Source organism: Typopeltis vanoorti, chromosome 9 (genome assembly GCF_054136105.1).
Source record: "Typopeltis vanoorti isolate ZY-2024b chromosome 9, IOZ_Tvanoo_1.0, whole genome shotgun sequence".
In the NCBI taxonomy this organism is placed as follows: domain Eukaryota; kingdom Metazoa; phylum Arthropoda; class Arachnida; order Uropygi; family Thelyphonidae; genus Typopeltis; species Typopeltis vanoorti.
Window position 1 is genome coordinate 68,012,186 of NC_143557.1, and position 72,089 is coordinate 68,084,274.

The 72,089-nt window shown below is 35.4% G+C and overlaps 2 protein-coding genes across 2 annotated transcripts in view; one reads left to right on the forward strand and one right to left on the reverse strand.

Annotated features, from left to right (window-relative positions):
* Positions 1 to 4,459: 4,459 nt before the first annotated feature.
* Positions 4,460 to 49,047, forward strand: Dad1 (dolichyl-diphosphooligosaccharide--protein glycosyltransferase subunit). The gene is made up of 3 exons (XM_090397529.1): positions 4,460 to 4,902; positions 17,670 to 17,824; positions 48,927 to 49,047. The coding sequence occupies exons 1-2, from the start codon at positions 4,692 to 4,694 to the stop codon at positions 17,798 to 17,800; spliced, it is 342 nt and encodes a 113-aa protein (XP_090253655.1). The 5' UTR covers positions 4,460 to 4,691; the 3' UTR covers positions 17,801 to 17,824; positions 48,927 to 49,047.
* Positions 49,048 to 67,517: 18,470 nt separating this feature from the next.
* Positions 67,518 to 72,089, reverse strand: part of LOC150103126 (E3 ubiquitin-protein ligase AMFR-like) — a 294,346-nt gene continuing 289,774 nt past the window's right edge. Inside the window, exon 15 of the mRNA XM_090397349.1 lies at positions 67,518 to 71,670. Coding sequence (XP_090253475.1) covers positions 71,523 to 71,670 — 148 coding nt within the window. The 3' untranslated portion in view covers positions 67,518 to 71,522. The remainder of the gene's footprint in view (positions 71,671 to 72,089) is intronic.

The following is a 72,089-nucleotide window of genomic DNA, read 5'->3' on the forward strand; positions in this document are numbered from 1 at the left end:
CCCTTAATGCATAGCATTATACATGTCCACAAGGAGATGTTCTTTGCATTATGGAAGATACCGAGACAAGGAGTGATGAGAGCTTGGTCCACCTTTACCACGAGTTGCCTCAGTCCTGAAGATACTTCAGGCGCAAACTTTGTTTGCTTACACTTCGATAAAGGATTAAACTAAATTTATGAAAATTCAGCTTGTTCAGATTAAGACATAGTAACGAGTTTCTTCAATGTAGAATAGGCGGAATTAATTTTTATGGATGATAATTCCATGCAACATTGTACACGAGGAGTGGAGATAATTCTGGAGAACGAGGATATTAATGGAAACGAGTGGTCAGCACGCTTATCAGATCTCAATCCTATAGAACATGGTTTGGACGGAATAGGAGACGCATTGCTGCTCGAAATTCCCCTCCAGAAAACAAACCATATCCTTACTCCTAAATCATTCGGTGCTAAGCATGGTACGATGTCGTAACAGCTGCATCACTTCGGAGTGGACATATTCCGTACAGAACTGTCTCTCCGCATAGCTTTTTCGTAAGTTTAGATGAATAAAAAGCAAACTAAACCTCTTGATTACTCAATCCTGAACCAAAAGTCACTCTGATTGAATATTCCTCCCCTCCTCCGTATTGGGTAAAACGACCTCGCCTATTCTTTATAGGGGACTAAAAGGTGTTAGCAGATGTATTTATATTTATAAAAAAGCGTGAAATTAGTTTCGGTATTTATTTATATTTGTTACTAATTTAGGGTTTATAAAGAGCATAGGCACACTTTATAATCTCCGCAATTAGAAGAAATTCAACTAAAAAGTATAAAAGTAGTTTGTGTATTTTTACTTGAAGGATATGCCTAGGAGTAACTCATATTATATTATATCACTGCAGTTATAGTTCGCCCACCGATTAGAGATCCCTCGACACTTCTGCGCATGTCAGAAAAAGGAGAATCCGTTCCGATAATAGGCTAATCAATCTGTCTTCTGGGATGTGTTTGTTTATTAATACAGGTCGGAAAATTTCGCTTTTCTTTTACGAATATTGTAGTTTTTAAAGTGTAACTATTTTGCTTGTATAATAGTAGGAAAAATGTACGTAGAGTATTAACAAAATTGAAAAAGGTATAGCATAAAATAAAAATTTAACTAAGTTTATTTTTAAGAAAGTTTTCTATAAAATAAAAAATAATTATACAGCAAAATAGAAATTTTTTCAAATGAACTTAGATATTCTAAACTTACAGTTGAGAGAACTGAGACACTTTAATATCTGAACAGATTAATTATTTATGACTTGTTGTGACTCTTTTAACAAACCCATGCAAAAAAAAGTTGGGAAAAAATACCATTATCAAATCTTTTAATCTTCATAGTCACCTGAATCGGTGTCCGAATCGCCATCACTTTCACTTAAACTGATCACCAAAGGTTCACATAATTCTTCGATAGTTCCGTCTCTTTCCCAATACACATTTTCCAATGAGGTGACATGAAAGCAATATTTTCCCCAGTTTCGAACTGTAATACTTTCAATCGCCTGTTCTGAAAGCTTTAAAAGTTTCGACATGTCAATATCTCCAGTTACGTTGCGATGTCGAATGAAACTTTTCACTTCTGCCCAAACATACTCAATAGTATTAATATCGCAATGATATGGTGGTTGCCTCAAAGGTAGAAATCCATGCTCTTTGAGCATCGTGTCGAATTTAAATAGTTTAGTAGTGGGCGAGTTTGTTTTGACCAAATTAAGCAATTCAATTTTCCGCATATCTGGGAAATGAGAAATGTTATTTGCAGAGAGCCAATCAATAAGAATTTGCTTCTTATTAGACCAATTTGGAACTTTGTTTGATCGAATAGAGTGATATGAAGCGTTATCAATTATAACAACAGCATATTTAGGAAGGTTTGGAATCAGTTTTTCTTCTGCCCACTTTTCGAAGATCGTATAATTCATTTGCCTATGGTAATTGCTTTGTATAGTAAGTTTGAATTCGGTAAAAAAAAAAACCTTTCTCCACCCGCACACAAAATTATTAACCGCAGCGAGGCATTTCCGGTTTGCAGCACTCAGCATTCTTCTTTAGACTGCCAACAATTTCCATTAGTTAAATTACTATCAATCCAAGTTTCATCTAGATACACAATCGGTTTTTTCCCCTCCCTGAAACGTCTTATTGCTCTCAAATACTGCGTTCTAGATAAAACAATGTTCACTTCGCTCCATGATAAATTTCCTTTTATTCTGGGACTTTTTAAAACAAAATCCGATTTCATGAAGTATTTTCCTTAAAGTTTCTCTTTTCCAAGAAAAATTAATTCTTTCTTTAAGCACAGGAATCAATTTCGGAACAGTTGGCACTCTTTTCTCGACCACGTAAAATTCGTGAATAGTTCTTCTTATAACGTCTACATCAAAATCATTCAAAGCTACGGTTTCGATGGTTTTCTTTACTCTGGCGCTTTTTTTTAGGAGATTTGAATTTTGACTTACCTTCACTTTTTGATTCCCTACGAATTCTTTCGTAGGGAATCAAAAAGTTCGTCACCCGATTTCGTAGGAAATCGGGTGACGAACAGTCGACCCCGATACGCCCGCAATTGCACTTGCATGTTTTATGACTTGAGAAAGGAGAACAAGGAGACGATCCTTTTTCGCAGAATGTCAGCACATTATTCAATATTCTTTTGCAAGAGCTACTGAAACGTTTAACAACAGAACTTGTTGAATGTATAGGATCCATCATACAAATTAATAATAAAAAAATAATGCAAAAAAGCGACAACAAAAATCAAGCTAGTACTAGTACAGCGACAGACAAGAAAACACGTGATTTCGCATGTTGGCGACCAATTCGTACATCCTTCATTTCTTTCTCCCCTTCAGCATGAATCGACCGTTCTTGGCAAAATGCCAAGGAGAGGTCTACAAACGGTGGGCGAACTATAGTAAAGATATGCTATTAGAAGGCACAAAAATTAGTTTCCTCATATTTACGTAGCGGTGGAGGTATGTATGGTGTTGATACGTTCTTTTTATAAGGCGTTGATTCGTCCCCATCCAGATTACTGTGCTCAGGTCTGGGCGCATGGATTCCTTGGAGATGAGGAAGTGGTAGAAAAGATTCAGATGCGGGTGACCAAGTTGGTGAGTGATATAAGGAATGTCCCTACATTTGATAGATTGAGAGTTTGTGAATTACATAGGTTGTTGATAGGTGGAGAAGAGTGGATATGATAGTGCATTCAAGTTACTAAAAGGTTTTTATACGATTGAATGCAGGGGAAATATTTCAGCAATGGGATAGTGGTAGAAGGAGAAGAGATCATCTCTGGAAATTAAGTAAGAATGTGGTTAACAAGGATGTGAGGACTAGATTTTTCGCTTGGAGTGTGGTAAATAAATGAAATGCGTTACCTGACTCAGTTGTGAGTGCTTCGTCTGTAAACGATTTAAAGAAGAGGTATCATCATAGATATTGTGTGGGTAGTTTGGGTCTCTGCAATGAATCTTTTGATTCCAAGGGGATACCTGTATAACAGGGACGAATTCTCCATGCTTGCTGTGCAAGCTCATTAATTGAGAAAGAAATAATAGTTATTTCTTAATAAATGCATGCATTTATAAGCATTCCATTTAGGCTTTTATTTTTGTCGACAGAAGCTTGCGCGGCAATAATTGAGCTTTGTGTTGTGTTTCGAAGGCCGATGCTTGCTCGGTTGTGAGAGCTTCCAGGTCCTCGCTGCAACACTGTGATTTCATGCACGCTCATAGCCATTTTCGCTCCCTTCACGTCGTCTTAAACACTGGCCATACGCAGTAAAAGTAGCTCTAGCCAGTCAGCGTCAGCCAGCCTTTACAAGTGTGCATGTTGCTTGGGAAAATTAAGTTACAACCAATTTTTATGAAGATGTTATTGACCAGTTCATAAAGAAAAACCGTAGGGTAGAATTTTTATTCAAGTAGCTAAATTGAAAAATATAGAATATCATTTGCAAAATAAATGTTGTATTTGTATGATTAAATGTACATAAATTTCTAAATATATAGTTTTAAATGGTCCGAAATTCATCATTCCGCTAATTAGACTTCAATCACACCTCTCACTCCCTGAATGATAACAAGATCAAGCGTGAATTTAAAGACCAGCATTCGCCCCTACTGTATAATAATAATGATATCGTCATGCATATACGTATGTATTTATTATATATCTGCATAGCGATACAGGTAGGCCTGTTTATGTATTTTCTCTATTTCTGTGTCAATGTAAGAAGGGAAAGCAACTATAATTAGCGATTAATATATTACACTTGCTAGAAGTCGGCAAACTGGATTGAATGCTTTCCTGATTTCATTAAAATCCACCAGTCGCTATTTGCTATTAAAAACGCTGATTTATTAATTATTTGGTCGGCGTGTCACTAAATTGTATTGCATATGCCGAATGCGCCACCTTTTAACTCAGAAGAAATAATAAATGAGGGGATCTTGAAGCAAAGCAGTTTATATATTTGCTTTTTTTGTTCATGTTAAGTCATTGTTTTTAGTTTGGAGTACTTTAATGCTGTTTAAAAAAATTTAGCAACATATCTTGCAAATTTTTGTTCCTTCGAACTGATAACGTTAATGCTGACACGTGTCAACTTTGCGGTTTTATTCTAAGACTGAAGTGTGTGTTAGCAAAATGGTTGTGAGTGTGTTCTCTGTGTTGTCATCTTTTTATAATGAATACAAAACAAATACTCCTCAAAAACTTAAAATTATAGATGCATATTTGATATATATTTTGCTGACAGGCATCGTCCAGTTTGTGTATTGTTGTCTAGTTGGAACATACCCTTTCAATTCTTTCCTTTCAGGATTCATATCATGTGTTGCTTCCTTCGTCCTTGCAGGTAAGTGGCAATGACGCGACTATTGGATTTTCATACTAGAATCTAATATTTGGCTAGATAGATTTTCACGAAATACTAATTCAGAAAACAAGTAACTCTGTGTCCACTAATTAGCAATCACTTACAGAGTAAAACTTAACAGTAAAACTTTGTTCCCTGATGATGCAAAGTTGGGTAGGACAATAGTGAATACAGAGGATGTCAAAATCTTGCAGGATGATTTGGATAGATTGGAGGTCTGGGCTAAGGAGAATGGATGTCAATTTAATGTGACAAAATGTAAGGTTATGCATTTTGGGTTGAAAAGATTAACAGCAGTATACCACATTGGTGGAACTGTACTCCTCCAGGAGATTGATGAGGCCAGGGATGTGGGAGTGTTGGTGGATAGGGAGATGAAGTTTAGGGGGCATATTGCAAAAGTGGCTAAATCAGCTCATCAAATCACTAGGTTGCTGAAAAATACTTTGACGAGCAGAGATAAGCACGTTATTGTTCCTCTGTACGGAGCCTTGATAAGACCTCATCTTGACTACTGTGCTCAGATTTGGTCACCTAGGTTTCTTCTTGATGGGGAGGAGGTTGAGAGGATCCAGAGGCGAGTGACCAATATGATAGCAGGTCTATGGAATGAACCTTATGAGAACAGGTTGAAGATTTGTGGATTGCAGAAATTGGTTGATAGGTGGAAAAGAGGAGATATGATTGAGACATTCAAATTGCTGAAGGGTTTCTATAGGATTAATTCAGAGAATATTTTTTTTGAGATCAGGACTGGTGGTGGGAGAACTAGGGGATACTATGGAAGCTGAGCAAGAGTGTGGTTAGTAAGGGTATTAGAGCTGGGTTTTTTTACTTTTAGAGTGGTAAATGAGTGGAATAAGCTTCCAGAGTCTTGTGGGTGTTATGACAGTGAATGAGTTAAAGGCAAGGTATGGTAGATACTGTGAGAATGTCGAATAGTTGTGTGGACATGATGTTTAGGGCCTCCCTCGATGAGTCTAAGGACTCCTTGGAGTAGCCTAGTAGTAGTAGTAATAATAATAATAATAATAATAATAATAAGAGTTGCAATTACCATCCGCTTCAGTTGGCTAACTTCGTGTTTAATTCCTTTTTTCTTTCGGTGGTTGTGGAATGGAATTTTCTTGTTTCTTCCCCATTTGGAATCAGTGTGCAAGGCCATTGATCTGAATTTTCTATTTTAAATATTGTAATTCAACAACATGTTTAGTTGATTATATTACACAAGCTATTTGCCGATTATGCAGTTGGTGGCCACAAACCGAAATAGGATTCTCACTTAAAAGTGAGATTCTTCCCATTCAGCAGTTAAGAACATTTACTTGTGGAGATGGGAGTTTTTTTTGGCCTTAATCACATTATTCTAAACAATGTCCCAGAAAGTTTAAAAATCAGTTGAATTGCAGTATTTTAAGGGCTAGCTAATAAATAAAGGTATACATTTTTGGTATAGAACTAAAACAGCATATCATCATAAATAAATTACTTTTATGTACACTATAAAGTACCCTCAAACAGTGTACAAGATGCTCTGATGGTAATATTTAAGTTTAAATTATTACTAACTTCTTATTAGTGATTGTCCTCTGAATAACAGTTATGGTATTTTTAGATCTTATATTTTGGTCTTTTAAGATACTTCTCAAACTTGGTCAGTAAAAAATCTTATTTTTTTTCTAGGTCTTTTTCTTCCATCAGAAACACGTGTTTTTCTAACCTACCCTCTCTCATTCTGATTAAATGATCACATCACTTTCGATTAACTGTGATTAACATTAATGAATGCCAACAATGTAAAGTTCCTAATATCTTCATTTTAAATATGATTCTGCCATTGATGCTATCTGTTCACTCCTAATTTTTTCTCAGAACTTGCATCTCATATTTGTAGTATTTGATCCACTGTTTATTTCTAGGTATTGTGTGTATAAAGGTTAGGTTAGATCTATCCCCTGCACTGAGTGTTCTGATGCCATGGAGATACCCATATAATTGCCGGCAAAGGTTGGTCGATTGGTAGAGCCTCTGCTACTAATGGCTCAGTTAAGTAAGTTTGAGCGCGGTTAGTAGTTGGAAGGGGGGGACAATCGTTCGATGCTGTCGGCACACTCTCCCTAGATGAGTCTTTGGACTCCCTGGAGGTGTCAAAATAATAATAATAATAATAATAATCAAACCAATTTAACACTGTCTTGCATGAAACTAGTTTAGTGTTTTGTCCCATTATCTCTTATTCTGTATAAATTTATTCATTTGGTTCACAAAAAAAAATCTTTTTGTGATGATGGCAGAAATGCTTGCTTTTTTATATTTTTCTTTTCAATGTGATATTCATTTTTATTCTACTTCAATGGTGATCACTACCTATTTCACATCCTGTAGTAATGACTAGTAGCACTAGTCATTACTACGGGACTAGTTTGTCCTCAACTGAATGTTCCTGTTCTGCTGTTTCTGAACAAGGACCAAGTTTTTCTTTGTCAGCTGCTTTTGCTAATCATTTGAAAAATTCTTCTACTTCTTCCTCAGAACTTTCTGTAAGACTTGACATAAATATAAATGTATTCCATGTCCAATTTTGAAATTTGCTTACATCCCTACTTTTCTGCCATTCGAGAAGTTTATCTTTGTGTTTAGTGTTGAATCCATAGCTGTTCCTTCCTTTTCCAGATCACTGTGGTGAATAAAATATCTTGCTACTACTGTTTAGCAGAATTTCATTTCAGTAATACCAATTATGTCAACATGGTATGTCTCTAATTCTTCTGGCAATTACACATCTTTATACTGATACTTATATTAATTGTGACTCTTCAGTTTTACTGATATTGAGTTTGTTCTCATAGCTGACTTTTCATTATTTGCCTTTGTTTCCTGATTAAAACAGGGGGAGCCTTGTTTGACTTAATAACACCTTGGCTTACATAACATCTCATCATGTTGTACTATTTTTTTTGGTTTAGCCAATACAGCATTAGCTAAGTCCCAGATTGCCAGCCCATCCTTATTCATTTAGTATCCAGATGGATACCTGTTAATGGAGCATCCCACAAGAAGGTGAGGATGGGTCAGAAGCCCTGGTTTGTTCTCTGCATTCCTTAAGGCTATGTTATTACCCAACTGGTTGAGCATGTGGTTATCATATCCACTCTCCAAAGGCTGCAGGTTTGAATCCCGCCTTGGGCATAGATGTTTTGTGATTGTCTGTGAAAATGCTAGTCGTAGTGGTGGGCGGTAGATGGCGTTTGGTGTAGTTGCAGTTCGTTAGGTGGTGGAGATAGAGTTGTAGAGTAGGTGCCATCCCTTGATGAATCTTTGGACTCCCTGAAGGTGTCGCGTATTAATAATAATAATAATAATGCGCGTATGACAGAGAGGAGTTTAGAAGGAGGGCCATAATCGCAAATGACATTATGCACAGGTTATGCAGATGGTGTGGTGTGGAATTCGTGGACGTGTGGAATGAGTTTGATGGGCGAAAGGACTTATACAAGTTGGATGGCCTGCATTTAAATGGACTTGGTGTGCGGAGACTGGAAAAAGTGTTGTTGAATGAAGTGAAAATGGATGTGCAGATCCAGGGAAATTAGAACTACCAAGGAGGGGGGGGGGAGTGGATATGCGGACATCAGTGAGACAGTTGACTGTAATAATGTATATAATGTACTCGAGCCAGTACTAAGGACAAAAAATGGGAATGGGATATTTAGAATAACGCTTCAAGATAGGGGTGGGACAAAGGGATCACTGCATTTCATGTATACTTATGCCAGGAGTATTAGGAACAAGAAGGAAGAATGTTTGGCCTTGATTGACTCTTCTTGGCCACGGGTTATTGGCATTAGTGAAGCATGGCTGACAGAAGATGATATAGTTAGTGGGATAGAATGTGTAGGGTATAGTGTGTTTAGGAGGGACAGGGAGAATAAAATGGGGGGGCGGTGTTATTGATGATAGCTGATGAACTGCAGCCAAGGAGAATTGAAGTTGTATCGCAGGATAGTGAAAAGAGATCATTTGAGGTTATTTGGTGTGATTGAGACTGGCAGAATAAAATATACAGTTGGGTGCTGCTATAGACCAGGTGATGGAATAGATTGTGGAGATAGTATGCATAAACAAATTGATGAAATGAGTGGAAGGAGGGTAATTATTATGAGGGATTTCAACTATGGTAACATTGATTGGAAGGAGGAGAGGACACACGTGAGGAAAGAAATGGATTTTATTAAATTATTAAGGGATAACTATCTGAGACAGCATGTAATTGAAAATACTAGGGGGTGTTAGAGTGCTTGACCTGGTAATACCATCTCAGAATTTGACTGTAAGGAATATGACCATGTTGCCACCTATTGGCGAGAGTGATCATAAGAGTGATCAAAATTCCACACCTTTAGCTACCTGGGAGGTAGCTAAAGGTGTGGAATTTTCAATGAATTACCGTGCTGGCAAGTATGACAAGCTTAGAAGATTGCTTGGATCAGTGCCATGGCATGAACAACTGCAATGGCTGGACTTCGATAGAGCATGGGAAGTGGTCAAGGATCATTTACAGGAGGTTATGGCTGATTGTATACCTAGGGTCTGAATAGCAAAACAAGTAGGGGTTAAATGGATGAATAATGCCATTAAGCTTGAGCTGCAAAAAAAGAAACAACTGTGGAGGGGATTTAATGAAAGGGGTGACCTGCAGGCACATGAACGGTATAAAGTGTAGGCCACAAGGGTAACGAGTGTGGTAAAAAAAAGCAAAAGCGGATTATGAAAGGAAACTAGCTATGCAAGCAAAAGAGAATCCCAAACAATTCTTTCAATATGCTGCAGGCAAAAAAAAACTGTACACGGCAAAATGATTTTAAGGAATGACAATGGTACAGAGTTTACTGAATCAGTCAATATAGTGGAGTTACCGAGCGCGCACTTTGCAAAAGTATATCATCCAGGTGGTGACATTGAAAAAAATGAAGAAACCATTAGTTTATACGGGAATTGTGATGAATGAAGTGGAGGTGAATAGTCTATTACAGAACCTTAATGTGAATACATCTGTGGGATTGGATGGTATACCGGCACAGGTCTTGCGTGAAGCGGCTAAGGAATTATCAGTGCCCTTGACCATGTTGTTTAATCTGAGTCTCGGGTCTGGTTTAGTCCCGAAGGTGTGGAAAGAGGGGAAAATAGTTTCACTGCATAAAGGAGGATCCAAGACTACGGTTGCAAATTACCGACCGGTTAGCATATCAGGAGTCGTTGTCAAGGTCTTGGAGAAAGTAGTCAAGGGAAAAATACAGGAATGGATTGATGAAAATGAGATACTGGACAGGGGACAGCATGGCTTTGTTAAGGGTAGATCATGCCTCAGTAACTTGCTCAAGTTTTATAACAAGGTGACTGCTGAACTGGATAAGGGAAATGGGTTTACAGTGATACTGCTGGACCTGGCAAAGGCATTTGACAGGATACCACATGGAATACTAATCCGTAAACTACAACATATGGGAATGGATATAGGATTGGTGAGATGGATAGGTGGTTGGTTGATGGAGAGATATCAAAGAGTAGTTTATTCAGGAGTAGAGTCCAAAAGACGGCCTGTGACTAGTGGTGTGCCACAGGGTTCTGTTCTTGGACCACTGCTGTTTAATCTGTTCATTAACGATATAGGGAAGGATCTAAGTGGAACAATTCATTTGTTCGCTGATGATGCAAAGTTGGGTAGGGCAATAGTGAATGCAGAAGATGTCAAAGTCTTGCAGGATGACTTAGATAGATTGGAGTTCTGGGCTAAGGAGAATGGATGTCAATTTAATGTGACAAAATGTAAGGTTATGCATTTTGGGGTGAAAAGATTAGCAGCAGTATACCACATTGGTGGAACTGTACTCCAGGAGATTGATGAGGCCAGGGACTTGAGAGTGTTGGTGGATAGGGAGACGAGGTTTAGGGGGCACATTGCAAAAGTAGCTAAATCAGCTCATCAACTCACTTGGTTGTTGAAAAATACCTTGACGAGCAGAGACAAGCAATTTATTGTACCTTTGTACCGAGCCTTAATTTGGTACCCAGATACCAAATCTGGGCACAAATACTGTGCCCAGATTTGGTCACCTAGGTTTCTTCTTGATGGGGAGGAGGTTGAGAGGATCCAGAGGCGAGTGACCAAGATGATAGCAGGTCTATGGAATGAACCTTATGAGAACAGGTTGAAGATTTGTGGATTGCAGAAATTGGTTGATAGGTGGAAAAGAGGAGATATGATTGAGACATTCAAATTGCTGAAGGGTTTCTATAGGATTAATTCAGAGAATATTTTTGAGATCAGGACTGGTGGTGGGAGAACTAGGGGACACTATGGAAGCTGGGCAAGAGTATGGTTAGTAAGGGTGTTAGAGCTGGGTTTTTTTACTTTTAGAGTGGTAAATGAGTGGAATAAGCTTCCAGAGTCTTGTGGATGTTATGACATTGAGCGAGTTCAAGGCAAAGTATGATACTGTGAGAATGTCGTATGGTTGTGTGGACATGATGTTTAGGGCCTCCCTCGATGAGTCTAAGGACTCCTGGAGTCGCCTGATAATAATAATGCCTTCTTCCACTTGTATAGCTTTGACTTAAGTGACCCATAAAACAGACGTGTTTAATAAATAAAGTAATGGGAGCAAAAAATTAAACACATAGGCATGTAAACATTTTATTAATCGGTATGAAATACTGGTTTCAAAATTACTATGAAATAATTGATTAGCTTATCAATTATTTTATTAACATATGTGGCAACCAGAATATTTCATATTTGGAACTATATATATGTATATGCACACATGGAAAAGGAATAGGCATATCAAAGGTTCCTAGCAAATAACTCAGCATATGCCCTGAGAGAATGTAGAGTAAAATGCAAGAAAGGGAAGCAGTGTGTGTATAAGTAGCTGAACAGAAGTAATGAAAAGATTTTGATATGAAATAGGAGATAAACATCAGGAAGGTGGCCAAATGTCTTAGAGGCTGTTGAAAAGCTTAGAAATGGAAGAAAGAATATTGACAAAGGAATCAGAGATGATAAAGGTGATAACAAAATGAAGATAGATATTCTGAATGTCTATAGTAATTACTTTGAAAAATTGCTTAATGAAATAAATTACAAATGGTGGTAGAAAATATTCAAGAGAAATGCAGTTAGGAATACACACACACATACATACATACATACATACATAATCCCCTCTGGAGTAATCTGATAAAATCCCCTCGCTAACTTGAAGGTTTATATCATATCACCTCATTTCCTTCATCTACCAAACTCTGCAATCCACATTCCTTCAACCTCTCTCTCCATAGTTGGCATTCCAAAGTCCTGATATTGCTTTATTCACTCATATCTGGACCCTTTAATCTTTCCACATCACATTGAAAACCAGTTATCCCTACATGTTAGAGTACTTCTTATCATAGCATCATTACAATGTGCATTCTTTGCAACATTGTAATATGCCCTCTAAGTCTGCTGTCAACCATCACTCTTGAATCTCATCCACTTTTTGCAGTACAACAATGTCAATATACACATCTTTATATTTCTGCACTCCAAAATTCAACACCCTGCACTTATTAATATTAAACTACCACTCCACTCCTTCGTCCAAGTTAAAATTCTATTCAAATCTTTCTGAAAAGAAATAACATCAGCAGTGCTACTTATAATTTTCCCCAACTTTTCATCATCAGCAAACAAGTTAAACAGCAAGGGTCCAAGGACAGAACCCTAGGGACTTCCACTGGTTACCATCCTTTGAGACACTGCTCCAATGACACTGCTCCAACTTGCTTGTATTATTCAGAAAGCTAGTTACCAATCCATTAACCAGTATAAAATCTATTCCCATCCTCTTCAGATTGTACACCAACTTATGCGGTAATCTCTCAAATGCTTTTGTCCAAGAATATCACTCTGTATAATTCCCTCTTATCTAACACACTCGTTACCTTATCATAAAATGCAAGTAAATTGTTAAAACAAGACTTACTCTTTGCAAATCAATGCTGACCCTCACAAAGCTATCTCCATCAACCCAATCTTGTATTCTCTTTCTAACCAATCTCTCCAACATCTTGACTACAACTGCAGTTATATAGACTGGTCTGGTCTATAATTGAAAACTTCTGTCCTAGAACCATGCTTGCAGAGTGGCTCTATTTTGCCTTCTTCCATTCCTTAGGAACCTTACCCACTGCAAGAATCTCATTAAATGGATGACATATTACCACATTCCACGTAGTAATGTCATCCATTCCCACAGCCTTATTCGCATCTAACCCAATCAGCACCTGATACAACTCTCATTTCTTTTACTGCCAGTTCTCTTAATACTTGCCTCTCTGTTATATATTGCTAGGCATCATTTACACTAGTATGATATATATGCTGATAAAGTGCTCATTCAACAATTTCACTGTATCTTTAAACTGTTATTCTTCTGCCACGACTATCCCCACCAGATTCAGTCTGCCATAATCCTTGGTATGCAGCCTATACGTTGCTTGTGTCAGATTCTGCCTTATGAATTTCCATACACTGTGAACATTTTTTCTGCACAGCTCATCTACCCAACTTATTGATGTTAGTTGACATTAGTTGACTAGAGATCTTCCATAATCACCCACCTTATAATTCCACATATATATCCCTTTTTTGGCAGTAACTTTTTCTTGTTTTACGACTTCCCAAACAAATACCTCACGATCACTGACTGAGTGGTAGTAGTGTTGTCAACAATTAGCTGTTGTTATATCTTTATTCTACTTAATTGTGCGCTTTTTCTTTCGTAACCTTTCTTACATATTCTATTGCATACTATGTTTATCCACCTTTCGTATTTACTAGTCATATGCCTATGGAAAATTTATTTGTTAAGACTGCGCCACCAGTATTTCTATATCGGCATAAGACCCGGTAATGCATCCAGTAGATCTCTCTCTTACTAGCATAAATTCCTTCAATAAAGTTTACATAAAAGTCATGGTTTCTCAAGTACTTAAACTACACTTTTAATTCCTTAGTTGTTTCCTGCCCACAAGTCCAAGTTTATTTAGGAGCAGTGCATTGTAAATTAAAAGATCAGGTGGCACTATTGACATACAAATAAAACACATTTATTTACATTAATAACAATGTACATTAATTAAACGATAGGGAGGTTACTCTCTCTACCTATCTGTTAGACCTTTAGCATGAAGAAACAAACTTTCCCTTTCAATACTAAATAACTATTCAGTATAATTACTCAATTACTTCTCTGCTTATTAAATCAAATTATTGAAACTCTAATTTACTCACAAAGAGGTTAACTAACTATGCTAAGTTATTTCACAAATCTTATGCCAATTATTAACATGCCAAATGACTCTCTTATGGACACTTCTTATAACAATTAAGTTAGTTCTTATCAGTCCATCTATAACGTATCTCCTAGGTTACAAAAGGAATGTACAACAAAATATGGAACAAACTTACAGAGACTTTGTCACTCACTCATCCAAAGGTCTTGCACTAAAGTCCCTATGCCTTTTCTTTCATCTCGGATCTTAGGCTTCCTTCTGGATTGTCTTGCTTCAGTGGCATCTCGTCGGGAAATTCGCAGGCTTTTGGACTGCAATCTGCAGTGCTCGAATAGCTTAGGTAGATCTCCTGCTGCAATGACATCTGACTAAAACTGCCTCGGGTATTTACATCGGCTGTTCTCTCATCATTCCCATTCTTCTCCTCTGGCGTGGGTTTGCCGTAACGTCCGGTCCTCTGGATCCTACTACCGATATTTCTGCGTTTAATTATTGAAGACTATCTGCCGACTTCTGGTTCTAACTGCCGACTCTTCTGCCTCTAACTGCCAGCTCTGATAACTCCCAATGTTCGGCTCAGTCCCTTTTTTATTTCACATTCTCCGGGACCTTGCACGAAGGGTTAATCCCCTGAAGAATTTGTCACGACTCCTTGATCTTCTGTTAAGACCGACCCGTTCTTTCTTCTCCTCCGTGCACTCTTTTAATCCTATCTTGTCGGGCAGTGGAAACTTGCCAATCTCTTTGACACTAACCTTTGAAGGTGTTTATATGCAGAGCTCGCAAACAACTTTCTTATACACTTAAATCGTAAACATTCTTCTGCCCCTATATAGAGCTATTATACAAAGTTCTGGTGGCAAAGCATTGCTTTTGTTTTTTGACATTCTAGAAATTTTTGTTAAAGCAGTAAGTACAGTCAATTCCCATAGGGTTATTTACATTAATATTTAGCATAAAATATATAGAGACATACAAGGTTGTTTTTTTGTAACACTAATGAGACTTCTTCTCTTCTTCTTGACCTCTGTAAAAATCGATGTAAAGCTCTTTGGTATTTTCAAGCTACATCGAGTTTTACAGTGTCAACACCTCATTAACAACTATATCTTGTGAAGTTATTGCAAGATTCGGTCACATGCCTAAGCTATTTCTCTCTCAGAAATTCAACAAACTCACTCTCATTGTTCCCATACACTATCTCCTCCTTTCATTTTCTATCCCTGCAATTAAAGTCTCCCATCAGGATCACCTTCTTTTTACATACCCAGCCAATTTTCTTAATCATTTCATAATCAGTATTTTCGACATTTCCTGGCCTATAACAGCATCTTTTCAGATATACTAACCTATTAATTTCAACTTCACACAGATTCAAAATCTGCACATGTACTATCAACTTCCACACTTTGTGGACACAATTCCGATGCAATCATTAACAGCAATCCCCCTCCTCTTTTCACCTTTCTGTCCTTCCAGAAAATTGTATATATATCGATGCAAATACTCCTTACATTTGTATACAAACATATCAATCCCTGTGTTTTTTTAGGACATTCTGCCAGCACCAACATTCTCTACTGTAGCTGGTATACCACACCTCTCTCTTTCTTTGGTCTAACCACTTCTGTTTTTTCTGATCCTGACTTTGATTGCCATTCATACCTGTCTCATCCTCACCTTTATATTCCATCGTTGTTTGTTGCATCCACATCTTCAACCTCGTATTCATTTTCCTTCTGTCATGCAACTTTAGATGTGCTATCCTGCTTTGCAAGTACCTTTTCATTATTAGCTACATTAACTTTTTGATTCTGTGCCTTCTCAGCAAATGGTCTTTCTAAATACCCAACACCCAAACATATTCAAATGCAATCCATTAACTTTGCTTCAAATTCACTCTACAGATTCACACACTGAACCCCTTTGCTTCAACCATCTTGCTGTTTGGGATCTCTGCTCTCCTCAACTTACTGTATGTGGGCAATATATTAATGACTTTTCCAACAACACCATTATCCTTTATCTCCCTCAACAACTGTACTGCTAATTCTGATGCCTGCTCTTTCCTTCTCTGCAAAGCATCAGTTATTTGTTTCATTGTTTCACCAAGAAAGCATGTCTTGTGTACTTTATTAGTCATCACACTTCTAATTATTGAGTCCTCATACAATGATATATGATTATCCTTTGACTCTTTCTTTGTAACACTAACTTCCTTCTCATTCACATCAGCCAGTCTCTTTAGTTATATAATCTCATCTTCCAGATTCTTCCATTTCACTTTTCATTTTTATCAACTCTTGCATAAGCTCTACTATGGTCCCAATGCTAGCTCCCATTTCTAAACGTTGTAATTTGTCAATATGCTTTCACATGCATTTTTTCCTTATTTTCTTTCATTCTAACAGTCCATAAATCTTTCACATTTTTCAGTGCATCATTTGAAGCAGTTTTTGCAATGCATCCACTTGGGAAAAATCCAAGGCAGAAATTGATCTTCATGCTGAAGCTTTCTGTGTCCCAATATGTGATTTTTTACAGATGCCATTTTCAGAAAGCAGAAGCAGTAGGAACAAAGAAGTAACAAAAACACAAACAAATTTTCAACACAAACACTACTTGTATCCATCATAAAAAATGAAGCACAATTATATGATAAAAAGCCACAGATACATTATTTAAAAACACTTTTAGCACAGCTCAGGTATGTTGCTAGTTTTTGATAAATCTCAATCTCTCTTTTGGAGCTATCATAGTGGAGGCATTAATTTTTCATGTTTGTCTTTGTGGCTTTTCCTATCCAAACTCCCAAGGTGGGCTACATGTTTATTGTTAACATAGGTGTTTTTTGTTTTCTTTAATGATTTATGCTTCAGAGATGATATTTTCACAGTCTGCGATTGATCATAAGATTTATCACAGTTGGTCAAATCTGTCTAGCTAGGCCTGTATTATATTTCAGATTAATTTAACTTTGATTTGAAGTGATCCCCACAGTGCTTTTCAGCAGTGCAATTTACTTACCTAGTGGTCTGTATGTAAAATAAATGAATAAATAAATAGTTTAAAAAAATAAAATAAATTGCTGCTTGTTTTCCTGTCGTCACACTGGGGATTAGGATCTTTATGGTCTGTCTCCTTTCTGCTATGTGGATAATTATTTCTTATTTCTCACTGACACCTCTTCTCTTCTTAACACTCCATAGTTTTGATGTTACTTATATCTGGGCATTTCCCCAAGTACTTTTAAATTTCTTCGTTCTGCTTCTTCCCACCCTGGCAAACCATCTGTGCATAATTAGTTTTGTAGTGAACATTGTGTGGATTGTGCATTTATGAATTTATGTTGCTGTGTGTTTATATATGCATATGTGTATGTTTTTTTTTTTGTTTTTTTTTTTCAGTGTGCTTACGACTTCAGGTTAATCCCCAGAACAAGAGCCAGTTTGTTGGTATAAACAGTGAACGGGCTTTTGCTGACTTTATCTTTGCACACATCATTCTTCATTTAGTTGTTATGAATTTCATTGGCTAAAGAAACCTGAAGACATATCTCAGGGTAAGGGTTAAAAAAAGTTATTTAAGTTATTGTGTGTCTTGCTGATTTCATATTGAAGAAATTTTTCACAAATATATATAATGTGTGTGTGTGTGTGTGTGTGTGTGCATGTGTTTTTTGTTTGGCAAATTGTTGACTAATTGACGCTCGTGCACACACATGATAAAGATCTCTTTTGCCAAAGTACCACACTAACTTGGATAGGTTCTCCTTGTGTTTGGCTACAGTTAACTTGTTGAACACTTAACTATCTGTACAGTTTACATCTTTCTCAGTTATTTTGAAATTCACCTACATATCCTTCTGGATGCTGAACATACACTGCTTGGAAATAAATCAGCAAACAGTCCTATGACCAAGGTGCATTATACCATGTAACAAGTCGTATTTGTAGCCAGTATAAGGTGAGGAATATGATGCTTTCAAGTCAGTGCAACTGTGTCCGGATGAAATGGCTGCAAGAAGGAACTGACAGAGTTTGAAAGTGGCATTATGATAGGATGCCATGTTGCAGGCCTATTTGTTTGGCAAATTATTGACTGACGACCCACCATGCACACTGAACATGACCATGGGGTGTGCTGTGATGGATAATATGTAAAAACCAGCATTTGTCAGCTGACACGTTGAATGCGAAGTTCCAGGCATCAACTGGTACACAAATCTGCACAAAAATATTCGGAACCAAGGCTCACAACATTGATTTTCACGGTAGGACTACAATAGGCAAGCCCCACATTACACTAACCAATATGCAGCATTGTCTTCAATGGTGCAAAGAGTATATACAGTAGGACTTGGAAGCTTGGAAAGCTGTGTTATGGAGCAACAAATCACACTACACCCTCTACCAAGCAGACAGGTGGGGTGTGCCAGATGCTCTGTGAACATCTCTTACCAGAGTGCGTAACCCCAACTACGAAATTAAGGCGTGTGATCATATGGTCCTGTTTTTCTTGGTTTGGCCTTGGACCTGTGTGTGTGCCATGAACATTGAACTCCAAGAGGTATCTGAACATTCTGGACAATGCATGCTTTCTACTTTGTGCCATTTCTATGAACTGACCATTGTCTCTTTCAGCAAGACAGTGCATCTTGTCATAAGGCTGCTGCTTAACTGCATGGTTTGTGAACATTGAACATCATCACACTTGGCTGACCTCCATAGAGCCCTGATCCTCAACCCTGTTGAGCATCTGTGGGATGAACTGGTGTGTCGGATGAGGTCAAGGAATGTTTACCCCACAACAGTTCAGGACATCGTTACATGCTTACAGGAAGAATGGTCAAAAATTCCCATTGATCACTATTATACACTTGTGGAAAGTATGTCCTGTAAGATTGCTGCAGTCATCGCAGTGAAAAGAGAGTTCACATCTTATTAAAGTGAGGGCTATGGCTATTTGTTCCTCACACTATGGTATCCATTGACTTCTTTCAAAGCACTGTACATTCCATGTACATATATACATCCAAAAGGGAAGTAATTTGTCTTAGCAGCCTACATAATGCAAAACATTTATCTAGGCTGCTAAGTCAATTGATATGAACTCGGCAGTCTCTATATACAAGTAGTCTAATGCAAACTTTATTTGCTTACACTTGTGTAAAGAATTAAACAAGAATATAATTGCTTGTCATATGTAATTTATTTTATAAACAAGTGGGAAAACTTTCTTTCTTTGATCCAGATTATTTTAATAAGAAGGATTGATTCCCTGGAGGTATCTGGTAATAATAATAGTGTGTGTGTGCTTGCGTGCATGCGAAAAATGACTACTCTTGGATGGAGAGTGGATTTAATCCAACCATCCTGGATGTTTTGTGAATGTCTTCAGGTGGTGGTGGTGGATGAATCTTGTTACCCAGTAAGACTACCCTGCTTATTGGGGTCTAGAGCAGGAATTTTAGCTTATTATCTAGCACTTATCCCAACTTTTAGTTACTAATGCACCATAGACTAATGATCTTTTGTTTGTGGAATTCCATTAATTTTAGTCATTTGTTCCATAAGAGTTTGTTTATTGAATGCTATTGTCTCTTGGTTGTACAGTATCTATTTAATGTCTACTGATTGACTGTTTTTATGTTTGGAACCCTTTATGGATTCATTAACTAAGATAATAGAAATGTTATTAATTTATAGGTTTAATAACTTTTTAGTACAGTCATACCCCGACTTACGTGAATCCGGAGTTATGCGGTTTCTTATATGTAGGTATTCCCGTCCCGCTTCACGCCTCACTACTAGTCGTATCTTTCAGGCGCTGGCCGCATTCGCCAGTGTCACACATGCTGTGAACAAGCACTGACATGTTTCATGCGGTCTCCATTCATACATGATTTTTATAGTCTACAACCCTTGCGATTGTTTAATGTTATGTTCTTGATAAAAATTTTATCACATAAAAAATAATAATGTCATCCAAAAGAAGCAAGTCCGATTCTTCTACAGCTAGCAAGAAAAGAAAAACGTTGACTTTGGAAACAAAACTCAACATTATTAAGGATTTTGAAGGCGGAATGAAAATTTGTGAGCTAACAAAGAAGTTCGATCTACAGGAATCCACAGTAAGAACAATCATAAAAGAAAGGTTTACAGATTTTGGAGGACATAGATTCTAACAAGGAATGAATTGTAGCCACAAGGCAAGGAATAAAAAAATCATTAGCTTGCTATGAAGAAATTTTGCGTGACAAGAAAAAGACATTATGCCGTCAGACGAATCTATTAGATTTTATGAAACCATTGACATCGAAATAACTTTCTTTTTTTTATGTACAAAAAACTACAATTATGATTATATTTCTTAAAAAAAAAATAGGTGTTTTTGTAAACCTTTGGTCCCAATTGCATGTTTGTATATATAAATTACATGCAAAATTATACCCCGAGTTACGCGAATTCGACTTGCGTGCGCTTTTTGTCGGTCCCACCTACTGCGTAACTTTGGGGTTTTACTGTAATTGATAACTGCTTTTTTTTTCTGATTGCCTTCAGTGAATATATTAGTAACTCTTCATCAACCATTGGAGGTATTAGAACAGTTTAATAAAAACTAATTTACATAAAACTTGTAAAAACTCCAGAAATGAATGAGATTCTTACATAAGTCAAGGAATGTTTGTTATATATATATATTCCACTATTAAAAAGTATAGAGCTAGTATTATCCTGTGATAGACATTGAATTATAGAAAACATTTGGAAGAAAAATGGACACACGATTGCTCAGTTTTTCATGATTCAGTTTTGTCTGAATAAATGTTTGGACAAAGAAAGCTGCAAACAGCAATCTTAATAAAAACAAAATATAAAATTTACTTGGCTGACTTTTAATGCATGTTCCTCAACTTCACTGGCTTTCATGATCCTGTTGTACTTTCATAATCGGCTAACTACATGGAGAGAGAGAGTGATGTAGATCATGAGGATTTTTTTTAGGTTTTAATGGTCATGAAGCTTGACTTTTGCTACACAGAGAAACATTGTTAAGCAGAACCTTTTCAGCTTTCCAGTTGAGAATCAGGTTATTTTACATATATATCCAAAAACTTGAACATAGAAATTGAGTATTTCTCAAAATCCACAGCTGTCATTACCAAATCCTATGGCACATAGATCAAATGGATTTCTAATCCAGCTGTGCTTAATGTTTTCTGACATACTGCATCAGTTGATCTCAAGTGATCATTTTGTCTTTCACATTTAATATAAATTTTAGTTACATTACAAAGATGTCACAAGTATATCTCACTTGGCGTTTAGATTAATGAGTTTACATGACTTCATTCCCCTTGGTTCTGATTGTGAGGAAGATCAATTATTTGAAATAATCAAATGTAAGATGGAAGATTGATTCAAGTAATGGAAATTTGAACAGCTTTTGGTATTCAGATTTTTATTATTTGAGGTTTTAATGATGTTAGGGATTCAATGTTGAAATAATTAGTAAAACTGCAAATACCAGGCACACAACTGAATTCAAGATATATCCAAGTTTGAACAAAACTTAAGGTTCCTATAGTCAGTAATGCTGCATATAGGGACAGCCTAACATTGTACCTGATGTGGAAAACTGAACCAACATAACATCTAAATAGTCTTAAAAATCAATCAGATTTTTAGAGTTTTATGAATGGATAGCACGAGAGGTCTCCTCCGATTGTGACCAAATTTTCTGAATTATGAAAAGTATAGCCATTGTTAAACTTTCACACCTCCATTCATTATAAAAATTATGGAAACAACTGCTGTGAACTTCAGTTTAATATAAACCAACATAATCGCTCAACATTTCGACCTTCACATATATACAAAGAAACAAACTGCACTACATTCTACATGTCATGCTGAAGTTACATTGATTTGGTCAACTGTTAAAACTGCCAGCCTCTTAAAAAAAAAAAAAAAAACTCTAAACATCCTGACCTCTGAAAAAAATAAAATAAAATAAAATTAAAGACATAACACTCGGCAAAGATGATTTAGTCAGTTTTGACGTTTCTACCCTTTTTACAAATGTCCCAATCAATGACGCAATTCTTCTCTTACAGAACAAATTGTTGTCCAACATTATGGCTCTCTTTGCCCATGTGCTACGTTCTGGTTACTTCGTGTGGCAAAATTTTTGCCTACAAAAGGAAGGTATGGTAATGGGCTCAAGACTCTCTCCCCACACAATTGCTAACTTTTATATGAAAGTTTTTGAGCAACGTGCTCTAGATTCCTTTACTTTAAAATCTACAGTTTGGCTTAGATATGTTGACGATGTTTTTATTATTTGGCCACATGGCTGCCAAAACACCTTCCTCAGCCACCTGAACAAACAACATGAGCACATAGAATTTACTATTGAAATTGAAAATCAGAACTCTCTTCCTTTCCTGGATACACTTGTCACACGTCTTCTCTCAGGCAGTGTATCCTTCATTGTCTACCACAAGCCTATATGTACCAGCCAATATATCATTATTAAGCCAATATGAAGTAGCATGTCATAGGATGTGACATGCTACTTCATATCAGTCATATCCTATCCTTCTGAAGACATCTTTACTCAGGACCTCACAATGACAGAACTAGAAACAGTGATTAATCAAACTGACCATGACAAATCACCTGGAATTGATTTTATCTTTGGACACATGATTAAAAACATGGGAAAAATAGCCAAAACCTGCCTTCTGAAGATATTTAACACTTCACAGAATACAGGTAAATTACCAAAAATCTGGAAAACATCAGTCATTATACCCTTCCTAACACCTAATAAAAACCCTAGTGACTGCAAAAGCTACAGACCAATAGCTTTGACTAGCACTCTCTGCAAACTAAACGAAAGAATAATATATACCAAGCTTATAAACTGGCTCTTAGAAAATAACGAGATTAACTTCTACCAAATTTAATACAGGTCTCAACACAGTACAGAAGATCAATTATTTTATTTTTACTAATCAGTCATAAATGCTTTCAAGAAAAACCACCAAAGAAGAAAACAGCAATATTTTTGAATCTCACAGCTGCCTTTGATCGTCTTTGGAGACAAAAATTAATAAAAATTGCATACGATACTGCAATAAGGGGGAATGCATTAATTTGGATTTCTGATTTCATGAAAGGAAGAAAAATGAAAGTAAAAGTTAATAGAATTTATTCCAACATGCATTGAACTTGGGGTGTGTCCCATAAGGTTCTGTCTTAAGCCCACTCCTATGTGAACAATATCCATCCTCACATAACAAATGACACAAAAATAGCATGCTACACAGGCGATGCAGCAATCTAGCACACAAGCAGTAATCCTCAACAATCTGAAAAAGTCCTAAATAATTCAATAAAAGGCTTAGAAAGATGGGCAAAAGGAACTTAAATTACCGATAAACCCAGAAAAAACAAAACTGAGCATCTTCTCCTCTGATAGAAAAAATAGACACAATTTCAACCCCCCAAATCAGAATATATAATACCAGAATAGAAAAAACAGTCTCCAAAATACTTAGGTCTAACCCTAGATACTGAACTGAGATTTACAAGTCATGTTACAAATATATCTAATAAACTCTTAAAAAGCTTAATATCATCAAAAGGCTTTGTGGAACAAAGTTGGGTGCAAAACGAAGACACTCAAAACTACATATATCGCACTCATACGACCCGCTATAGAATATGCCTCATCAATCTGGGCTCCAGCTTCTACTAGCTCAAAAGTAAAACTTGACAGAGTATAATCACGAGCAGCAAAAATTATTATAGGTGCAGCCTCATCAACAAATAATTTGAAAGCTCAACAAGAGTGTGGACTTCATATATTAGAAGACAGAAGAAAATTCTCCAAAGTTAAATTCACTAACAGGATCACATTTCACTAAGGACTTTCGATGCCTGGACAAGAAAATCTAGACTAAAGAGATCATCCACTTTACGATACGATCATTAAATCAGAAAACAGATCAACTTAGAACACCTGCCTATTGAAATAAGCAAAGAGCCATTCCTTTCCACTATTCTACCAAAAAACACAATGATAAACTTAAATTTCCTAAGAACCTTGTTCAAAAAAGGATTCACAGGAAGAAAATAAAAGGACTTGACATTATACATCACTTAAATAATCTAAACCATATCATTGCCTACACTGATGGATCATCTGATGAAGCACTCAACCAAGGAGGTTCGTGGGTTTTTCTAATTCTTCCTGGAAGCGAGGAAATGCAAATCAAAACCACAGCTGGCAAAATAGCTTTAAACTTCACTTGTGAATTAACAGCCATACAAACAGCTCTCAAGTTTTCTCTAATCTAGTAATAAACATTACAGAAGGAATAACCATCTACAGCGACTCTAAATCTGCAGGAAGCTTGAAGCATTAGAAAATGGAAAAACAAAACTCATAAGAAATTCATGAACAACTAACAATGTTAAATTTGAAAAATAAGAACTTTATACTGCAATGGATACCAGCTCATATAAATATTTAAGGCAATCATATAGCAGACAGTCTAGCCAAAGAAGCAAGATATTTATCTCAAAAATTACACCCACTGTCACTAACTGATGCTAACTCAGTCACCAAAAGAAGATTGGTAAAACAAACAAATTAAATAGCAGTGGTCCAAGAACAGAACCCCTGCTGCACACCACTATTCACAGGCCTTCTTTTGGACTCTACTCCATCAACCGTCCTCTTATCCATCTACCAAACCCTATATTCATCCCCATGTGCTGCAGTTGACTGATTAGGATTCCATGTGGTATCCTGTCAAAGTCCAGCAATATCACTATAAACCCATTACCCTTATCCAGTTCAGCCATCACTGTATTATAAAACGTGAGCAAGCTACTGAGGCATGATCTACCCTTCACAAAACCATGCTCTCCCCCCCCCCATACAGTATCCCATTTCCATCTATCCATTCCTGTATTTTGCTCTTGACTAATTTCTTAAATACCTTGATGACTCCTAATATGCTGATTGGTCGGCAATTTGCAACCACAGTCTCGGAGCCTCCTTTATGAAGTGTATTATACAGGCATATTATTAACTTTCTTACACTCGGCTGCCTCACTGATGTCTGCATATCCATGCAACAGCTTTCCCCCCCCCCCCCCAAGTTCTAGTTTCCTGATTCTGCACATTTACTTTTGCTTCATTCAGCAACACTTTTAGAGTCTCCTTCTTAGTTCAAGTTTTCTGGCAAACCCTGACTATAGAACTCTAAACAATTATTTCAGCTTGTATTGGCCACCATTGATACTGTTTTAATTTATATGTATACTTATATGAGTAACTTTCTGTGAACATGTTGCTCTCTAGCTTAATTTATTTTTGTAACCAAATAGATAATAATAACAACAGAACTCTAGTGTTGATGTAGTAAATTTTTTTTTCACCAGAGGTCAGGCCAGTAGTTTTAGCAGTTGACCAAATCAATATAACTTTAGCATACCATGTATAGTGCAGCTTGTTTCTTTGTATATGTGCATACTCTAGATCAGCGTTTTCCAAACTGTGGTCCGCACCGGGGGTCCATGGGATAGTTTATATTTTCATTAAACTTTATCTTATGTTGCTCACACCTGGCCTAATTGATATGTTCATATTCTTCCGAATATCTTCATTTATAACAGTATTTCATTGTCATAAATGACACATTTAGTGTTGTAAAATTGTAATTTATTACTTCGCCTTTATGATATGTAAAATATAAAAAATTTCCATTTTGGATTTTATGGGGGCCGCGGTGACTTAACATTCGCTACAGGGGGGGGTCCACGACATCAAAAAGGTTGGGAAACCCTGCTCTAGATGGTTGACCTTAATGTGAAGGTCAAAACATCGAGGGGTTATTTTAGTTTATATTAAACTGAAGTTTTACTCTAACATGGTAGTTGTTTCCATAATTTTTATAATGAATTCTGATCACCATGTAACCATGAAAGAAAGGATTTTCATACCTTCATATTTGAGCATTCTGGTCAAATAACATCTACTTCAGCTGTCTTTCAACATTTCATGTTTTTGAAATGCAGAAAGGCAACTGGAGTAAATCTCTCTGCTAATTTGAGAGATTTGGAATTACTTAATTGAATTAATTTATTAAAAAAAACAAAAAAAACATATTGAATAATCTTGCATTATTGGCTCAGAAATAGTTAGCTGTGTGACATCTAACCCTTATGCATGAAAATCTATCCCAATATTTTTACTGTTTGAATTTCTACCATTTATGTGGAAACACTGAATTCCAACTTAACATCTGAAAAGCCAGAAAATCAGTTGGATTTTCAGACTTCCAAGATTCAATACATATTTCTAATACTAAATTTACTACCTTTTTGGTACCTTTTATGTTTTCAAAAAGAAAACAAATGCATTCGTTGCAATCAGTGTTTATTTTCTCACGCTTATCTTTAGAAATAGTTGCACTTAACATTTATTATATATATTAGTGCTGAATTTTGCTATTTATCTTAAATATGGTTTTTCTTCTTATTTTCCTCCAATATAGTCATCAGAAATAAACATTGAATAGAAAACCAGTTATTGTTCCTTTCACAAAATAATCAGATACTTTTTTCCATTTTGGAAAAAAAATTCAGTCATAAATCATTTAATATATCTCTCATATTTTGGTCTCAGTTAGTCGCTGATACATCACCAGGTTTAGAAATGAAGATTTTGCACAAAGCTTCACAATTCTTTATTCTGCATGTGATACCCAAAACAAGGTAAGCCCTGCTAATCTCTTAGGATTAGCCAGGCAGAATTTTTTTTAAATGAACTCGGAGAAATAAAGTATTTTCTTTATTCAAGTAAAGAACCGAAGAAATAGATGGGAGATCATTGGAAATTTTGAGGGGGGAAAATCCCTCCCCTGTTGAATAGGTTTTTAGGATATTTTACTATATATCTAAGTAATACATTTACTTTGTTTTGCATGTGTGTGTGGAGTGTGGTTGATAGTTATGTGGGGGAAGAGATTTGTTCACTGTATACAGTTTCATTGCATTGCAAATAAAAATTTATTTGCAATGCAATGCAAAATTTATACTGCCACTAGTAGTCACCAACAAAATCTTACACATATTGATTTGCTTGCTAAGAGCTCAATGTGCCATGATGCCATACCTAGATAAATTATCTGATCATGCTTTATAATTCATAGGATTTTCCTATCTGTGTAGTCATTAATAAGCCAATGATATATATACCAGTGGTTACCAAAGGGGTCGATATGACATTGTTAGGGGTTGATTCGGGCTCAGGGGTCGACAGAAAAATATAAGACATCATTGTATGGGTAATATTTAATTCGGTTAACTTGGATTACCCCTCAAGACATGGAGGTAATGACAACGCAATTAAGAGTGAATCGTGGGATCAGTACCTCCATCTTACAGGTCCATGAATAGGACCTGTAAGATGGAGTAAGGTCATGAAAATAGTTACTGAGGCCAATCAAGTAGGCCAAAATTACGTATTTACCAATAAACGGATGTTGGTAGTTCCTGCCGGCCGGCGCAGTGGGAGCGAGATTGCAACGTGTGTGGTTCTTATTTACTTATACAAGTATTCGATCCCAGTCTCAGTTTTGTGCATCAACATACAAGTGAGCATTAATGTTCTAAAATTCATCAACATACATATTATAATTCGATCGTTATTCATTCATGAACTAAACTTCTCTATGTTGAAGAGTTGAGCAGCGCTGGTAGTAATACCAGTGATATTACTAGTGATAGTAATAGTAATATAATAATATATACTATATTATACATACAATAAACACTGTAACTATAAAATAAACAATTTAAAAACTCACATGTCTCTTTTTTTGCTTGTCCTATTATAATTACGTAATAGTAAAATATAGGGGGTCAATAACAAGTCAAGAAACTCTTGAAGGAGTTGATGGGCAAATAACTTTGGCGACCCCTGATATATAAAAAATTTTGTTATTGGTTGGTTATTTTTAAATTTTTTTTCCCTCCCTAAACATCTTTAGGGAGGGAAAAAATCTTTCATAAATTTTCATATGCATAACTAGAGTTTATAGGGTGACATATAATGCATTCTCTATCAGATTAATTTATTGCATCACCCAATAATATCACAATGATTATCGGATATTTATTTGACTGTACAAAACTGACCGCGCGGTTAGCCTAGTGACTTTGCGCTTCGCAACCATATGTCTGGGGAAGGAGTGTCCCAGGTTCGAATCCCGTTATAGACGTGAGGAATTTGAGGATCTTCCTCAGGCATAGCCAAGTTAGCCGGTCTTGGGCACGGTCAGTAGGGTTTTTTCCACCAGTTTATCTGGCGTTTTTCATCCCGCAAGCAGGCAAACCGGCCTGTGAACATACACCTCTACAGTCAAAAATATATCCCCCCCCCCCAGCGGCAGACCAGGCGACCAGTCGGTTGGGAGTAGTACTAACAAGATGTCGCATCTAAGTAACATGCGGACCCTGCATAGGAAGCGGGAATAACGTGAAGAAGAAGAAGATTTGACTGTACAAAACTATTTACATTCGTGCCTGTTCTTTCCCTCAGTCATACTGGTATGCAAAGGGTTCATACCTGATTAATGCAGATTTATATATAATTACTGACAAAGTCCTTTTCCTTTTTAACCTAACTTTGGTTTCTCTAGAAAGCACATGAAATGATTTGTCAAGTGGCTAACAGATGGCAAAGTGGAAATACAAGACGATCTGTCATCTCCCCCCATCGATAGGTACTGAACAATACAATTTGTATGATGCCTGGCATGAACATGTTAAGTTTTGATTTATACACTCTTCAAAGAGTTCAGACATGCTCTTTCACCACCTGAAAGTAGACAGTTTCAATCAGTTGTGTGCTAAGACTTTGATAATCAAACATAGTTTGTTGTAGCGAGTTTATTTACTGTTTCACATAAGTATAATTGTTAGATGCTATATCAGTAATTTCTTATTGCATGCTATAGTAAATGATTTCAGCCTTCCACAGTCAGTATAATTTTTCTATCTTAAAATTAGTGATGATAGAAAAGTTGAATGTCCATTAATGAATTCTAAAAAGGGTAGTTTCATCATGAAAAAATGAAATCTGCTTCGTATACAACTAGGTCTTGATTAGTGTGGATAATGAATCCCATGAAATGGTCACATTATTTGAATTTGCACCATTTAAATTTATATGTAAAATATGGTAATTGATTCCAGTTTGGAAATAAGCAGTGAAAAATTTTAAACAGAAGTTTTTATATTTTTATTAATGAAATTTACAGCAAAAGATAAAAGGAATATACTTATAAGGTAAATTTATTGTTAACAAAATTACATAGCAGTTAGACAGCCACCTTCATTACTGGTTCATTCATTAAGCTTACCTTCACTCCTAAAGGTAAGCTTACATCGATGAACACATCTGTCTTTTGAAATATTTTAGCAGTGTACACTGAACTGTTTTTCCTTTCTTTAAATTTTCATACATATGCTGGTAGACACAGAGTACTTTATCCACATCTCAGCTAATTTGCATACTACAATTAAGGTTAGGATCAGCATCCATAATTTTTCACTTCATAACTTCTACAGTTCGAAATATATCAGATTCCTTGAGAGAGCTAACTCCTTCATAGTATGGTTGGAACATTATCTAAAATCAGTAATACTTTAAATGCAATGTTACTTTCCTTGCAATTTTTTTCGACAGCTGGGCAAAAATAGATTGAAAACCAGTAATTGAATACCACTTAGGTCAACCTTGCTCTCTTATTTGACTGCCAAATCACTGGAAGTAATCTATGGTTGCAGCCTTACAGAGCATGAGGATTTGGAGACTGATAACCAAGCATGGGTTTCAATTTAAAATTGCCTTGAGCATTGCCTCCCAATAAGTGTTAGGCAATCTTTAGACACTTTAAATCCAGTTTTTTTTTTTTTTTTTAATTTTCTTAGAAATTAGAGTTCTAGAAGGCATCCTTTTCTGAATAAACCGATTTCATTGATGTTAAATATTTGTTAATCAGTATATCCACCATCTCTGATTCTTTTTTAAAAAAAAACATCAGGATATTTAGATGCTGTGTCCTCATTTGCACTAGATGCTTCACCATTTTAACATTAGTTTTAATTAAAATCAAACCAACCGAGCAATGTTTGCATTATTAAATGTTTCTTCTGCTTCATTATTTTTTTCTTTCATCCTCTTAAACAAATTTAAATCTTTTGTGTTGATTGTTACTCTACCAAGGGGAATGAGTTTTTAATTTTGATTGCTATCCTCAATCCATACAGTTAAAAGATGCTCCATTTTTATTATTGTAACAAGTTTAGTCCCTGTTGATGTTTGCAAAGCACAAAAAAAAAAAACGAAAAAAAAAAAAGAAACTTTTATTTCCCCTGCATGTTTTAAAATATTCCATACCAATAGATTTAGGCATTCTGACATCTTGTCCAATTTTAAAGTTGCTATGATCACGTTCTTGTCATTCATTTTTGCTCTAATGTAATAATGTGCTTTTTTTTTTTTTTTTGCACTCATGGTGTTTTTATCTGAAGGAATCATCCTTTTGTCTATTTTGTTAAGAGTACTTCTTAAAAACAATTAAAACAAATGAATACTAATGGTGTTTTCAGAAGCACAGGCACACGTGAAGATAAACAAGTACAGACTGAAGTAGCAGAGTCTTGGTTACCCTAATGGTAACCAGGTAACTTCAACTGCCCATGCGCTAGCCTCACATTAACTGAATTTTGGTTCACATTAAAAGTGACCTGGTATCTTACAAATTGAATATTATTTGAACTTGAATAATCACAACTTAGTTGTATATCAACACTATTATGCTAATAGAAAGTTGTATTCCTTTGGTTTGGAACTGTGACTTAGAAATCCTACAACTCTAGTGCATGTCAGATGTTTTGGAGCTGTGTTTGCATCCTTCTTGGAATCTCTACCAACTGAAAGCAGTTCATGTGAGGGCATCCATGGCAGTTGAGAATGAATGCAGTCATGAAAGGGATGAAAGCTAGATTTTTTTCTCTTAGAGTGGTGCATGATTGGAATGGATTGCATTTGAAAGTGGTAGTGAGTGCAAGTAGTATGAATGAATTCGAAAATAGGTATGGCAGTTGGTGTGCATGATAATGGTCTCCTTCAGTGAACCCCCCCCCTCCCTACTCCCTGGTAATATAATAAGTTTATATGCCTATCATTGTACATGACTTGTACTGCTATATAAGGCAAACAGGTATGTGCCTAGAGTTGAACATAATTCTGTAGGCTGCTAGTGTCACATAGAGAAGTTAGTTTCACACAAAATTTTATCATTGGATGCCATATAAAATTTTCCTTGTGCATATCTCAGCTCGGAAGCTTAATGGCAGAGATGTATTGGTTAAAAAAACAACAACAACTGAACTGCAGTGAACTAGGAAGTTAACACTAAGGAACCAAAGGATGGTACAGAAGAAATCTTGGCAATCTGATGTGGAAATGATTAATGAAGAGTTTTCTCTACAGAGGTTCAGATTAGTAGTAGGATACTATAAAGAGCTACACTGGCTCAATTTCTATAGAAGAAACAATGCTAATCAGTAGCACAGATTATGCCTGGTATATTATATAATGTTTGCAGCTGTTTTTTCTAACATAGACTTAGCCCTTCAGTTGTAGTGCCTGAAAGAATGAATGTCGATGGAGATATGAACATTATGGGATAATGCAGTGCTTGCTACATTGTTGCAGTTTTATGGAATAGACCCATGTTTGTTTCAACATAACATATTGCAGGTAATATTGTAGATGGTGTGAAGAAAATGTGGAAACACTTTTGGTCTTCATAGGTTGGTTTCTGCCAATAGAATTTTTGGGATGAACTTGATTTGTGAAACAGGTATGATGAAGAAAGTATGGTCTAAAGTTATCATTATAGTTTCTCTACTCTCTCTCCATGAGTTATGCCTATTAATTGAAGGTGAGCCCAATTGCTGTTTTATGCATCAACTGGTAAATGTCAGATGGGTCTCATCTTGAGAAAAAATTTTACATAATGCCAGAACTGTTTTCTTGGCTTTCCTCTTCCATTTGTTTGTCTATAGATAGCACTTAACAAAGGTGAGGATGGATGTCTAAGTTGGTGTCCCAACAAAATGACAGTATTAGGAATGTGATCTTGTTGTTTATATCTTTATTTTGATTGAAGTTACGTTGTCTCAGGGGGTATCAGTGCATATCTTAGCACTGATAGTTTGATGTTCCATGTGTGAGAACTATATATGTGGCTTGACTTGTAGTTTTGTTGAAGAAACTTTTGGTGTTTGTGGTGATAAGTTTGGCTTTTATGAATTGAAAAGCTTTCTTTTCACTATGTCAGAGTATTGATGTGGGAACCAAGATACTGAAAATCTTGCTTCTTCAAGAGTATAGTTGTCTAGTTTAATGTTTTTTTAGGACTTGAGTTTTTCTGTTAGCAAAGCAACTGCCAGCCCAATCAGGGCTGGCAGTTGTTCCATGTTCAGTGCTGCATTTTGACATGCAGCACTGAACATGGAATTTTTTTTTTTTTCAGTGGTTTTGGGTGGTCTGAATGTTAATTGATTATATGTGTTTGGCCTGTCAAATCTTTGAGTATTTTCACACCCATTTCCCGTGAGTTTAAAAATGTAGGCAAGGGAAAAATTAAAAAGACCTGGTGTCAGTCTTCCAGAAGAACTCCAGTGGAAATCGGAAAGCACTTATCTTTTCATTAACCATTACTCTTGCATGGTAATTCTTGTATGGCTCTGCTATTATTTTAATTGTTTTCTAGCGTATGCCATATTTTGAACATCTTTTGTCTATTAATTTGATCAAAGGCTTTGGAGAAATGTTTTTATCTTTTGCTCTTTCTACCAGCTTCTAAGGCAGTTGATGTATTCAACAGTGCTTTTGTTTGTTCGAGAAACCTGCTTGATTTTTGAACAGAAAGAGGTCCAGAATATATGGCAATATTATCACAAACAAAACTCATTATCATTTAGGAGAGTCTACCTACAAAGGTGATAAGTATGGTGGACTAATTAAAGGAGTCTGTATGATATTGAGAAGTGTACAGTTTAGGTTTCCCTGAAAAAATGGTGTCCTATTTTTCGACATAGTGCATTTATATGATATGTATATAATGAAACTGTGTACATTTGTCCATTGATTAGTGAAGTTAGAGTGTACATATTTGGAGGGGGAGAACTGTAATTTTATCATTAATTCTTAATTCAGTGTTATTACAGAATATTTATAATTATTTAGTAATAATTACAAAAGAAAAGCTTTTGAAATATATTGATGTTTTAATTTCTTGTTATTCAGTTTAATTTCCCCCCCCCCCCCCCAATATAACCTTTAAAGAGAATTAATACTCTTTCTTATATCAGATATTTGCGAACTTTTGTTATGTACATTTCGGAAACATTTTCATTACACAATTTTTTTTTTTTTTTTTTAAATCCAGTGATATGTAATACTGCTCTTTAGGATTAGGTATTCACATAAACCAAAATACAGATTCTAAAAAGCGGGGGGGGGGGGGTAATTATCCCCTGATGCTGTAGGAAAAAACTATTTCCATATGATGCAAAACAAAATGCACATTGACATATATATATATCAATTTTAAAGAACTGTGAAATATGATTTTTATTTTAGTTGAGGTAGAAGCTGTGATTTTGCTATGTGATGCCAAGATCTTTTCAACGAGTTTGCATGTGTTCCCTTTAGCACAGTGCTTTCACATATTAAGAGATAACTGTATTCTATCCATCCATTTCCATCTATCTTCAAGGCCCACCCTTCCTAATTGGAACTTCCAATGGTTATGATCCTCTGCCACCAAGCTCAGGTGTTATAGTGGGACTCGCAGATGTGTCCACCCAAGGTTTTGGATATAATCTATCCAGCAGGTCCTTGGCCTCCCACCCTCTGGCTTGGCAAAGAGGCCCTGCTGGGGGAGCCTCTCTTGTGGCATTCTGACCAGGTGCCATACCATCGTAACGGTGATCTCTCAACACAGAGGAGCAGCGGTTAAGTATTGAGGGTTTCCTGAATTGCAGAGTTTCTGACTCTGTCGAGTCTTGTCAGTCCTGCAACCCCCCCCCCTCCTCTGCAGGAACCTAATTTCAGCCACTTGGATTCGTGTCCACATTCTTTCAGTCATTACCCAACTCTCATGACAATAGGTGAGGATGGGAACATCCAGCTTTATGGATGTTCCCATCCATAAAGACAGCCAGCTTTGCCTTCTGGCTTAAATCCCGCTTCAATACTACCGAATGGCCAAGCTCCTGCAATACTGCTCTTGCTGAGCCAATTCGAGTATCTAGTTCTACATCCAACTTTCCATCACTCGTGAATATGGACCTCAAGGTATTTAAACTTCTCCACCTGCCTCAGAGGGACTCCACTCACATGTAGAGTGCACAGGGATGGTTGTCTTGAGACCACAAATGTTTCTGTTTTGGCCACACTAATTTTCATCCCGGCATTCTGCACAAACAGCTACAAACCTATCCAGGGTCTGCTGGAGGTCATTTGTGGAAGAGCTAAGCAGAACTAGGTCATCTACAAAAAGCAGAGACATCCAATGCTACATCTTCCAATTCTGACACACTCACTGCCTCGGCTGTGCCTATCAATCCAGTCCATAAATATTATGAAAAGGAGAGGTGAACACACCCTTGGCAGAGACCAACTGCCAAGTTGGTCTCTGCCAATAGAATACTATATTCTATATAGTATTTATTTTATTTGTTACAAAGCAAAGTTATACATAGTATAAAAGTAGATTAGAACCAAGAAAAACCATTATACTTCATTTCACTTCTTTCTGAAAAACATTAAAGGTAAGTGCAAGTAGAAGATCAAGACCTGTATTATAAATGTTGAGTAAAAATCTTGCTCAAAAGATTTATGTAAATAGCAGAGCAGTTTTGCAATTTTTCCTTATTGAAACAAACTTGTTTTTGTGTAAAGCCAGATAAATATTCTCTGACTTAAAGTCAACACTTATACTTAAAAATTAATACATTGAGGAATTAAAATATGGATATGGATTAGAAACCTTTTATGCAGGGGGTGCTTAAGGGTCAAAGCTGTATAACTGAGAGGAGACCTCCACATAGCCTTTAAAGGAATGCGGAGAACCGACCAGGGCTTCTGACCTAATGTCCAATCCTCAATTTCTCGTGGTGCACCCTATTAGGCATCTACTTGGATACTGAACGAACGAGGATGGGCTGGCAATTTGGGATTTAGCCGACCAAATTGTATTCTTATTGGTTAAACCAAAATAAAAAAATGATGGTACAACATGACAAAATTTCATGCCGGCTGGGGCGTCGCCCGGTTAAACAAGGCCCCCGTTGTTTTCGCCAGGGAACCAGGGCAAACAGTGAAAAGTCAGCTACTGGAACAAATCTGAAAACAAACCCCAACTCAACATCACCAGAGTTAAAGATTGGTACTATCAACGTAAGAAGCCTGAATGGCAAAGAAATGGAGCTAGCTGAGGAATTAGATAAGTACCAGATCGACATAATAGGGGTGACAGAAACAAAAAAGACCAAAACTGGTGAGATCTTTCTGAGCAATAAATACAAAATGTTATATTCAGGCAATGACAATCAAGGAAAAGAAGGAGTAGCCATAGTATTCAACACAAAAGGCTAATCTTCTTGAATGGCAGTCAGTCTCAAGTAGAGTAATGTGGGCAAATATGAGAATGGGGAACTGGACAATGAGACTTATTTGTGCCTATGGTCCCACAAAAGGTTCTACTAAAGTAGAAGTGGAAGAATTTTTTGAGGCGTTAGAAAAAGCAACTGACACAATGAAAAATGAAAAGTTGATCCTTGTTGAGGATCTAAATAGCAGAGTAAGAAATGATTGTGAGACATACAAAAATATTTTGGGAAAATTTGGAGAAAAGAGCAAAGCTAATCATAATGGCAAATATCTGTTGGATTTCTGCTCAGGACATGGACTGGTTATTACTAACACCATGTTCCAACATAAAAATGTGCACAAATTCACATGGAGAGAAGAGGCTAGGAATAAGAAAAGTCTCATTGACTATGTTATTGTTGATAGTGATGTTTCCTCCCTTGTGCAGGACACCAGAGTGTACAGAGGATTTGAAATTGGAAGTGATCACTATTTAGTCTTGAGCAGGATAAAATTGAATTTCATATTGAAAAGAAAAACATGTAAGAAAGTTTTAAAGCAAATAAAAGTTGAGCAGCTCTCAGATGTGAACTGTAGACTAAAATACGCAAAGATTATTGAAGAAAAAATGAGTTTGAGAACAGGAATCAAACCTTGGAGATTCAGTGGCAAACTCTGAAGAAAACATTGATTGATTCTGCCAGAGAGGCATGTGGTGAGGTTGTCTGCAAGGATAAAAAAATCAGAACTCCCTGGTGGACACAGGAAGTTAAAGAGGCAGTGAAGGAAATGAAGAAAGCATATCAAAAGTTCCTGTCAAATAAGTCAGCTTGTGCTCTTAGAGAATATAGAGACAAATGCAAGAATGCTAAACAAAAGTCATGGGAGGACTTTGGCAAGAATATAGAAAATAAATATCAAGAAGGTGGCAAAATATTCTGGAGGTTGTTGAAGAAGCTTAGGAATGGAGGAAAGAGTGCTGTAAAAGGAGTTAGAGATGATAAAGGTGACATGAAAACGGTAGAAAAAGATATCCTTGAAGTATGGAGTAATTACTTTGAAAAACTGCTAAGTGAAACAAGCAGTGATGACAGCACAGTGGTAAAAAAACACTGACCAGGCATGCAGTCAGGAATACATATCCATACTTGAAGTAGAAAAAGCAATCAAAGGCTTGAAATGTGGAAAGGCAGCAGGAGTAGATGATATTCGACCAGAAATGTTGAAGTATGGTGGTATAAAAGTCTTACAGTGGCTGCACTGCATAGTTCAGAAAGCCTGGACAGAGGGACGAATTCCCGATGATTGGAGTAGAGCTCTAATAGTACCTATATATAAAAAGGGAAATAAAACTGAATGTGAGAATTACAGAGGTATTTCCCTACTGAGTGTTCCTGGCAAGATCTATGCAAGTATACTTGAGAAACTGTTGAGAAAAATTGTGGAAGAAAAGCTTGGTGAAGAACAAGCTGGATTCAGGCCAAATAGAGGCTGTCAGGATCAGATCTTCACTTTACGACAACTAGTCGAGAAAGCATGGGAATATTACAAAGATCTGTATTTAAGTTTTGTTGATTTGGAAAAGGCATATGACAAGGTGCCAAGAGAGAAGCTATTCAATACGCTGCAGTTATATGGTGTCAATGGGGCATTATATCAAGCACTACTTAGTCTTTATTTGAGTTGTAAGTCAGCAGTTAGAATTGAAGGAAGTACAGGAAGATGGTTTAATGTTAAATCTGGTGTGAGACAAGGATGTACATTATCCCTTCTGTTATTCATTATCTATATGGATCACATTATGAAGGAAAGTGCTATTAAACATGATATCAAAATTGGAGATGTTAATGTCAGCTCTTTGCTTTATGGGGATGATGTTATACTTCTAAATAAATCCGCTACAAGTCTGCAAGATTCTCTGACTAAATTGAATAACTGTTGTAATAGATATGGTATGAAGGTCAGCAATAAAAAGACAAAGACAATGAAAATAGTCAGAATCATTGAAAATGTCAACTGTGTTGTGAATGGAGAACCTGTGTCACAAGTAAAACATTTCAGCTACTTAGGCACGATTTTTACTGAAGATGGTAAATTAAATATAGAAATAGACAACAGAATCAGAAAAGCTGGTATGGTAGGAAGTCAATTGAACAAATTCATGTGGAATAGGAGAGAAATTAGTCGGAACACTAAATTAGCTGTATACAAGACAGTGTTCAAACTAGTTTTAACTTATGGATCTGAGAGCTGGGTCAGAAGTAAAACACTTGACCAAAGACTAGAGACCGCAGATATGAGAGTCCTGAGAAAGATTATAGGTGTGAACAGATGGTATCAATGGCAATATCATATTAAAAACGAGGACATTAGGAAAGAACTTGACATTGTCAGCATCCAGGAATGCGTTAGCAGAGCTGATCTCAGGTGGTATGGTCACTTAAATAGAATGGGCGAGGAAAGATTAGCAAAACAAGTGTTCTCTGCCAGGTTGGCAGCAAAACGACCCAGAGGAAGACCAAGATATATGTGGATTGATACGGTATAAAGTGCCTTAGACGATAGAAATATAAGATCTGATAATGTTGGAGTCTTGACAAGTAACAGACTGATTTGGAGGAAAATTGTAGATAGGAAGTTAGTAATGATGTAATTTTTTTCATGTAGTACTATCATATCCTGTACACCCCTTGAGGGTACATGGCAGGAATTTGATGATATCCTTTTATGCAGATATACTTAAACATCACTTATGCATTGTATATACAAAATACTTTCATATGTTCTATGCCACTATTTAAGAATACTGCTAGTCAGTAATGTTGATCACAATGGGAAAAAACAAAGGATCTTTTGGAGTTCTATAAAGGGCTTATTGTGACTCCAACTGTACAGTTGGAGTCACAATTTTGAAAACAGCAGAACTGACTGGTTTCTCAAAAGGTCGGGTATCCCAGGTGTTTAATCAGTGGTGGAAAAACCCACATTTCTTCTCTAAGAGGCATAACTGTTGGTCCTAAGACAGTCTGTTAGGAACGAGATCATCATCATCTTTGTATGGACAAACAGAACTTCCTTTATGCAACAATTGATCAACATTTGATGGCAGTTGAAATTTAATGAAGGCTCTTTCCAACCCATATCTCAGTGAACTATGCACAGAGAATTGAAGAGGATCGGTATTGGCAGTCACATACATATACAGAAACCACTGATTTCTGCAAAGTTCCTAATTCAGTGGCTGGTATGTGTATACATATAATAACTATGAAACTAATTACATTTTGCCATATATCATTTAAAAATATATTAATATTTGAAATAGTTTTCAGTGGTATTGAATGTTTTTTTTTTTCATATCAGGAAGTTTTTCGAATTGTAACCTTCAATTCTTTCAGTGTTTGGATTTATGTATCTGCTAGAATAGTAATTTTTAGAAAATTATTTTAAAATAGCAAATTCAATATACAGTATACCCTCGAGTTACGTAAGTAATGCGTTCAGTAAACCTTTACGTAACTTGAATTTTACGTAAGTCTAATTTGTAAATTGCTTAAGTGTAACTTCGTAAGAAACTGCAATATTTATTATTATATGTATGTATATACAGTAACCCCCGACTTACGTAAATTTGCAGTTACGTAATAAATCTTAAAAATTACAACTATTAGTGCGTATGAACATGTTTGTAGCTTTTGCGTCTTTGACATCCATTGCGGTATGCAACGACATAATGTTAACTAGACTCGGCATTCACAGCAAATGTAATGAATAGTAACAGGCAGTGACAGGTTATTGGTAAACGTCGAGAGCAGCAGAGAGCAAGTGCTCAAAAGCCGTAACATTCAAACTGAAACCTATCAATTAAATAAGGACTCCGTAAACAATTCCTCCTTTCCCCGACCTGTCAGTAGTCCATGTCTCGCGGGGTTAGTTTAGTCACTTATTTATCACCGTTAGTGTTCATTGTTTATTTACCCTTAAAATGGATTTGAAACGCAAAATCGAATGTGCTGGTAATAAATCTAGAAAACAAAGGTCTGCAATTACTTTAGAAGAAAAGTTGAAAATAATTCGTATGTATGAAGACAGGAAAATTATATCAACAATAGCTCGGGATATAAATCGACCTATTTTGACAGTGAATACGATAGTGAAGGATAAAGTTCGCATTGTTGAAAGCATGAAAGGTGCAGTAACATTGACGAGCACAATCATTACCATGAAGAGGCTGGGCCCGATTTCAGAGATGGAGAAATTGCTGTCTCACTGGATCGAGGATCTGACACAGAAGCGGATACTGATTATCCAGGAGAAGACCTAGGTCTTTAGTTAAAGATTTACAAGAGAAGGCCGGCATCACAGACACGGAGAGTGCATTTAAAGCTAGTACTGGATGGTTCGAACGATTCAAGAAACATACAAATCTACACAGCATCAAAAGTCACGGGTGAGGCAGCAAGTGCTGATACAGATGCGGCAAGTAAATTTCTCGAACTTCTGGCAGAAATAATTGAGGAGGGGAAATATTTGCCTGAGCAAATATTTAATGTTGACGAAACGACTGTTTTGGAAGAGTATGCCAACATGGACATTTATTGCAAAAGAAGAAAAATCTATGCTTGGATTCAAGGTCGCAAAAGATCGGATCACTGTTATGATTGGCAGCAGCACTTCAGGGGACTTGAAACTTAAACTGCTTACAGTGTACTATTCCCAGAGACCGTGGGCCTTTAAGAACATTGACCTGAGTAGGCTGCCCGTAATCTGGAAATCCAATACAAGGCTTGGGTTACACGTGTGCTGTTTGCAGACTGGTTCAATAACCACTTCATTCCCCAGGTGAAGGAATATTGTGCCAAGAAAGGAATCCCGTTTAAAGTGCTTCTCCTCCTGGACAATGCCCCCAGCCACCCGGAAGAGTTGGATGACTTTCATTCCGACGTATAAGTTGTTTACCTGCCTCCTAGAACCACCGCATTGTTGCAACCTATGGATCAAGGCGCTATTGCGACTTTCAAAGCCTACTATCTGCGCCGTATGTTTTCCTAAGCAATCAAGGCCATTGATAGTGGTGAGGACATTACTCTACTTGATTCTGGAAGAATTATAATATCCTTGACGCTATCAAAAACATCGAGGTGGCATGGGATGAAGTCAAGTGGACAACAATGAATGCTGTTCGGAAGAAACGCTGCCCAGAAATGGTGCAAAATTGTTTAAAGGAAGGAGAGCAGACAATGACTGATAGGGTTGTTGAGTTGACACAAGAATTACAGCAAGCGACGGAGACATGGTACAGTACACTACTGACGTATGTGCTGTACCACTTCTAGCAATTAGAGCTGGAAGTGGATAACGTTGACGTTAATGAGCTTCTTTTTAGTCACGATGAAGAGCTTACTAATGATGTCCTTATTCAGTTGGAGGCATTCCGAAATTCCAAAGAAAATACTATGCCGATTGAACCGTCAACTCCAGACGTTAAGAAATTTATAACAAAGGGACTAGCCAAGGCTTTTAACCTGATAGACATGGCGCTAGCAAAATTAGAATCGATGGATCTGAACACCGAGTGGTTCAAGAATGTTAGCCGCCGTATCCATTCTGATATGTCTAGCTACAAGGCCATCTACGATGACAAAAAGCGTGTGACCACACAATCTACTCTAGATATGTTTGTGAGATGCCGCTCACAACGTCAAGATGACAACAACTCAGACGACCCCAACTATGCTCAGCCTTCAACATCGAGAAGGGTACAAGTTGCCAGAGAACAGCATTTCTCTTCACAATCATCCACCACCAGTGCCGACTCTCCCACTACAGAGCTGAATTAGCTGTCACAAGACATTTTTTTATTTGAAAAGTGTTATTTCAGTTTGTTTTATATTCTTTTATATATTTTTGATACTTTTATAATTTATATCCGAGTAAATACTGCTGCATGATGTTTCATTTATAAAATAATACTGTGTAAATAATATACTGTACATATCTGTATACAGTAACTCCCCCGAGTTACATAAGTAATCGTTCCGTAAACTTTTACGTAACTTGAATTTTATGTAAGTCGAATTTGTAAATTGCTTAAGTGTAACTTCGTAAGAAACTGCAATATTTATTATTCTAAAGTAATTGCAGACCTTTGTTTTTTAAATTTATTACCAGTACATTCGGTTTTGTGTTTCGAATCCATTTTAAGGGTAAATAAACAATGAACACTAACGGTGATAAACAAGTGACTAAACTAAACCCCTACGAGGCATGGACTACTGACAGGTCGGGGAAAGGAGGAATTGTTTACGGAGTCTTTATTTCTAATTGGTAGGTTTCAGTTTGAATGTTACGGCTTTTGCGCACTTGCCTTCTGCTGCTCTCGCCGTTTACTGGTAACCTGTCACTGCCTGTTACTATTCGTTACATTTGCTGTGAATGCCGAGCCTAGTTAACATAATGTCATTGCATACTGCAATGGATGTCAAAGCCACAAACATGTTCATACGCACTAGTAGTTGTAATTTTCGAGATTTATTATGTAACTGAATATACGTAAGTCGCGTATTACTGTATTTGTGTTATTAGTGTTCACAACTAAACTTTAAACATTACACTGAGTGTATGTGTTTGAAATTTATAAAACAGTGGTTTGCACTAATTTTGTTATACTGAAATTGCATAATTTCATAAATTATGAACTGAGATAATTCATAATTTATGAATTGATGTATATTCTCTGAAAAATGGATGTAAAATATCTGTTTTGGTTATTCTTTTCTGCTTTCATCAGGAGACAGTTCATCTATAATGGCAGCAGAATGAACTCATGATGCCTAAAAAATGTGTTGGAGTTATTTTATGTTTTTGTATGACATTTGTGATTGCATGATAAATTCTGGAAGTAATGAAAGTGTAATGTACTGCAAATTATGACTCAAGGCATTATTTTACACTTCTCTTGACAAAGAATTGTTCCAGTTGAGGTGGGGGGGGGATGCCTTCCCATTTGAAAAATAGTCTTAGGTTGTTAAAAAAAAATTTAAAGAAAATAAAAATAAAAAAACTTAGATGATTCTCTGACAGTCTTTGAAAATAGTGAGTGGAAATACAGGATGTTTCAAATTATTCAAATTAAAGTATTCCTATTCAGAGCAATCAGCAGACAGAACCAGTAGACGAACCCTCAAACTTGGTGGGTATCCCTAACCAGGTCATGGGGAAGAGACTTTGACAAAAAAAAAAAAAAAAAGTTCAACAAACGATTGAGATAGGGTAAGTATGGCATTGTGACCAGGAGAAAAGTAAATTAATGTCGACTGGATGGTATGTGATTGTGAAATGATTCTGAGCGAGTGACAAAGTTATTCAGTTAAGTTTATTTCATAAAATCATACAATGCAAAAAAATCATATATCTCTTACATGCTGCAAGGAGCTCCAAATGATCAGTGGAGATGATGTTCAATGTATTAGCTATTGTGCAGGACCAATAGCTGATACCATCATACAGCATTGTCTGTAGCAGAACACAACTGATCTGTCACAGTGTTTTGCACATGATGTTGCATTTTGTCTTTCAAATCTGCCAGGTGAAGAACTTTTCCCTGATATATTTTTGAAGTAACCTCAAAGCCAAAAGTCACAGTTATTGAGGTCTGGTGAACACAGTGGCCATTTCATAGAAAACTAGTGACTGATTACTCTATCTTCTTTGAAATGTTGAGGTAATAATTGTTTAACTTCACATGGTGCTTCCTCTTTGCTGCAGTTGTGGACAGCTGCTGAACATGTCCTGATAACTCTCTGGTCAAAGATCCAGTTGATGGATTTCTTTGAAGAAAAATGGTGTGATAATGAACTTGGAAGTGAGGTTGGTCGATTGGTAGAGCCTCTGCTACTAATGGCTCACAAGAAAAGTTAAGCAAGTTTGAGCATCTAGTAGTTGGAAGGGGATCAATTGTTCAATGCTGTTGGCACACACTCCCTCGATTGAGTCTTTGTTACACCTCCCTGGAGGTGTAACATAATAATAATACTGTGACCTTTAGTGAATGTAAGGGAACATGTTAAAATGCATGGGCATTGTCTGTAGCTCAGATGTGACAGTTTTGAATGCTTACAGTTCCACAGACATGAAAATTTACTCTTTCATGCCAGAGGATGTTCCAAGGCTAATCCTCGTCCACCTCTGTACATGTCAGCACAAATATTTTTTGGATGCTGGTATCTACCATTTGTGGCTGAGTTTGTAATGGGGTATTGCAATGTTTTATGCAAAGTTCTCCATTTATGACAAATTTAATTGACTTGATGCAGCATTATGTACTGCATGAACCTACGGCATTTTCATTTGACTGCTACAATTGCAGTATCAACATCGTCAGTCATTTGCAGAATTTCAGATTTAAGTCCTCTTGCTGCCTGTCTCTTCAAATCAACAGAAATGGGGAACACTTCACAAACAAGTTTGTTTAGACAAAGAAAGACCCATCGGGCAAGTCAAATGACTTCATTTATACCGCCTTTCAGCTCGTGGTATGAAAAATTTACTATCTTTTCTCACTGTCAGTGCCATATTTCCTTGATTGGTCAATTTTTTTGACGTCAAAATCTCTTCTCCACAATCTGGTTAGGGTACCCACTAAGTTTGAGGGTATTATCTCTATGGGTACTTTAATTTGAAACACCCTATCTTACATTATATTTATACCAACCAACTGCAGCAGTTATGACCTCTCAAGTGTTTGTGAAACTTGGGTGGCAGTTACTGTCCAATAATTGTAAATAACCATTTCATGCAAAGAAAGGACTGGTATATTTAAATCACATTAAAATATCACTTCCTACCATTTTCCTCTGTATACTCTAAATGTCCTGCACCAGTGAGAAAACATCACTAACAACAATAACATAGTTATTGAGAGTCATTGATAAATAATTTTTTTTTTTCACTAGAGGTCATGCCAGTAGATTAACCAGTGATCAAATCATTGTTCCTTTAGCTTACTTTGTATAATGTAACCCAGCTTGTCCTTGTATATTTGTGTATGCTCCAGATGATGATCTTAACGTGAAGGTCGAAACATCAGAAAATTGAAATAGTTATTTATAACACAGTTCTAAAGTCCATAATTTCTAAAATGAACGCTGATCACTGTGCAACACTAAAAGAAAGGATAGTCATTGAGGCTACTTATTCCTTGCCTCTTCTCTCCATGTTAATTTGTGCACATTTTTATGTTGGAACATTGTGTTAGTAATAACCAGCCCATGTCCTGAGAAGAAATCCAATATGTCTTTGCCATTATTATTAGATTTGCTCTTTTCTCCATTCCCTAATATTTTTGTATGCCTTATAATTATTTTCTACTCTGTCTATTAAAATCTTTAACAAGGACCAACTTTTCATTTTTCATTGTGTCAGTTGCTTTCTCTAAAGCCTCAAAAAATTCCTCCACCTCTAGCTTCTGTGGGACCATAGGCACAAATAAGTTTCATTGTCCTGTTCCCCATTCTGATATTTGTCCACATCACTATACTTGATATTGCCTGCCATTCAAGAAGATTAGCCTCATTTAGTGTTGAATACTCTATGAGGATACTATAATACAATACTATATAGCTGCTACTCCTTTTCCCCTGCATATAACATTTTGTATTTATTACTTAGAAAGATCTCGGCAGTTTTTGTTTCACTCATCCCTATTATGTCGCTATGGTACTTATCCAATTCTTCTGCTAGTTCCATTTCTTTGGCATTCAGGTTTGTTTTAGTATCGATCTTAAACTCTGGTAATGTTGAGTTGGGATGTGTTTCAGGATTTGTTCCAGTAGCTGGCTTTTTTTTTTTGCTGTTCATCCTGGTTTCCTGGCAAAAACAACGGGGTCCTTGTTTAACTAGGCAACGGCCTAGCCGACATGAAATTTTGTCATGTTGTATTATTATTTTACATTGTGGTTTAAGCCAGTAAGAATGCAATTTGGTTGGCTAAATCTCAAATTGTCAGCTCATCCTCGTTTGTTCAGTATCCATGTAGATACCTAACATGGTGCACCATGTTATTCTTCTGACCTAATTGGACATTAGGTCAGAAGCCCTGATTGGTTCTCCATATTCCTTTTAAGGCTATGTGGAGGTCTCCTCTCAGTTATACAGCTTTGATCCTTAAGCACTTCATTTCTAGTTGATTCACCTATATATTAATTGAGACCATTAAATAAAGACAAATTTGCCATTCTCAATACAAAGATGGGTAATGATTTTCTCCCTGGGAATTCTATTTTTTTTTTTATTCTCACAAAGTAGGCAAACTATGGTATTCACCTATAACACTGATATAATAGAATATCATTATCATAACACTAATTACAGATATTGACACCATATTGGTCTGTTCCAGTCTCATTATCCTTTTTTGGGGGTCTATCATGCCTTCTCTTTTCAATTGGCTTGTATTTGTTTAGGATTCTGGTGTTGGCCATTCGGTTTACATGTTCAATTCATTTTTGTTTATAATTTAGTTTTTAGTTCTTTTAAACCTCATTTCACTTGTTTTTATTCTTTATCTTGTTTGTTTATTGCCCAAATTTCACTGCCATATAATAATGTGAGCACTGCTAAAGTATTCTATATTTTCAAGCGTGTTTCTTTTTTGTACTATATATTTGGGTTGAGCGTTCTATTTATCAGGTCTATAATCTCTTAAAAATTTGAAGTTTTTAATTTTATTTTCTCCTTCATATGATATTTCACATCCAAGATAACTGAAAGTATTTATCTGTTCTATTATTAATATTAATAACTATTTTGCTTCTAATTGGAGTTTGTCCACAAAATGCCATTGTTTTAGTTTTATCTATGGAAATTTTCATTCCAAACTGTTCTACTGTGATGTTTAAATTGTATATTGTTCTTTGTAAATTGTCTTATGATATTATTACCTGATCATCTGCAAATAATAGCATGTTTATTTTGTTATTCTGGGAAATTTCTATGCCTTGATTATTTAAGGTGTTCCGCTGTATTAATATTTCATTAATGGAAATATATTGAAAGTGTTGGAGATAGAGGGCATCCCTGTCTTACGCCTTGGTTTATAGATTGTTTTTCAGACCATTTTTCATTTATTTTTATTTCATTATCTTTATATATATTCAATATTGCATGTAATAAAATATTAGGTATATTTATTCCTTGTAATATATCAAACAGCATATATCTTTTTACTTTGCCAAATGCTTTTTCATAATCTATAAACAAAAGATGAGTTTCCAAATTAAATTCTCTTCTTTTTATCTATAAGTAATACAATACCATTAATCATTTGTCAAAATTACTGGCAAAAAAAAAAAAAAAAATTTAATTTTAAAATTAAGCCCCCCCCCCACACACAGACTGCATTTCTCTCTCTCTCTCTCTCTATATATATATATGTGTGTGTGTGTGTGTGTGCAGACATGTATTCGGAGCCATTCTGTATGTGTGTGTGTATATATGCCAAATAATATTTTGATAATAAATCCATCTAATTATCCTCCAAGACACGTTGAGTCTTCCTAATTAGAATTTTTAGGCAATTAATGCTACTTTCTTGTGCATTCCTGTGCTGCATCTATTAAGTGCAAGTATTTATGTGTGTAGATCTATGTATTCATGGGCTAAGTTTTGAGGGATGAAAGACATGAGTTTCTGGGAGGAAAAAAAATTCCACCAGTCTCCATACAAGACTGGCTAACTAACCATTTGATTGGAAACATCTAATAAAGGTATCTCATGTCATAGACTAGATTCAAACTTGGGTCTTGTCTCCAATGGAAAATGATGGGGAACAGCTTTTTTTTTTTGCAGCAACTAGTTTAGCATTCTAGAATTAATGTGTTTTGGTTTTCATTGTATTAGCTTCAATTACAATCCCAATCAAATGTAGATGCTAGCATAATATAGGTTGGTAGTACCAATCTCACTCTCTGCTAGATACCTTGCAGCTGTAAACTGCCTGACGTTACTGCTGCCATGGTAACTTAGCTTTTGTTTGCAGACTGTCTTATGGAATGACCCTGCTGCTGTGATAACAAGCTACACCAGGCCACATTGATAGCCACTGTGACTTTCTTGAGACAGAATACCAGAATCCTCACCATCCTGCCAAAATTGTTTAATTCATCTTAACCAACTCTTTCCATGAAGGTTGTCATTTTGTCTTGCATCCTTCTGTAGGTATTTTCTTGAGCAATGTTCTGCTGAACTGACTTCAATTTTTTTTCTAAACTAAGAGCATGAGCAGCTGCTAGTCAACACCCACTTACAGCTAGTTTCAAAAATGTACTAAACCAGCTTCTCTTTTCCTCTTTCATTCCCAGACTAAACTTTACCTGTTCATGAAACACATCAGTGGATTCCTTCTTTCTATTTACATCATGCATAGAACTAATCTGCTATAATTTTTTTCAACTTTTTGTGTGTGTGTGTGGTATTAGAGGAAGGAGAAGAAACAGGGAGGTGGGAATCGCTCTTAAATTGGAATGTTCTTTTAGTATAATCTCTGTAAATCCAAAAGTAATGTGTGTGTTCAGTTATTATTTGGTGAAACTAAACATTACAAGTGGTTTGAAGATCTGATTATCAACTTATACATTTTGTGAGTGCTGATGTATTTCACTTATTTAGAAACAAAAATTAAATCTATGTGATATTCTGCCAAGGAAAAGTTGTAGTGTGGTAATATTTTGTTTTCACTATATTCAAACACCAGAAGGATTCATTATTTATTGAGCCCAATTTAAAAAAAAAAAATGTAGCAACCATTATCATGCAAAAAAAAAAAAATACATAAAAATTGATTTTGCTTCATATTGTAATAATAGCATTCATGCTCTAAAGTAATATTAGTTTTATTCTATTTTCAGAAAAGAATCCTGTTTTTTTTTGGATCCATATGTGCCTCTTCTGGCAATGTTTTTGTATAAACTTCTTTTTTATGATTCCTGTATAACTGGAATGAGATACAAATAAAAGTCATTGTTTTCACTTTTTGTTTTGCTGTATTTTTAAAACTTGTACTTTCCAGTTGAAACCTTTCCCCTGGGTTCTTGAACGCAAACACACACACAATTTTTTCTGAGGAAATAATTCCCAAAGGTTATGTTGAAGAACTTAATTTTCACCAGTAATCTTGAAAATGTTAATTTCATGGGAATGGAATTTAGGTTACACTTTCCTTTTATCTGCATTCATAGTTCTGTATCTGGCAGGATACATTGGTAATCTGCCAAATATAGAAAACTTCATTATATTAGACAGACTTGTAAATTGACTATTAAACTCCTTCAGTTTTATCTTGAAGAAATTTCAAAAGCAAATCTTTTGAGTTTTGCTTGTGTAGTTTTTTTTATATATCCACTCTATATATATAAAAAGATAAGCCAAAATTTGAAATGTTTTATGTCTCTTCATTGTTTTGAAACGTCCAATAATGCGTTTGCCTTCAGGAGACAATTTATTGGACGTTTCAAAACAATGGAGACCCAACTTACCAGCCCAGAACTTGGGGGTTGCCAGGGAGCAGAGCCCCCTACTATTATTATTATTATTTTGTGCAACTCCAAGGAGTCAACAGACTCATCAAGGGAGGCCCTAACATCATGTCAAGAACAACTTCGACATTCACAGAGTATCTATCATACCTTGCCTTTAACTCATTCACAGTCATAGCACCCACAACAGACTCTGGCAGCTTATTCCACTCATTCACCACTCTCCAAGTAAAAAACCTAGCTCTAACACCCTTGCTAACCACATTCTTGCCCAGCTTTCATGTATGGCCCCTAGTCCTCTCACCACCAGTCCTATTCTCAAAAATATCTTTTGAATTAATCTTATAGAAACCCTTCAGTAATTTGAAAGTCTCAATCATATCACCCCTTTTCTGCCTATCAACCAATTTTTGCAATCTACAAATCTTCAACCTGTTCTCATAAGGTTCATTCCATAGACCTGCTATCATCTTGATCACTCGCCTCTGGATCCTCTCAACCTCCTCCCCATCAAGAAGAAACCTAGGTGACCAAATGTGGGCACAGTAGTTTAGATGGGTTCTTATCAAGGTTCGATACAGAGGAACAATAACTTGTTTGTTTCTGCTTGTTAAAGTATTTTTCAGCAACCAAATGATTTGATGAGCTGATTTAGCCACTTTTGCGATGTGCCCCCCCCCCCCCCCCCCAAACTTCAACTCCCTATCCACCAACACTCCCAAATGGCTTCATCAATATCCTGGAGTACGGTTCCACCAATGTGATATACTGCTGCTAATCTTTTCACCCCAAAATGCATAACCTTACACTTTGCCACATTAAATCGACATCCGTTTACCTTAGCCCAGTAGGATCACTGTAAATTACCCTTATCCAGTTCAGCCGTCACTGTATTATAAAACGTGAGCAAGTTACTGAGGCATGATCTACCCTTCACAAAACCATGTTGTCCTCCATAAAGTATCCCATTTTCATCTATCTAATCCTGTATTTTTCTCTTGACTAATTTCTCCAAGACCTTGACAACAATTCCTGATATGCGAATTGGTCGGTAATTTACAACAGCAGTCTTGGAACCTCCTTTATGCAGTGGAACTATTTTCCCCTCTTTCCACTCCCTTGGTACTAACCCAGACCCGAGACTCAATTTAAACATAAATGGTCAAGGGCACTGACAATTCTCTAGCTGCTTCATGTACGACACGAGCTGGTATACCATCCAATCCCACAGATGTATTGACGTTGAAGTTTTATAATAGACTACTCACCTGCACTTCATTCACCACAATTCCCATATAATCTATTGGTTCATTCATTCCTGCAATGTCACCACCTGGATGATATATTCTTGCAAAGTGCTCACTCAGTAATTCAACTATATCAACTGATTCGATTACCTCCCTACCATCGGCATTCTTTAAAATCATTCTGCCATATACATTTTTTCTTTTACTTGCAACATATCGAAAAAACTGTTTGGGATTCTCTTTAGCCTGCATGGCTAATGTTCTTTCATAATCCGTTTTTGCTTTTCTTACCACACTCGTTACCCTTCTGGCGTGTGCTTTATACCATTCATGTGCCTGCCAGTCACCTTTGACTCTGGTAGTATATATATCTACAAGCCAAGTGAATAGAAGCTATAAGAAATAAATATATATATATATATATATATAAAAGCCAGAAGTATCAGGAACAAAAGAGGAAGAAGTTTTTTGCATTGGTTAGTACAATCTTGCCAAAAGTTACAGACATCAGTGAGACTTGGCTAACAGCAGTTGTAGTTACAGGGATAGAATGTCAAAGGTTTAGTATTTTCAGGGAAGATAGAATGGGAGAAGGGTACTGCTGATGATAGATGAATTACAGCAAAAAAGAGGAGATAGACAGGAGAGTGACAAAATATACAGGTCATTGTTGCTATAGGTCAGGGGGTTCTACAGATGATCTGGAAGACATGCATTGGCAAATTAGTACAATGAGTACAGGTCGAGTGATTATTATGGGGGACTTCAGCGATGGGGGATACAGACTAGAAGGAAGAAAGATCACATGGCAGAAAGGAAATAGAATTTATACACCTACTAGGAGAAAATTACTGAAGGCAGTATGTGATGGAGGGGACTAGAGGTTGGAGAGTATTGGACCTAGTCATATAATCAAAAGAGCTATCTATAACCAAGGTGACCACACTGCCTCTGATTGGTGAAAGTGACTATGCAGTCTTGACTTGGGAGATTGTAAAACATGAGGAATATTCTGTTAAGAATGTGTATATGTGGCACAAGGCAGGTGATTATGATGAACTTAGGAACAAGCTTAAATCTGTGTCATGGCCTAAAACACAGCAGGATAAGGATGTTAGTAGTAGTACATGGGATATAGTTAAGGGTCATTTAGAACATGCAATATTAAATCGTATACCTAAGATTAAGGAGGATTAATCAGATAGGAGTTAGATGGACGAGTAATATTATTAAGTATGAGCTGCAGAAGAAGAAAATGCTGTGGAGGGTATATAAGGACAAAAGTGACCAGTACAAGTCTCAGGCAAGAAAGGTGACCAGTATATATATGGTAAGGAAGGTAAAATCAGATTATTCTCATAATCTATCCAAGCAGGCCAAAGGAAATCCCGAAGAGTTCTTGCGTTATATATGACAAGTAAGAGGAAGCATGACTGGAAGATTAATCTTAATGAGTGATGGTCACAAGGAGACAGAAGCAGATAAAATAGTTAAGTTACTTGAGTAACCACTTTGCAATAGTATATCATCCTAGTGAGGTTGCTGCTGTAATATATGTGACAGACACTGATGATGTGGGAACAGAGGTAGATGAATTGGAGGTTCTTAGGATGTTGCAGAATCTGTGGAATTAGATGGGATATCAGCTAGGGTTTTGCAAGAATGTGCAAGGGAACTGGCAATTCCTCTGACTAGGCACTTTAAATCTCAGCTCTGGTAGAGTTCCAAGGGAGTGGAAGAGGGCAAAATAATTGCCTTGCATAAGGGAGGCTCTAAGACTGCAGTAGCAAATTATAGACTGATCAGTATCTCAGGTGTGGTGGTAAAAGTATTATTCCTCTTTATAAGGCCTTGAATTCTCTTTTTCACCAAAAGAATTGGTGAAAAAGAGAATTCAAGAATGGGTAAATAAAAATATACTGTATAGGGGTCAACGTGGCTTTATGAAGGGTCAGTCATGCCTTAGTAATTTACTAACTTTTTACAATAGAGTAACAGCTGAGTTGGATAAAGGCTACGTGATTTTGTTGGGTTTTGGAAAGGCATTTGACAGAATACCACATGCAAATTAGAACAAATGAGGATGGACATGACACTGGATAAGAGGGGTGGCTGTTGGACAAATATCAAAAAGTGGTATATGGAGGGGAAGAATCGATGCAAAAACAAGTCACTAGTGGTGTGCTGCTAAGTTTAGTACTGGGATCGTTCTTATTTATTTTGTACATAAATGATATAGGAAATAACTTCAAAGAAAATATTCAGTTCTTTGCTGATAATGCAAGATTAGTTAAGGTAATAATTAATCAAGGCGATGTGGAAAGTTTGCAGGATGATTTAAATAGGCTGTCATATGGGTAAAAGTTAATGGGTGTCAGTTTAATGTGGAGAAATGTAAAGTTATCATTTTGGGATAAATAGATTATAAACTGTGTATCATAGTGGCCATTATACCCCAGGAAATAGATGAAGATAGAGATTTAGGGGGGGGGGGGGGTAGACCGAGTTAAAGTTTCAAGGACAGATTGCTAAGGTAGAAGGCTGTTGAAGAATACATTAACATGTAGAGATAAGGAAGTTGTTATTCCTCTTTATAAGAGGATATGCCCACATTTGGATTACTGTGCTCAAGGCTGATCCCCTGGGTTTCTTGGAGATGAAGCAGTGGAAAGATTCAGAGGAGAGTGATCAAGATGGTGAGTGGCCTGTGGAATGTTCCCTATGAGGATGTGTGGATTGCACAAGTTGGTTGATAGCAGAAAAATAAGGGATATGATAGAAACATTTAAGTTGCTTAAAGGGTTTTATAGGATTGATGCAGAGAAAATATTTCAGCACTGACTCGAGGGACTAGAACAAAGGGGGTTATCCCTGGAAGAGAAGAGGAATAAATGTGTAGTTACTAGGGATGTGAGAACTAGATTTTTTGCTTGGAGAGTTGTGAATAAATGGAATGGATTACCAGAGTCATTTGTGAGTGCTTTGTCTGTTAATCGGTTAAAGGAGAGGTATAATAATGTCTCCTGTGATGCGTCTTCAGACTCCATGGTGGTGTATGTAATAATAATATGAAGAAACCCATTGTTTTGCTAGTTGAAATTATTTGATATTTACTATAATTGCAGTCAGAGTACATCCAAAATAGGTGACTACATATATCAGAACTGAACTTACAAGGCTCTTTCTTTTCTTTTAAATCTCACTTAACTTTACTAGTGCAGCTTATTTGATTAGCTTTCAATAATCCGTCCTTTAAAAACTTGTAACAAAACATGGTCTGTCTTGTGCTCTGTTCTCTACACTAAGAAACATTATTCTACATATTCCCCACACAGTGTTATACACTTGTTACAATGTTGCTGCATCATTTGCAATCCTCTGAGAAAAAAGTCTTTTCCTTGTTGTACAAACCAGTCCTCAGCTGCAGATGACTTCATCACCTGTGGTAAATTTTGTTCCTTTCAAGTGTTTCTTTAAAATTTGGGAAAAGGAAATTAGTCTGGAGAATAGGGTGGGTGAAGCAAACATTGAAAGCCTAAGTTGGGATGTTGTCCTGCAAAAGCAACATGCCTCTGTTCAGTTTCCTGCAGCATTTTTCCTTCAGAGCTGTTGAATAAACTGCTGCTGTAACAGTTTCAACTTTTTTTAAGGTACTAGTAATGATTATCAGACCATCCACATCCCAAAAGACTGGTGAGAACCTTTGCATCTCCATTCCACTGACTGTGTTTTGGACTCTGGGTCATAATGATGAAGTCATGTTTCATCAACAGTCATGTTACAAGCCAAAAAACTTGCACCTCATTTCTCAAAATCCATTGAGATGAGAGCACACGTTTTCTTTCTTTTGGGCAGCATTGAAATATTAAGTTCTAATTGATTAACACATGCAATGTGTTAATCAATTAGAACTTATCACAAATATTTCAAGAAATTCTGAATAATTGAGATAAAGCAATGTGATGGCTTTCACTGCCGAAGGAATTTGGGAGAAGAAAAAAAAAAGTTATTCGAGAGACTGATTGGATCTCAGTATACAGTTGGCATATGGAGGGGAGCTTACTAATAAAGCCTAGATTTTCATGCTCCCCAAACATTGCAAACTGCCATTATAGAAACATATCAAATTCCTTCACATTTTGTCCACATGGTAATGTACTACAGGTTTTGCAACTTCTTGTGCAAGGGTTTAAAAAAAAAAAAAATCTCCATTCCACTGACTGTGTTTTGGACTCTGGGTCATAATGATGAAGTCATGTTTCATCAACAGTCATGTTACAAGCCAAAAAACTTGCACCTCATTTCTCAAAATCCATTGAGATGAGAGCACACGTTTTCTTTCTTTTGGGCAGCATTGAAATATTAAGTTCTAATTGATTAACACATGCAATGTGTTAATCAATTAGAACTTATCACAAATATTTCAAGAAATTCTGAATAATTGAGATAAAGCAATGTGATGATTTCAGGTACCTAAATTTATCATTTTTGTGGCAAAAATGTGATGGCTTTCACTGCCGAAGGAATTTGGGAGAAGAAAAAAAAAAGTTATTCGAGAGACTGATTGGATCTCAGTATACAGTTGGCATATGGAGGGGAGCTTACTAATAAAGCCTAGATTTTCATGCTCCCCAAACATTGCAAACTGCCATTATAGAAACATATCAAATTCCTTCACATTTTGTCCACATGGTAATGTACTACAGGTTTTGCAACTTCTTGTGCAAGGGTTTAAAAAAAAAAAAAAAAACTGGTTGCAGGATGGAGGAGTAGAGTTGTATGTTGAAGTTTGTTACAGGTATGAGAGATGGCTAAGTTTTATGTTAATGCTCATAAAAGGTTTCTCACACAGGATGTGAGGATTGTTTATCATGTGTATATTTTTTGATCTATAATAATTATAAGCATTCTCATTATGTGATTCAAACTTGCAGCTTCTTTTGACAACTGGAAGCTGTTTTTCACTCACCTGATAAATATATCAGCATGTGTTTATATGGAAAATGTATTTCATTGATAAACCACTTGGTCAAGTCTTCATTTTCACTGGATGGGACGATGTTGATTGATAGTCCTATTTAGAAAAGTGGTTTCACCCTTACAAAATTGTTAGCTGAAATGAGTGGGATTTATTATTTTTTTTGTTTTGCATGATTTGTCATCTCTGCTTAAGGCAAGTTAAGTCCTATTTAGCTTATAAAATACCTTCCACTGCAGTGATTTGAACCAACATATGTGATGTTGGCTCGAATATTTACTTAGAAACAGACTTCTTTTTCATTAAGATACCATAAAAAAATAAAATTACACAAACGTTTTCTATAATAGAAGTTGGGTTATGATACCACAACAGGTTATTTATTTTTTTTATATTAATCATCAGACGTGAGAATCTATATCTCAGTGCATTGACATGGATTAAAGGAGGAAAACCTATTGACACATTTCTTGAAAAGCTGGAAGTGAAATACTTTGTGAGAAAGGCTGTTCCAAAAACAGAGGAAGAAGAGAAGCTGGTTCAGTGAGTTAGCAGTTGGACTAAGAAAGATGTTCGACAGCAAGTCCAGATACATGAAGGATGCCCATTTGATAGTGCAGCATCCATGGATACCTGGAGAAAAATAGCCAAAACAGATCAGCTGAGAGCTAGCAGTTGAAATAAGTTATAGAGGATGGACAGCAGCATCTTGAGCAGACAAGGATGTCTAGTTTTTTTTAGAGACTATGGAATATATTAATCCAATGTGTTTATCCCAGAAATGTCAAAAGGTAAATCGAAGATAAAAGTCCAAGAGGAGAGATCTGATCCTATCTGGTAATTAGTGCATTGTGGAAAGTACACAAGCTATTCTTGTTCAACTGATGAATGATATGGAGATTAGTGTTTAAGGCAATAGTTACAGATGTTGAAAGTTTGTGATGTTTGCACTGCAGGGTTTGTAGTATTCATTCTAGGAGGAATGGAATATACAATTGACCAAATTATAGATAAGATTATTAGTCAATGAGAAGTCATTAATATATAGGAGAAAGGATAGATGACAGAACAAAGTGCTGCAGAGGAAATCATACACCAAAACATGCAGTAATCAGAGAGAGAGGGTAAGGTTGACAATTTACTGAACAGCCCTCAGTGCTAGATTACATTAAATCCTTTAGAAATGTCAAGAGCAACAGAATGGGTTTCTCTTTAATCAAGAATGGTAGAATAATGTTGGTAGTGATTAACTGGTGGGCTCATAGGTAGCTGAGAAGTTGACTGTTGATCTTCTCCATTGTTTTAGAGCAGACCGAGGTGAGGGTAGTGGGAGGACAATAGGTTTGATGGCAGACATGTTTTGGGCCGAATAGACATTGGACACCTTGTCATATGCCTTTTCTGGATCTATAAAACTTAAATCTGATCCTGACCACCTCTATTTGACCTGAATCTAGCTTGTTCTTCATCAAGCTTCCTTTCCACAATCCTTCTGAAGTATACTTGCATAAATCTTACCAGGAACACTCAGTACAGAAATTCCTCTGTAAAAAGTTAATGGAATTGATTCCAACATGCATCAGACTTGGGCTGGAGTTCCACGAGGTTCTGTCTTAAGTCCACTCTTATTTCTCATCTATATGAACAATATCCATCCTCACATAAAGTAAATTACACAAAAATAGCATGTTAAGCAGACAATAAGCAATCTGGAAGATAAGAAGTAGTCCTAAATAATTCATTAAAAGGCTTAGAAAGATGGGCAAAGGAACTTAAATTACAGATAAACCCAGAAAAAACAAAACTGAGCATCTTCCCCACTGATAGAAAAAAATATACAATTTCAACCCCCAAATCAAAATATATAATACCAAAATAGAAAAAACAGTCTCCAAAATACTTAGGCCTAACCCTAGATACTGAACTGAGATTTAAAACTCATATTACAAATATATCTAATGAAGTGCTTAAAAAGCTTAATATCATCAAAAGGCTGTATGGAACAAAGTGGGATGCAAAACTGAAGACAGTCAAACTACACATACCGCACCTATACGACCCACTACAGAATATGTCTCATCAATCTGGGCTCCAGCTTCTACTAGCTCAAAACTTGACACAGTACAATCACAAGCAGCAAAAATTATAGGTGCAGTCTCATCTACAAATAATTTAAAAGCTCAACGAGAATGTGGACTTCACATATTAGAAGACAGAAGAAAATTCTCCACAGTTAAATTCACTTACAGAATCAGGAGCCAACAACAGGATCACCTCTCACTCAGGACTTTCGATGCCTGGACAAGAAAATCTAGACTAAAGAGACCATCCACTTTACTGTATGATTATGAAATTAGAAAACAGATCAACTTAGAACACCTGCTTATTTAAATAAGCAAAGAGCCATTTCTTTCCACTATTCTACCAAAAAACACAATGATAAACTTAAATCTCCTAAGAACCTTGTTCAAAAAGGGATTCACAGGAAGAAAATAAAAGGACTTGACACTATACATCACTTAAATAATCTAAACCACATCATTGCCTACACTGATGGATCATCTGATGAAGCACTCAACAAAGGAGATTCAGGGGTTTTTCTAACTCTACCTGGAAGCGAGGAAATGCAAATCAAAACTATAGCTGGCAAAATAGCTTCAAACTTCACTCGTGAATTAACAGCCGTACAAACAGCTCTCAAGTTCTCTCTAATCCAGTAATAAACATTACAGAAGGAATAACCATCTGCTGCACTTGAAGCATTAAAAAATGGAAAAACAAAACTCACACAGGAAATTCATGAACAACTAACAACGTTAAATTTGAAAAATAAGAACTTTATACTGCAATGGATACCAGTCCATATAAATATTGAAGGCAATCAGAGAAGACAGTCCAGCCAAAGAAGCAAGTCATTTATCTAATAATTTATCTCACTATCACTAAATGATGCTAACTCAGTCGCCAGAATAAGATTGGTAAAACAAACACTCAAGAAGAATGAAAATAGAGAAATAACCACAATCATCACCAGACTAAGGATGGAACATTTAAAAGGCATGAAAATTCAGCCAGATGATAGGAGCTATGAAGCATGCAAGAACTGTCCAAGATGCTATAAGAAGCTGGGAAAAAACTGAAGTGCTCTTGATATTTATATAACATTTGACTACATTCAACCCTTTTAATAAATTCTCACTTTCTTTGTTTCAAATTAAAATGACTTTACAGGAATCATTGAGTAATTTCATGAAAAAGCATCACAGTCCCCTTGCTATGCATGAGCAACATCCAGCAAAGGAGAACTTATGATTTAAAAAAAAAAAAAATGCCTGCAACACAAAAATTAAGTTCTAAATATGCAGCAGGGTATATTATGTACCTGCTACAGAATTTTACTAAAAATTACAATTAATACTGAAATAAGATGGTGTGTTCTAAATATACTTGCCATGGTGCAATAACAGACCACAATTCTATGCTGATAATTTACACCACATGATATTTCTATTTGACAGAATGCCTACTTTTGAATTCTCTTCCCCAGAAACCTCAGAAAATTATAGTACTGTCTTAATTTTCTCATGAAAAAAAAAAAAAAATCATTTAAATGGGAACAAGATTTCTATTTCTCTTACGGAGTTAACTTCAACCTTCCGTCTTTCCTAGCATAAATTTATCATCATTAATCAGGCTTAGTTTTCCCTTTCACCTCAAACTTGTTTCTAATCAAGAGCTGATCCACCATAAATCACAAATTCATCTTTTTGTACAATTTCAAATACTGTTCTCAATTATGGGATATTCATTCTAAAAGTTCTACAAAATTGACTGTGCTAAATTATAGTGATGCTCTTTCTTATCCATTTATTCTGTTCCCTCTTACACATTTTCTGTTTCTATTCAACAGAAATGATACTGGTGAATAGAAATGAAATTTTGAAGTGAAAATGATATTTTTTCACTTCAAACTATGACTGACATCAAAACATGTTTAGGTGCAGTAACTAACAACTATTCAGAATTCAAATTCCATTTGAATTCTGAATAGTTGCATATTTACATTTTAATACTTTTCCAGTTTTTTATTATATAGCTATTGTAGCATAAATTATTAGAGAAGTCTTTGCTTGAAATCAAAGATTTTTGAATACTTTCTTAGATTGCTGATATTTTAATACTGAAATGCTATGATCTGTGACTGTCTGTTCTGAAGTACATTACAATGCAATTATTCTTTAGTGGATGCTACAAGTTAACTAAATATGAAGCCTAGACCATACTAGTAAAAAACCTTGCTTTAAAATGCAAAATAAAAATAAGTATAATATATTACAGAATGGAAACTTTGGTAGAGAAAAAAAAATACTTATCATATACAATACCTATCTACATACAACCATTTAAGAATGTTGCAGGTCAGTAATCACCAATAGTGAGTATTAAGCCCCAAAAGGATATTTTGTGGGTGTCCATCTGGCTGGAGCCATCCTAGGTGTTTGTTGGAAAAATAACTCACATTGCTTTGTCTAAGAGGCATAACTGTGGCCTAACACAGTATCGGGAAGGAGATCACTGTTGTCTGAGAAGGCTTGTACGGACAAACAGAAGTTCTTAGTTGCAGCAATTGACCAAAACATTTAATGAATGATGTTCCTAAACCACACAGATGCAAGAAACCTCCCAAAATTTGGGAAACATTAATCCTCAGATATCCCAATTTACAACCTAGGCCTTCTGCAGATGCCCATAGAGGGTGCTCCACCTAGAAGGGACTAGTGTCATATCCATTTGTTTCATTTAGTATTGTGTTGCCTTTGTGCCTGTTACAAGTGTTACCCTGAAGATGTCTCAGTAACAGAGATAAAACGTTGGAAGAACTAAAGTAGTTTTTAATCCTTTTCCAGTGCTCTATTAATTTTCTACATACTCTATTACACCTCCAACATCAAGTTTCTGCTTTCATTATATTACTGTTGGAGACTTGAAAAGACTGAATTTCAACCAGCAAACATGTATGAAATGAAAATTGCCATATGTACAGTTAAAAGTTTTGCAATTTTAGTATGATAGTATTGCTTAGTTAAAAATAAATTATAAAAATTTATTTATAAATTAAAATTTTTTTTTTTCAATTTAATAGAAAAATTTTATATGAAAAACAGGCTTTTCGTTACCAAATTCTACCATGCAAGTTAATCATTTAATTTTGCAACTCCTCCATATTTTAGGAAGGAACAAGTATGAAGAAAAATTTCAGACTATGAATAGCAGTACCACAATCACTTTTCAGTTTGAAATGCAAAAATTTCTGCAATAAAGCTAAACATGTATGCGCTATAATTTCACCATTAGTTAAGCTGCAATTATTGATTTTTTTTAAAAAAAAAAAAATCAAAAATAGTAAAAATTTGTCCTATTATACAATAAGGTGATGTCAGAAGGAAATTTTCTTACTTGGATGACAAATAATTCACAAGAAAACAGTTTATCTATTGATTTTGAAAAGTTAAATTGGACACTACTGAATTTGTAATACAATGTACACTTTTCTTAAATTATCAAGTTTCTGTATGCCATCAACTCTTAGGTTACATTAACTATGTAGATTACTACATTAATTAACATGGAGAGAAGAGGCAAGGAATAAGAAAAGTCTCATTGACAGTGATGTGGTTTCTCCCTGGTGCAGGACACCAGAGTACAGAGGATTTGAAATTGGAAGTGATCACCATTTAGTCTTGAGCAAGATAAAATTGAATTTCATATTGAAAAGAAGAACATGTAAGAAAGTTTTAAAGCAAATTAAAGTTGAGCATCTCTTAGATGTGAATTGTAGACTAAAATACAAAAATATTATTCAAGAAAAAATCATATTAAAAAATAAACATTAAAAAGAATCCATTCATTCATTCTAAAGTGTGCACATGGAATTAATCTGAGGTCATATACAGTAACTCTCACCATAGAAAACTTATAAGGAAACCAAAGGAAGCAGGATCAAAGCCTTGGAGATTCAGTGGCAAGCCCTGAAGAAAACATTGATTCAAGGCTGAGAGGCATGTGGTGAGGTTGTCTGTAAGGATAGAAAAAGCAGAACTCCATGGTAGACACAGCATATCAAAATTTCCTGGCAAATAAATCAGCTTATGCTCTTAGAGAATACAGAGACAAATGTAAGAAAGCTAAACACTGTAAAACTAACTAAACAAAAGTCATGGGAAGATTTTGGCAAGAACATAGAAAATAAATATGAAAACTGGAGAAAAATATATCCTTGAAGTATAGAGTAATTACTTTGAAAAATTGCTAAATGAAACAAGTACTGATAATAGCACAGTGATTAAAAAAAACACTGACCAGGCATGCAGTCAGGAATACATATCCATACTTGAAGTAGAAAAAGCCATCAAAAGCCTGAAATATGGAAAGGCAGCAAGAGTAGGTGATATTCGACCAGAAATGCTCAAGTATGAAGGTATAAAAGTCTTACAGTGGCTGAACTGCACAGTTCAGAAGGCCTGGACAGAGGGACAAATTCCGGATGATTGGAGCAGAGTAAGTACCCATATACAAAAAAGGAAATAAAACTGAATGTGAGAATTACAGATGTATTTCTCTACTGAGTGTTAATGGTAAGATTTATGCCAGGTTTAATCAGGTTTCTCAGTATGCTTGAGAAGAATTGTGGAATAGAAGCTTGGTAAAGAACATGTAGGATGCAGGTCAAATATAGAGCCTGTCAGAATCAGATTTTCACTTTACAACAGATAGTTGAGAAATCATGGGAATATAACAAAGATCTGTATTTAGGTTTTATAGATCTGGAAAAGGCATATGACAGGCCAAGAGAGAAGCTATTCAAGTGGTGTCAATGGGGAATTATATCAAGCAATACTTTGTCGTTATTTGAGTTGCAAGTCAGCAGTTAGAATTGAAGTACAGGAAGATGGTTTAATGTTAAATCTTGTGTCAGACAAGGATGTGCATTGCTCCCTCTGTTATTCATTATCTATATGGATCACATTATAAAGGAAAGTGGTATTAAACCTGATATCACAATTGGAGATGTCAATGTCAGCTTTTTGCTTTATGCAGATGATGTTATACTTCTAAATAAATCCGCTACAAGTCTGCAAGATTTCCTGACTAAATTGAATAACTGTTGTAATATGGTATGAAGATCAGCAATAATAAGACAATGAAAATAGGCAGAAGTATTGAAAATATCAACTGCATTGTGAATGGAGAACCTATAGAACAAGTGAAACATTTCAGCTACTTAGGCACAATTTTTAGTGAAGATGGTAAATTAAATATGGAAATAGACAACAGAATCAACAAAGCTGGTATAGTAGGAAGTCAAATGAATAAATTTATATGGAATAAGAGAGAAATTAGCCAAAACACTAAATTAGCTGTATTCAAGACAGCATTCAAACCAATTTTAACTTATGGATCTGAGAGCTGGGTCACAATAAAACACTTGACCAAAGATTAGAGACTGCAAATATGACAGTCCTGAGAAAGATTAGGGGCATAAACAGATGGCAATATCATATTAAAAATAAGGATATGAAAGAACTTGACATTGCCAGCATCCATGAATACGTTAGCAGAGCTAATTTCAGGTGGTATGGTCACTTAAACAGAATGGGAGAGGAAAGATTAGCAAAACAAGTGTTCTCTGCCTGGTTGGCAGGAAGAAAGACCCAGAGGAAGACCAAGATATAGGTGGATTGATACAGTAGAAAGTGCCTTAGAAGACAGAAATACAAGATCTGATAAAATTAGGGTCTTGACAGGTAACAGACTGAATTAAAGGAAAATTGTAGATAGGAACTTAGTAACAATGTAAATTTTTCATGTAGTACTATCATATCCTGTACATCCCTTGAGGGTACATACCAGGAATTTGATGATGATTACTGCATTAAATATGCATTTAATTCACAACAATAGAAAAAATAGCTAACATTTTCTTCTGCATTTGCCAACTGTCTGGCAATGTTTCCATGCATAAGTCAACAGCTGTAGTTTTACTTTACCTAACACAATACTGATCTGTAGAATCATGCATCTCTTTAAGAGATGCACTGAGAATTAAGTAAATTTTACTGTTGTCATACTAAATAGTTATGCTTTCTTGTGGGAAATCAACCTAAACTAAATCTCTTGCAAACAGCTAAGGAAATGATGAGAGTATTAAAATTAAAAAAAGTACAAACAAATGAAGTAAAAAAAAATGACCTGCCCAGTCTCTTGTGAATGCTTAATCAATTGACAATGTCAGTCTTCTTCTTCCTCCATTTTATTCATAATCACCATTAACATTACACATGAAAATGAAGTTAAGGAACCATTTCCCTTTAATATGTAAGGCTCAGTGGTATCCAACATTTGAGTAAATTGGTTTCATATATTTTCATAATATCATGATAGGGTGGTTAATCCTATCTACTGTTTGTCTTTCAAAAAGAAAAACTCCTTGCCGCTGAGATTAGTTAACTTCAGCAAAAATAATCTTTGCAAAGGTTCATCTCACCCTAATTGCGATTTGAACTTACTGACCAAGAGCAGTCAATACCAAATGAATTCAAATTATGTGGTTCCTGAACTTTTTAAGTGACCATAAACTACATGATGTATTAAAACTGCAACATAAAAAGCTTGTAAGAAAAACAAACATCAGTCCTAATAACAAGGGGTATTTTTTCAAGAATAAAACAAAGGCAACAAACAACAAGATATATATATATCAACAATGTGTGCCTGAAAAGTTTAACAGACTATGAAGTAAAATTTTTTCCAACAACACAGAGGGGGGGACATGTACATTACAACACTCTTTCCTTGATATTAACTGGAATGACTGAAGTTAAAATAGTTAGGAAACATCTCTCTCTCTCTCTCTATATACACACACACACACACAGGTATCCCTTGATTAACCCAATTAATTAATCCCTCGATGTTACCTTGTATATCAAAATCGCGTTTATTAATCAGTGGTAAAAAAGTACAATTCGTCAATGATCGATTACTGTATTAATAATTCGTTTTATATGGCATTCTTTTAGGAAAGATAAAAAATGAATGCCAAATAAATATTTAATAAATGCTTGTACCTACATTAGTTACTGCAATTTTTTTATCAAAAGAAGTTATCAACTTCTTTTGATAAAAAGAACTTAAAAATCTAAAACTGTCAATTGACAGTTTTAGTTTTTTTTCTTATCGGCATAATTTTACGATAACAAGCAAAATGACTCTCCAGACATCGGCAAACAAGCATTCTTCGATTAACATCTGAATCCAAATCCATCACTTGCTGCTTAAGCGATTCTAAACTGCGAAATATTCCATCGAGTTCTTTGATTATCTCCTTTGGAACCTCATCTTCACATTCCATTTGTTCGTTGTCTTCATATGCGCATTGTTCAATTTCAAGAAGATCGTTGTCACTGAAATCTTTTGAATTTGAATCCAATAATTCTTTAACATCTTATGCATCAATACCGTCAAAACCAAGGTCTTCACCAATTGCAATGATTTCTTCGACCATGTTATTCACAGGATTTTGAAAACAACTTAAGTCATTAGGTTTTCAATTGTGTGTTTAATGTTACATTTTTTCCAAAATTCTTGGAGTGTAATTGCATTTTCTCCCGTTGTTGTTTCTACTGCCTTTGAGAATGTCTTTTTAAGAAAATAGGCTTTGAAAGTTTCAATAATGCCCATGTTCATAGGTTGTAGCAATGATGTCTTATTTGATGGGAAAAATAAAACTTTTACATTCTCACACAGATCATTAAGAGAATTTGGATGACCAGGTGCGTTATCTAAAAGCAAAAGAACTTTGAAAGCTAAGTTATTTCTCTTGCAAAAAGCTTCAACTGCAGGGCAAAAATAAGACTTAAACCAATCTTCAAATAGACTTTGGGTAATTCAAGCCTTCCGATTCTTCCGCCAAACAGGTAGAGTTCTTGTTACATCATTTTAAAGTCCTTGGGTTCTGAGTTCGATAGACAAGCAGCAGCTTCAATTTAAAATCTCAATTAGCATTCCCTCCAAGCATAACAGTTGAGCGATCTTTTGATATTTTATAGCCAGGCTGCGCTGCTTTTTTTGATATAAAAGTTCTAGGTGGCATTTTTTTCCAATAGAGATCAGTCCAGTTTCATCTACATTGAAAATTTGGCAGTAATCTTAATCATTTTCTTCGATAATTTTCTGCAGCTCAGCAGGAAATGTGGATGCAACATCTTCATCAGCACTTGTGGCTTCACCTGTTATTTTCACATTCTTTAGTCCAGCCCTAGATTAAAAAGTTTCAAGCGCCAGCCTTTACTAGCTACGAATTTTGAATTGTCTTCTTTATGTTTAGTCTCTTTAAGTCTTGAAAACAGGCTTAGAGCTTTGGCCGTGATATTATAGGCACTAATTGGAATTCTCTTTTGATTGCAGTCTTCCAGCCAAATAATCAATAGATCTTCCATTTCAACCATTATAGCACTTCAGTTATGTGTGCATTGCATACTTGCAGATTGTAGATGCAACTTTACCTTGCTCGCAATACTCATCAGATTTGGATAAAATAGGCCATATTGTAGACTCGTTAAAACCAAACTCGCTTCCGATTTTACTTTCACCATGTTTAAATCTTTTAATTATATCAAGTTTTGTACCTAAGGTAATTACTTTCCTCTTCTTTTTTTCACTTAATGACCTGGTTGTGGGATTGCTCCTATTCTTCAATATGCTCAATGGGCTGTAAAATTTACGAACATAATTTATAAATACGTACAGCAGAACAACTGGAGCTTGTAATACACCCACTCTTAATGCTAGCAGTGAAGTAACTGGCTGGCACTCAGGCACTGGAAGCACGGCTGCATGGGAGGAATGACGTCATCATGCTCATGCCACGAGGCTTGCATGTTTTTGTGTGGTAAATAAATTTAAAGGTGCGTTAATCAAAACTTGCCAGGTATATCAAGGGATACCTATATATATATATATATAATCAAAACTTGCCAGGTATATCAAGGGATACCTATATATAAATAAACCATCTACATGTAACAGACAAATGTTGGTGTGTTTGCTATATAAAAAATGCTCTATAACTAGTTGAGATGTTTTGTAAGATAAATATATTGTGTATAAAAATGACAAATGAAAGATGTAGCATTACAAACTAATCATAAAGTTTGCCTTTCTTTTCCTTTAAATTCAACTTGTAATCTGACTACACTACAAAATTTTAAGGGATTTCCCTGTGAAATTTTTTAAATTTCAAAACTTGAAATTTGTTTTATTATATTATATTCAACTGAAATTATGAACTTGTTACTTCACAATGGTAAACACCTTCAGTTAAATCATTAAATAATCATATAGCCAATTGGAACTTTTTGTATTAAAAAAGTTCCCGTTTAGGTTTAAGGCAAAGTGTCGATAGGTGGAAAAAATAAGTAAGCAAACAGAAAGAACTTAGATTTTTCTGAAATTAAAATCTTACGTCTTAACTTAGCCTCTGGTCAGGGCTAGTTCAATTGCTTACTAAGCATTGCTGTTTTTGTGTTATCAACAGGAGTCGGTAACAAATATAAAAACATGGTAAAATAAAATATTGTAATTGTTAGACAAAGCAGGTTATAAATTGATCCATAACAGTATATCTGTATTATGTTAGAGTTTTTTTGTTTTTTTTTTAAATAAAGACAACCTTGTAGATGCACTGCCATTAGTTTTATATTGTATGCGTATCCGACTAGGTTTACAAAAGAAGCATAAGAATAAGGTAAAAAAAAAATTCAAAAACACAGAAGCTTCATGCATGTTACAAATACAGTATGTACATGAACTAACAATATATCAATTCTGATGCAAGATATTTTATACAAGAAATCTATACAAAGTATGACAACTCATGGTCAAATAACATGGTATTTTGTTTAATACTGCTCCTTGATTTGAGCATTCATGGAAACCCAATATTTTTTGTAAACTTTATTTTTGATAATTTTATCCTTCACTAAAAATATTTATATTTATCTCTAAATTTTGTACCTTCTAAAATACTTATGTATTCTTCAGCATGTTTAATATAAATTATACCAGCAGCAACAATATATATCTCCTTTATCTAAAATCACTGCTAGTGTGAACTAATACAATAACTCATTCAACTCAAATTCAAAATAATACAAAGTTTTTGAACAAGCAAAATCACCATTTTTTTAATGGTATATATAACATAACAAAACTATGATGAAAAAAAAATTAAATCTGTGTGTAAATTTATATTTTAATAGTTCTCTACTGCTATTACAAAATTCTACATAAAAGTGTTAAACATGTGTTTCTAATTCCATGAATCCAGCACTATTGTATAATGCTGCAGAAGTAGAATATTAAAAGAAAAGGATAATCATTACATTTGAATTCTGCATTGGAAAATCCAGTGAAACTTGTGATGACCAGTACTGTTTAATCAGAACAAGTGCTGCGACTGTAAACCTAGTGCATGATTGTAAAACAGTATACTTACCATGTACTTAATAAAAAATTACAGTACATGTAATGTGGACAGTATAATTATAATGAATACTTGTGTGTCATGGCTGGTCTGTAAACACCTATTTGTGTATTATAACTAGAAGTCCTAGTATAAAGTTATTCTGGATGGTGGAGTTCTCAGCTGCAACTTTTACAGTTGACTGATTCTACATGATCATTTAGTGGATATAGTAACAATATACCTGATGTTACCAACTCCAACACAAAAAAATCAAGAAAGTAAAGGCTAAAGAGAAAAATATGTAAAGAGACTATTATTATAAAATTTGACAGATGTCCCTTTCTTGTATGCAGATATATAATTATTTCAAGCATTACAACAGTATATTTAGCTCAGTCAGAAAATGTTTAAGGTTAATTCTTAAATTGGTTCTTGTGTACCTGTTTATGCTAGTTCTAATGCTGAAAATAAAAACAGGAGAACATTTATTGCAATTGTTACCATGTTCTGTTTGTATTTTAAAAGTAAATTTTTCAACAGTTTGTTTTGACTGGGCATTTTTTCTAAGTAAAAATAATTACATTTTGAGGGGGGGGGGGGTTTCTATAGACTAAAGTCCAATTTTCACTTTCACAATCTACATCACATTTGTGTTTCTGGCATGTTTCATTTGGCCTTCACAGAATGACCTACAGCTAGTGAGGCTATTCATAGTGGCATGACTTTTTAATGAAATTTATTTCATCCTAGTGATAAGTTGAGCTTTACTATTCATATCAACCTAAATCAGAGTGAAATGTTCAAACTTGTTATAAATAGAAAGTGAACTTTTCTCCTCTTTGAATTGTCAATTTCCAGATATCTGACTATACTCTTTTTTCAGATTAAAGCTAACCTAAAACAAAATTTAATTTGTCATATGTCTTTAACATATGAAGTTCACAGTTTTAAGACTTTGATTTGTTGTATCACATTCAACCCAAATTTTATGAGCTATTCTTCATTTTAAGCATGTTAAACATCGGAAGTTTAATCTTTAAAAAATAATGTAAAAAGTTCCTCATTTAGGCTTATGGCAAAATTTGACCTGAATTTCATTCTACTTTCAAGAGGCATAATTAAAGTTTGTGTGAATACAAAAAGATGTATATACATTCTTTTCTTGTTATTGTGTATCCACATCCACTTTTAATGCAGCTGAGAAACTTATTTAAATTCCTGAAATACACAGAGGAGCTAACAGGAAGACTAGCTTTCCACATGCCATTCACACTGGCATCTTCCATAATGTTTCATTAAAAGGTGGGGAGCACAGCAAAGTCTTGATTTTTCCTGCTAAGTAAAATGATATATTTTACTTGAATGTCTGGATTCATTAAATGAAAAATAACTTTCCAAATTAAAAAAGGCTTACTCCACTTAAGAATTAATGGAAATTATCTAATTCTGTATTTTTAATTAAATTCTCTGATAATATTTCTTTGAAGACCATATGGATGTTTCAAAAGTATACTCCAGAAATGTACTTTGAATGTTAACATTTTACAGATTTCATGCCAGAAATATACAAGACTATACTGAAAACAGGAATATAATTTAGAAATTATGAATATTATTAAACAATTTTTGCTCCTGTTTACATCTTAAATAATGCTCTAGAAAGAAACATGAAAACAGATGAGTGATCTGTGGTTCTTAATAAAATATTTCTCCTCACTTTACAGCATATGAATGTATTACAAAATTAAACTTATCAAAACTGGTGTTTATTTTTTTAGAAAATAAAGATGCTGTTCTTGTTTTACCTCATTTAAATCATACCTGTTAAGTTTTTAAGTACATGTAAAATAACAGTGATTAAACCAATGCTTCCCTAAAATTCTTTACAACAATTAACATGTAATAAAACATCAGATATATATATATATATAGTGTGTGTGTGTGTATGTGTGTCTATGTATATATAGTATACATGCGTGTCTGTATGTATGTATATATATAGTATTTACTATTCTACTTTGTACAAACTAGCACCACAACACAGTTTAGGAAACAAAGTTTTGGCAGCCTTCACTTCTTGTCATGACAAAAATAGTTTTGGTACAGCACTGACTTTCCTTGTAAAACATGCTACATAATCTGCCTAAAAGCACTGTACAGCCATAAGCTCATTGTGCTTTGTGTAAAATAGTTAGCAGTAAACTGACTAATTACAACACTCCTAACTCAGTGCAAAATGCAGAACTGCAATGTATCACAGAACCATGCTAACTGGTATACATTGGGCTCTTAAAAAAAAAAGAAAAAAATGTTACCTGTATTACTTATTGTACAAGCATACAAATTTATACAACAGCACAGTGATGGAAGACATCACTGGCGAAAAATATTGAGCTCCAACTGTTCTGTTGCTCCATCATACTGGTGATTGTGCAGACCAGCATATTAATAATCACTAGAAAATGATATTTTTATTTCTTAATTAAAATGCTATATTTATAAGAAAAAAATGTTTCTTCAATTCTCCTATTTTTTCCTACTTACATAACATTATCTCTCTTTTTTTGGAAAGTTTTTTTTTAATGACAAAACTTCAAACTTTTCTCAATGCACAGTCTTATCAAGCACAAAGTTAAATTGCAATACTCTATAAAAAAAAAAAAAAAATACAAATATCAATTTACAAACCATTTCATTTCTATTTACAAATCATTATACTGTACAAATTCTTTATAACTTCAGTAAGCATTAAGACTTACTCTCATATCAAGTATTTTTTCCTTGTCATCCTCTGATGTATTTATATAGTAGCACATGACTTAGCTTGAAAAATTAACTATTAAAGCATTTCAGTAATCATGAATATTACAAAATGAATCTTAAAATAATCATTTATAATATACAGTTAAAAAGCAAACAAACCTCTAACTTAAGATTAAGTAGGTAACTTGAAAGCAGTGAAGAAGCAACTTGGGCTATTTAATAAAATCTTTCAGAGACTTAATTTTAAATATTTGTTTTCAGAAGAATTCTGAACAACACATTGAACAAACAGAAGTAGGAGTTGAAAAATTTTTTTTCCACTTATCGCCCTCCTTTCTGCAACATACAAGACTGTATGTACATATCGCAGATATTAGTCCAAAAACTAAGATGGCATCACTTTTCCTGCACTGTTCAAAGCAACAGGTGCTATTATTTAACAGAATCAAATAATCTCATGTTGTTTGGTCATCCAAAAATGGGAGAGTCGGCCTATAATCCAACATCCACCTTTCTTCCATATCATCTTCTACAGGCGACCTAGAAGAACTTGTACAGGAAGTATCACCATCATCAGATTTCTGTGCTTTGTATAAATATTTCCTATTGGAAAACAAGCCAGAGTAAATAAAATTTTTTTATTAAAAATGATGTTAATATTTAAAAAGTTGCTAGTTAAGTAAATTTAATGTTTTACTTTATATGCTAAAATATTAATTTTAAAATCATTAAATTAAACGTCAGTCATTGTCAGTGATTTACTTTTAAAACCATTTACTTGTACTACTTGAGTGAATTAAAAAAAAAAATACCATAGATACTCCTAAATTATAGTGAGCCTGTGTAGCTCAGTGGATGTGGCGTGTGTGCACCACGGTGCTTGGCCACATGAAGGAAGACTTGGTTTCGAGTCTAGTTGGTGACTAGAGGAAATTTTTCTAAGCCTTTTTTTCGACCGGTTCCCGAGTTAGTCGATCTCTGGCATGGGCAAGCGGGTTTTTCGTCCCGCAAACTCAAGAAAA

Coding starts and splice junctions, on each gene's coding strand:
- Dad1 (XM_090397529.1), top strand. CDS start 4,692: ATGGTTGTGAGTGTGTTCTCTGTGTTGTCATCTTTTTATAATGAATAC. Junction 4,903..17,669: donor TGCTTCCTTCGTCCTTGCAG/GTAAGTGGCAAT, acceptor TTTTTTTTTCAG/TGTGCTTACGACTTCAGGTT.